Raw genomic sequence first — 72,089 nt, 5'->3', positions numbered from 1 at the left:
CTAAAAATATTTCTGAAATTTTTCGTTCAGCCATTTTTAGTAAAATCTCTTGAATCTCTAGAGATACGCCAGCATAAATTAGAAAATACGAAAGCCACTGGATATTTAATAACGTTTTAAAATTCATTTTAAAACCATTGTGTTCTTTCATTTCAGAATTTTCTTGCATTATTTTCATTCAATACACATTGACCTAAATATTAATCGGTAATGCCTCAGTGAGCAAATGATTTTTTAGCCTCAAAAGCACCTTTGAACAAAATGCAAATATTTAATATTGTGGTGAACAAATTTTTGAATTATTCGTTTCCCTCAAGGTTTAATTTGGTAGAAATTCCAGTTTTGAAAATAAATACTCAGTTACAGCAGAAATTGAGTCAAAAATGCCAAATGCATACCGGGAACTCATTCATGCGTCTTCCGAGACCATAGCGATACATATCCGAGAGACAGCATCCGTGCGGCTTTCCCAACAGGGTAGAGGGTCCGAGTCGAAAATCCGAATCGTTCGGATTCCTTGATTGACCCCCAACACCCCCTTTCAGTTGCCGAGCTACGATCACCCTCCGTACATCCGTCTCTCTCTCTCTCTCTCTCTCTCTCTCTCTCTCTCTCTCTCTCGGCGACCGAAGGGGTGCGAAATGGAGGGAGAGAGGGAGCTGTTTTAAGAGAGGAAGTCCTGTAACCCGAGGACGAGAACGGAGAGGGATGAAGGAAAGGCGGAGAAGAGGGCGTTCCTAAGGCGACGACGAAGTGCGGGCGTAATTAACGAAGGGGATCCCTTCTCGAAAGGAGGAATGAGAATGTGTGGGAAGCAGAGAATGGGAGAAAATTTGGGGTGCTTGAGGGTGGCGCGGTTAATAGGGAGCGGAGTGAGGGTTGGTGAAAGGGACCGAGTGGGAGGAGAGGTAGAAAGGAGAGGCCGAAGATGCAGCGGGGGAGGGGTCCCGGTGAAAGGATTTGAAGGATCCTCGATCAGTGAAAGGGTCTGCGAGGCAGGGCGGGAGTGGTCCGTGTGAGAGGCGGAGAGCTGGCAATGACGACGGTGACGATGATGATGGAGAGAGGGAAACGTGGGCTGTGGGAGGGGCAAGAAGAGGCGGGAGGGAAGAGGGCAATGGTGCGGGTATGTGTAACGTCGAGAACGTGAGCATGTCTGGAGTGGAAGATTAAAGTGATGGGGTCACTAGATGATAGAGAGACGAAGGGTGTGTGATTCATCCCGTTGGAATCATCACTCTACTGAGCCGTTCCTTTTCAAGTGTGATTCACCGATTGGCCATATCAGAAAAACCTACAAGAAAACGAAAGAAATGTTGGCAAATTTAAGACTCATTAAGTCCCATCCTCGTGGGAATAACGAATGATGGTTTGAATTTTGCATCTTGAGGAGGGTTATGGGTGACTTTTTATGGCATTCTGAGGGACCTCAAATTACATTAATCACATTTATTTGGATGAAATTGATGTAGAATGAAAATTGTTTTCTCTGATTTTTGACCAACCGGCAAATGAACGTTGGATCGCTTTTAGAAGGAACTGTGATGTTTTTTGGCTTCCCAATTAGCAGTTTGTGTAATAATCTGTAAAGGTTACAGTTCCGGTTCAAGTGATAATCAAGTTAAATAGTGATAAAATTTGCATGAATAAAGTAGAAAATGAAAATAGAAGTCCAAGAAGGAAATGAAATACCTAAGAATATGCTGTCATTTATTTTTAATAATATTCCGCTTTTCAAAGATGGGGATATGAGAAGAAAATTGAAACAGGTGGTAAAATAAATACACCTTGAACTGACAGCGAAAAACAATTCAGGACTTATGTGAGAAAATATTTGGTTAAATATTTCTACTACGAATAGATAGCATTCTAGTGGAATGGAATTGTTAAGCTCTAGAAATAATAAAACTAAAGGAAGACCCAGGACGATTCATTTAGTTTAGCTGAGTCTATACTCACAGGAAACTACACTGTCCACGAAGGAGAAACGGGATCTAGCATGTCCGGTAGAATCGATTCTCGTCTTAGGTGGGACCTTTTGAAGAAAAACGGTGTGCATAGCGGCGAAAAAGTATATGGAACGTATTGATGGTTCCATTGAATCATATGTCGCATGACTAATATAATAATATATAAATATTAACTTATAAATAAGTATCTTAAATTGGTTTAAATTAAAAGCCTCACACATAACTCAATTATGTAATATTCCGAAATACTAGGAGAGGCTTAAATAGAGTTCATTATTTGTTTTTTTAGTTTATTTATATTTGATTGGAAACTGTCTTTGATATTTGGATGCAACAGATGGCACTTGATGGATTTGATGATTTCTGCGTATTTCTACGTTACCCGTGATACACTCCCTTCGTATGGTATCACAGCAACAACTTTTGCGTTGGATCAATGCATACTTCGAAATATGGCAATTTCTACAAACGGAAATACACATCTGAGCACCCACTACTTTTGAACCAGAATTTTGCAAAGAAATATTTATAATTCATCCATATATATTTTACTGGTCAATGATTTTTTCAGTCTTTTAGTGATAAGAAAGTCTAGAAAAGATAGCACTCTTAAGTACTCATGACTGGGACGGCTTTTGAAGATCTTGTTTCTTGGATAAAGGAATCCCGTTCATACGCCAAGCGCTTCTTTCAAGAAAAACCGGTTTCTGCCCCTCCTGAATGGTACATGCTAACCCTTGCGTATTTTTTAAATCTAAATCCACTTTTCTTAAACAATTTAGACATGTGTTGCCATCTAGTGATTCTATCACGAAGGGGTGTTAAAGTGGAAGAAAAACTCATGCACATCGTAAAAGGCTAGCCGGAAGACGCCAAGGCGGAAGGATGGAGGACATGATTCGTAGGAAGCACTTTTCTGTCGAAGAAAAAGTATGAGAGGAGGAACATCACGAGAATCGGGAAGGCGAAAAGTTAGAGGTTGTAAGTAAAGCGTGAGTGGCAAGGGCATGAGAAACCTATTGTAACTGGCGTAAAAATGGAATTCCAAGGGACGAGAATTTGTATTCTTGGTCCGACTATGTGAAATCTTACGAGGAAAGGGTCTTTCCTTCCGCTCTCATTTACGGCAAGGCAGTCTTAAGAGAGTTTTCGGGAAAGAGTAATGAGTCCGTGATGTCCACAACTTCTTTCCGTTCCATGAACTACTCGTTCAAACGCATTTTAGTTTCAAACGACGTTAAATGTTTATGCTATCATATTTTCTGCCCATTGTCGGGTAACATTCATTTCATTTTGAGTCGAACTCTCTCTGCCCCTTTCTGTACTCTGAAATTCTCGAAATTTGAACACAATGCATTGCATTTACTTTTAAAAGTTTTTTCCTCCATCGGCTAAAATCGACTAAAAATACATAAACGAAATGGCATGCAATGTGATATTTTATGGAGTTCATTTATTTTGAATATTGTTTGATTTATTTCGTAAAATTCATCGGGAAAAAATAGGTGCATAAAGAGTAGACATTTGCCTTATGGATAATACGTTATCTAAGGTGAAAACCAGTGTTATTTCCTTTTAGGTGGACATATAGTCTGTTGTAAGGGTATTTTATTAACTAGGTAATTTCCCCATAGGCGCAGCATTTCCTCGAAATTCCCTTATTACGTGTTATAAGGACACCATGTCAACTACTGCACTGTCATTGAATCCTGAATGGTTGTTCTTTTGTAATCCCATTGCATATTAACCTCTAACTAACTTAACAGTTCCCTCCGATTGAAGAGCAGTGTCGACTCTGGTACCAGTGCTGCTATTAGTGCGTGAAATGGTTATCTCCCCACGTTGTTATACGATCTCACGAGCATTGAATCCATTTGTGATTAACCATGGACCTATCAGTTATTAGGCATGGAAAGCTTATTTTAGATACCTATGGCAAAATACTTACTACGGATGAAAATACGTCTATTGCAACCCAATAGGTAATTTATTCGTCACATAGAGTACTTCATATTTTATACATTTTTCCAATTTGCGGGCGAATTTTATTAAAATTTTCTTTTAGTTCGAATAATCAGTGTTCTAAATTCATTTACATATTGTGGTATAATGGTAAATAAGGAGGATACTCGGTGATAATATTCCAAATTTTTGCTATTACTTGTTGCATATTTATAAGTTAAAAATATACTTACTAAAAGTTTAAATTTTAGTCAACAATTTACTAACATTTTTTTCCATACTTACTGGTTCGATACACTGTCATTTGGTGTATCATTCGTTTCCATTTCCATCTTGGAGATAAAAATAAGAATGAATTGTTAACATGAACCTTTTTTCACCAAGAAGTATAAAACATTTTTATTTTCAATTTCAGTCATCTATTTTTACCATAACTATAGTTGCTTCTTCACGTCAGAGTTAAGTTATTGTATTCACCATAGGATCGCCTTGTAACTCAACATGAAATGTTATCGTATAAAACACCAAAATTTTACTTTAATTGAGAGAATGTTTTCACCAACCAATGCATAATTATGTAATTTAAAAATAGGACACATCTTCTAAGGGATTATAAAATGGAAAGGATTAATACGAGTGGCTTTTTATAATGCGATTCTGATTCTACTACCTTTCATATTCTACTGCTACAAATTACACTCTGAAAACAATAACGTGTGAGTTGGCATTTCTCATTCATAAAGCCTGTGGTTTTCCAATTTAGTAGAGATAATTTAAAGGCTAAATTTTGAACAAAAAGAACCAAACGTCCACTGTGTAATGAAAATGCATAGTATTATTTTATGGAACATAGTGTATGGAATATAGAATATGATTCCAATAATTTCAAGAAAAAGTATCACCAATTTCACACTGTCTCTAAAGTAACACGCCATATTAGGACTGTTCGATAAAAGTCATTCCATGCACAATGGTAGCCTACTGAGGATGAAATTAAAACCTAGGTCCAGGTCCCGAGATAAATTATGCAGCTCGTCCTGGGTGATGAGATCTTCTGGGGAAAAAATTGGTCTCTTTCAATGTTTCAGCGCATCACTCATTAATGCACTACCCTTCAATTTCCATTAATAAGCCTGCTATCTACCTCGAGACAACCAATCACGTAGTAGCAAACCCTGGAATAATCATCTCTCCATTCCTTGTTTCCGTGTTCCTATCCGAGGAGTGGAGCACGGGTATCTTTCCAAGTCGCCTCGCTCCTTTCCCTCTGTGTTCTTCCACTTGACCCCGAATAACTTTACGCCCTTTGCGAGTCAAATTCCCTTTGCATTTACGTTATCCATGCTGTCCAAAGTCATTGGACCTCACTCCCTTTATATTTTACGATCTCCGAGACTTCGTGCGCTCCACACCGATTCTTAAATTTTCCTCCCTCTTCCCCCTCAACCCTCTCCGCTCAACCCTTATCGCCAATAGTGCGCCACCCTCTCACACGAGCTTTCGCCAGGGACCGTTCCAAATATGCCATCTAAAGAATCTTATTAACTTTTTAAGGAAAAGCTTTGAACGTATATCCTAGGATACGGTTTGTTTTTAAGTTAATAAGGGTCTTAAGTGACATTTCGGAATAGGCCTTCAATTTCTAGAATTCTCTTCATTTATTTCCGGTTCTTTGGCATTTATGCAGACCAAGCCTGCCTTTGGTAAAACCGAGAAGTTGGCAGTGACATTTGCATTCGCCTGCGTATTTTCAGCACTCACGTGGTCCCCCAAAGGTTATCGAGTGAATTTGTTTGAAGGAAACTGAGATCCTCTATTCATGTGGCCGACTTCGCCTGTGTGTTACACTAAATTTCCCGTTTCTGAAAAACGACCCGAAAAAAGAACCTGAATACTACAAGCAGCCAACTGTATTTGATTTTTTTCACCGTAACAGGAAATATGGTGAGAATATCAAAGGAAGACCGATTTTGAAAATTTTATATTATTGAATTCCTCGTGTAAATCAGATTTTGGCGTAACCAACCTCTCCCCTTTTTTATGTTCAAATATTTGTAGGGAATATATATATTGTTAGAGAAGGTCCCGAAATAAATGAGTGGAAAGTAATTCATTAAAACCGAATCGTATTTCCATGAAAACCTACAGTTTATAAAAATAAAGTAGCTAAGGTAAATAAAATGTTTTTATGGAGTAATATACATTTCAATTCCGATAATTGAAATTTTGACGTATCTTCGTTAAGACTTTGCCTTGATGAATTTAACTGTACCTTCTTTATATTCAGGTATAAAAGGATCTTCCTGTAAATTATGCATTAATCATTCCTCATTTTGAAATAAAAGTCAAATTTAACTTTTTACATAAATTATGATTGTTAGGCCCTTATGATTGATTTAAAACGTCTCTACCTCATATTTTACCCTTTTACATCGTGCTTTGTTTCATGAAGCTCAAGAGAAGTCTCCTAATGTATTATTCTGTTTAGTTTCCCTTCCAAACTTCTTCCGGCCATGGTGAATAGATTGAGTGTATTATTAAAATGGAGAAGTATTATTGTACAGGAGAAGAATAAAAGAGAGATGACCATTTTGTAATACTGTTGGAATTGCTTTCACTGACATCACTGATATACTATTGCTGTCCAAAACTCAAAATATGGTAACTGCAGAGAAATTATTTATCAATCCAATGTTTAGTCAAAGGACAAAATATTTCAATTAGATTCATGAAATTAACAAACTTTTTAGTTGGCACAATTTGTTCGGGGATTTAGTTCATTTGAAAATGAAAAGCTGCTTTGTACTAGACACAGTGAAACTTAAGTGATGGACTATAGGAAAAAGGAAGAATTCATTTGGTTACAGTATTTGCCCTACTTTATTTTCCTAACTTATTCAACTAATTTTCCGTTTTTCTCACTCCTTTAATAGCCAAGAACCTAGAAAGTCGAAATAATATGATTCTACTTTCTTCAGACCTTGATATCAACGAGAATTTCGTATCTTAAAGAATCCTCTATTCCTTACATTCATCCTCTTGAGGAGTTGTATATAGTGGTATCACTTTTGGGAACTCGGAATGCCAAGGAAAGGGTTCCTTTCTAATTTTACGCGGCTTGAATTTTCAAGTGAAAAAAATGCAGATGCTTCCTAAAGTGTATGGCAAAGTCACCGGACGTATTCACCAAGACTGAAGGAAAGACGGAGGAGGTACTCATCGCCTTGGGTGTCAAGTTGCGAAGTATTCCGGATCCGTCCTTAATTCAGTGGTGGCAGGCGTATTTCTCCGGAACGCTCCCTTCACCTCGGGTCTTAATTAATCTATAAATAGTTCCGGGTCCCCTCGAGTAGGTTAAGCTGCACTATGTTAAGGTGGTGGGGGGATGAAGCAATGGAAGGCGACGCCGTGTCGGCTGAGAGAGCCTACTGTCATTCCAACGGATCCCAGGAGCAATGGTGTTCTTTGACTCGAGGAGAGGGACCATGTTACAAACTCTCGTTCTTCAACTGCTAATGGGCTCTTTTAGGGAAGCACTCGTGCTTTCATGCGAATGTTTTGGGTGTAAAAATGCCATTAAAATTACATTACGATGCACATTTAGCGGAATAAAAGGAGTAGACATTCGCAAAAATACTGTCTAATGTCGCAGCAGTCGCAGTTGAACATTTCAGTGTTACACTAGATTTGATCCAATATTCGCTAGCCTCGTGGAATTTTCATGACTCTCAGCCGTTCCCCAAGTACCCATTTCCATGGAATTTAGTGCATGCTGTTTAATTTTGCTAATACTTGTACCAGAGTTGGGGAAGTCATGGGTGAAATTTTCAGTACGTTATTTTATTACTGTAACCCTATCGTCGTTCGCGTAAAACTGTTCTTTGATTGGAGCAAGAATACTTAACTAACACGTAGTCCATAAATCTCCTAATATTTTTCGATTAATTTAAACATGGAATAATCGTTAAAAATGATGGCCGTTACATCTTGCTTTTATATAATACAGTGAAGCCGTTTTCGAGGGGAACGTATGAATTCTTCTGATACGTAATATCTCAAAAGGGGTTGGAGGTATAAATGATTCCTAATTAATTGAAAATTGTTAACAAGTTACTTAAAACAGTGACTCATCTCCATCCGAGCCATGCGTCTATCTTTAATATATTTTCAACATTCTACATACTATATGGAAATTTTACCTAAATCACAAAAGTTTAATTCCATAAATATCCTACTCCTTCTATGGCGTTCATTCGTGTCTACATCCCACCATGTCCACACTTTAAAGCGTGTTTAGGCAGCTTCCACGAAGTGAAGTTTTCGTGGACTTTCCAAAGGGTCAGTATATCAGCTGCTGACATTTCCAAATGTTGGTAAACTCCGCCATCGTCCTCAGGGCGTTGATGGATGACGTGGACGATGTCAGAGTTAGCTATCAAAACGTCGGCAGTTGGAATCCTGAACCGGTGGTAAATCCGTGAAGCCACTAGAGTTCTTAGTTGTGAAAACAGGTAATACTACATTTTTCATTCATTATTCGGCTGTAAGAATATCAGTAGGGTTTACTTTGTGCACTCCTGATACCTTAGAGAGAACAACATCTTTATAGACATTTATTTGTTATAAATATGAAAAACTTTAGATTAGTGCCACTTGGTTCTAACAAATGTATATACGACTAGTCATGGCGTATTATTGACCCAGAATTTTAGCAAAAAAATAAATTTCACTGTGTACGTCTCTGTTTTCTGTGATTATAAATAATCAATACACCAAAATATAATTTCAGTGTTTATTCCCCTATATTGAAAGATCGATTTAATTTGCAAACAGAATTAATGAAAAACCAATTTCTTTTGTTAACGGTGGATTTGCGTTGATCAACTTGTAAATACGAAGGAAGCTATTTAACATATTCCACAATACAATTTCTCGAGATTATTTAAGTCATCGATATCACCAAAATGCTAATCACGAAAATCCTAAATGTGCAATTAAAACCTTTCCGCGGATTATAAAGGGAAGTTATTTCACATTTTTATTTTCATAATAATTTATTGTAAGAGACAAACAATAGCTTCGGGCAGACATTTATTATAAGTTTACAAGACATTTAAATAAGTTTATAAGGAAGGGTTCTTTTGTCTGTTGTATCCCTACTCGTAACCCCAGATTTTAGCTGGAAAAACTATTCCAATAATTGTTTTTTGGTCATCATAATCTACGAGTCGAAATCTATATCCCGAATGTGGTAATTATAAATGATGATTTTGTATCTAATGCGATATAATTTTGTGACCGATTCAGTTTTCAGTCAAGGTGGTACCCTTATTCTTTTTGTATACACTTCCTCATCTTATTTGCTTTTTCATTGAGAATGCGAGAAGATCTTAAATTTTAAAACTTGCGTGAATTTCTCATTGTTTCTCCACTATTTTTGCGGCTTTATTAATGGTATAGATAGCTTTTCCCATATTAAAATTGAAATGTCGGCTCAGCTTTGATTAATTTGGTTAAACTGAGATCTTTAATGAAAAACCAGTGATAAAAGATAAATCATTAATGAAAATGAAGTTCAAGAACTATGCAAATATCCGGGTATAAGAACTTTTCGTAAAACAAAAGTGTTCCCATCGATGACTTTGACAGGTAAAGGATGAAAATCTTTCGCAATGTTGGCGCGAACTAGTTTTATTTATCGCTTTTGTTATTCCCAACTCGTCGCCACTCAATTGTTATTACCCTCACATTTACGAGTACTTTAAACCACCCACCGCATACCTCCGGCACCCCATCCGCGTTTATTACATCTATTCCACGCTGGATCCAAGGTCGGTAAGGCCATCGTCCTTTGAAGATATCCTATTTCAGCTTGGATTTAACGATCGTTTACACTAATCCACACGGCTTCGCAGGCATGTGCACACCGCATTAACAATTACTACGGATCCTCTTTTGTTCTACCGCCAGTTTTATAGATAGTCCAGAATATTCTGATATTGCGTGACCATATGCTAAGGTGGTTTACTATTTTGAACTTACGTTCAGAAATAAAGTTTGAAAAAGTAAGGCGCAATTTAAAATTCTTCAGTAACAATAACTTCATGGCTGATTTATTTTAATTTGACCAGTAAACTATTAAGAGAGTAATTATAATAAGTATCTGAATTGACCCGTGAAAAAAATGCATCTTACCTCTTTTAAAAACCAAGTATTGAATTTTCACCTTGGTATAAATGGAATATGGAATTACTTTTTATGCATCTAACGAGGGATGAAATAAAAAAAATTGCTGTGAGTGAAATGTAATTAACAGCATATGAGAGGGAAAATATTTACTTTCAATAATAATGAAACTTAATATTCTGTTCAATTTTTTAGGTGGACGAGAAAAATCATTTTAATATTATTGCATGATTTATAAAATGAAGTAAGTAACACTCCACAGCAAAAAATGAAACTCTGAAGCCGAAGAATTCCAACTTTGTTTTCAATGGTGTCATAAAATACGGTGATAATATTTGAACAACCCAAATACTCTTCAGACGACCAGAAAGATTCGTCAATGTTAGCATACAAACAAAACTGAGCGGATTCCCGGTCGTTCGTTGTCTGATGGAGAAAACTAGCAAAATAAAAGAGGGAACCCCTTCGTTTTTTGGCGGAGGCTTTCGGTTTATCGTTCAAAGTCTTCAACCCGTCTTACCTCCCCGAAGGAATCCATTCGTCCGCCCATGTTTACTCTGATGCTGATTCTTAACCCAAACAGAGAAATCGGGAAATAGAAAGGGAGGGAGAGATCGTAAGGTGGGTGGTGGAGTTGGAGGGTTTGAGGGACGTGCTCGCTCGCGAGGCGACGGCATGAAGAAACAGACGGCTGGGAAAGGAAAGCGGCGTGCGAGATAGAGAGGGTAAGACGGAGATCGAGAAAAGGATATAAGAGATAGGGATAGGTGAGACGGAGTTGATGGGGGGCGGAGGAGAAGGGGAAGGTTGTGTGACGAAATTCGAACTGTAAATATTTCGAGAAGTCGGTTCAGGGACGTGGGGGAGAGGACTGTTTCCTCCCTCTTCCTTTCCCTAACTCTGTTTCCTTCCAATCACACTCCGTCACACCTCTGTCCTCCCCGCCCACGACAGCCCTTCCACCAATCCATTCTGCTATTCTTCCTTTAAACGCAACGCATCGCCTCCACCCAGAAAGTTATCTCGATCAACACCCTTCTGCTTTTCATCTCTATTTCCCTTCTCGTCCTCGGTACCTTATCATCCCCCCTCTCATATCCATTCTCCTCCCCACGCACTCTTATTTTCCTCTCCGCTACCGACATGCCAGCAGCGAATCGCCAGCCACTCATTAAAAGTCCCCGACAATCGATGGTGTTTTTTCCGTTATCGTAAGGATCTTTTTTTCTATGTTCGACGCGTCGTTAGGAGTATTTATAGCTTGTTAACAAGGCCTCCACTAGCTTTGGAAGTTATGATTGTCGCATGCCAAATTCTGTCATTGAGAAGGGAGATTTATTTTCTTTAGTTCCTTACCTCCTTTACTTTATGTACTGCTTTAGTGGGCGTTTTTACTTTTAGAAAATAGAATACATAAGAAGTACAGAAAGAGTTTCCTCTCTATTCAAACGATACTCAGTATTTTATTCTGGTTCATGCTTGAATGTCTTTAGTATCTCTATCCATAATTTGCCTTTTCTTGTGGGCGTATTTCTCTTTTTTCTTTTTAAAGGGCCTGTTGATATTCTTTTTCTGAACTCATTGTAATTAGTGTTCCAAAATTAAGTTGAAGCCAAAATATGAGGACTTTTAGCATCAGTTCAATAACATTTTCTGGGATCAATAAAATATATAATTTTTTCGTGTGATGTTCAAAATATACTTGAAAAACTTCAACTTAAGAATTAGATAAGGATTTTTATTTTTTATCAGGTAAGCTCATCATCCGACGATGTTATCGTGATCCGACGGCCGGGTCAAATCACCCGGTAATCACATCTTGCACTCGAATTCATAAGATCCATTTCGCGTGAGCGGAATCAGTTTAGTGAGTGGGAACCCATAACCTTCGAAATATCTACCATTTCGCCACTTAACCTATGAAAACGAGTCTTACGGTTGAGTTTACTTTTTTGACTACAAAATAAAACTTATGCTGAATCAATTTATTTTGAATGAACAACTATTTTAAGAATAATAATTTCCATTATTTAGCGAGAATGTGATTTAGAGAGCTCACCCTGGTCTCAAAAGATTATCACTAGTCTGTCAATACAGAAAAATTTGATTTAATATATAATTTAGTTTTCTGTCATATGAGAATGTTTTTCCCAATAGCTGGCTTTCCACCGTTCAGAGCACTCCTCGTTTATTTTCTGTGTACTCTTCCTCAGAGGGTGTCCTTGTAAAGGCCCGCCTATTTCTAACCATTCCGTCTCAATCTTGCCCTCTTTCAACCTTCCCTGCCTTTGTTTTTCTGTGTTGTTTTTGTTCGTCTGACGTTATCCTCCTTTCATTCCACTGCATCCTTTGTAAGCAATCTCTCCGAGTGTCGTCTTCTTTTCTTTTCGAGTTCTGTCATTCTTTCCGCTCCCGCTCTCTTATCATCATCCCCTGCCAATAGCATTCCATGCTCGGCCAATCCCTTCTCCTGTAAGGGTGTGAACATTGTCGCCATTGTCGTATTTAGACGGACTTCTCCATTCCACTTTTGACCTTGATCTGATATGTTTATTCGTTGTCTACAAGAATACGCTCAGAAAACTGTCATGTTATCGAATACTGCATATACAAACACGTACTCACACGTGCGAACGCGCACTTACTTATAAATTCATTTGCATTGATATACTACATTCTTTTTAAATTGACATGCTTAATTCGTGTTAAGGTTTATTGTATTTAATAATATTCCATCAATTTCTTCAACTTGCATCTAAAATCGGGTAATGTTTCCTACATGATCTCCTTCTCTGCTACCAGAACTCCAATTGCAAATGATATCAGGGGTTGTTTGTGAAGCTATATGCCACTCAACAGTTTAGTATCCTGTTTAAACTAAATGTGATCATGGAAAAATTAAAATATCCAAAATATTATGATGCTATCTTTATGAAGAAAGCTTTCCCTTATGAGAAATCTTCCTTCTACGAATCATGATTTTTCAAACTGTTTTAAGTAAAACGTTTTCCAAAACGTTCCAGTAGTTTTTAAATACTTAATACGCTTTAATCATTGTATAACAATTAGTTATTCAAAATTATAAGTTAATATAAAGATTTATACGCTCCAAACCTTTTGTAATATTTATGTCACAGTTTTATCAAATTATATATTCGTGATGAATCATTTATTAAGTCAATTTACAAAACATTTGCTTAATTTCTGAAATTTCGACGCATATTAACATAAAATATTCACTCTGTTTCCATTTATCCCAGATGATATTATTACCATAACCTCTTCTTAATTCTTCAAATTAGCGCATTTATTGTCGCTCTGGGATATTATGAACTGCTCACTTACCATGAAAATCATGAGAACAGTAATTAGCGGCCCTTTGTGGCTCCTTAAATTCCACGGCTGAAATAATGTTTTGAAAAAAGTGTTGGAAAATCTTTTCACGGAGGGAAAATATTTCCGGTAGGGAATGCTCGTATTTCTTGAATTTTTTTCCTCTCTCTACCTCAAATTTGAATATGATATTTAAATTTACTGTTCAAGAAATTAGCCCCAAAATGGGATAATATTTAATATTCAATTTATTTCTCCATGCTCAGCTTTTGTTACAGGGTTTGAAGAATATTTAAATTTTTCAAAAGTCCAATAGCTTTAAAGATGTAGCGTATTTTTCCTCCTTTAGAAATAATTTTACTTTTTACGGTACGAATATCTGCAATTATTACTGTAGCTGTCAAAATGGGCCAGTAAATTTTAATTTACTCAAAAATGAACATCTATTTCATTGACTTTGCTTATCTTGCCAATAATATATTTCCAATTATTTTCAGAAAAAAGCATAAATATTTATATTTTTAATTTTAACATTTCATAACAAACATTATAGATTTACCTTGTATTCATTCATATGCTATATCCAGATTTGACGAAAAGCATTTGATATTAAAATCTTTCATTGCAAATATTACAAATACCATACCAATTAAATTCACATTTTAAATTAGAAGAGTGCAATTTGAAGTAATCAATGGGAATCTGTTGGTCACCTAATCTAATATTTGCCTTACGCAATTTAGGTAACATTTGTACGCCCATTAGGTCAGAATTTATTCACTTTTGATTGTTAATTCAATTTTTTGTTAATGCCAGTTGCTTATATGGTAGGGTTTAACTATATGAAAGTCTAGTATTTCAATCTTCTACTGACTTTCTCTTCCGTTAAATCTGTATGCTTCTTAGGGTAAAATTACTGAATAATAATATCCGACTCAATATTTTATGCCGTTTTTCTACTCATTTTACCCACTTAATCGGATGGAAAGATATTCATCCCCATTCAGGAAATATTCATCCCACTGTACTCCTTTTAATGGCACCTCCCGGAGGACGCGGCGGTAAGCAGGAGGCTCCCTGATCATTCTCTCATCCCTCGGGTGTGGAAAGAAAGTATTGCCCGAGTTTATGTGCACTTATCATCTCAAGAAAGAAATTACGATGAGAAAGATAAAGGTTGAAGTATGAGGGGATATGATAAACATTTATTTATTAATAGAAAATGATCGAGATATAAACTTAATTTTTATTTTTTATTCGTAAGACTTCTCTGCAAGTTACCATCCAGAGTTATAAATTTCTCCCAGCGTTTCCCGTCCATTTTTAAGGCCGCCAGTGTAGAACTCAGCCGATTGCATCATAAACCATTGTTACACACCTTGAATGACCTCATTTTTGTTGCTAAATCTCCGACCCCGGAATGGTTTATTGAGTTCTGGGAATAAGCAAAAGTCGCTTGGGGCGATATCAGGAGAACATGGCGGATGTGGCTAAATATCAAAGTTTGATTGACGGTCGCGCTGTTGTTTCGAATGCAGGTTGCGCCGTGTTTGTTTCTGGAAAAAAGTCAGTTGTCATAAAAAATCCAACGCGCTAACACCTTTGACATGTGCAGTTCTTCCTTAATAATTTTCCACTCACTGCCGTAACAAATATCGTCCGTGAGTGAAGGTATTTCACATCTTGAATCGTCTGTGAGGGACATGTGGCCAGTTTGAAAATTACTTTTCCACCTCAAAAATGTGCCATATGACATGCTATCATTCCCATAAACATTTTTTATTCCATCATGGATTTTTTTGGCTTAGTAACCTTTCAAATGAAGGATTTTAATCACACTGCAAGCATTTATCTTCTCCATATGGCGAGTCAATTCAATCTACGGCTTCCTGAAATAAAACAAATCAGTTTTAATATCTGCACTTTACAACATTATGTACCCGTGAATCAATTAATGAGATGAATGAATGTTATCCAGATATCACGGTTATTTCTTATTAATAATTACTTAAAAAGGATACCCTACGTTAATGACGGGAGGATATTGCAGGATCATATCATTGTGCTTGTGTCGCACGACAACATTTTGAAGGCTGTAAGTCTCTGTTTCTCATTTATTTTTAGAGTTGGGAATATACATAAATGAAGCTCTTCCATTCTCTATAATATACTGTTATAAGGGAGAGAGCCTCATGTCCCCTTCCACCTATTAATCAATACGGTATCATGCCGATGTGTCGAGGGAGGAATTTTAATTGTCGGGAACAACAAACCCCTATGAAATCGTGGTGAGATATTTGCATGCAGCCGGAGAAGTATCTGTCATTAACATAAATTGGCGGTGCAAAAATATATTCGTCTTGAACTACAGATTTGTGAGTTTTTAAGCGCCAGGTGCTTCATCCAGAATATGATGCTTACAATGATAATTTCTCTACGTGGTCCGGATAATCCGTGCGGCGGTGAAGGCACGATCTTGCGGAGAGCGAGAGCCCGACCCAGCACCGCTCAGAGCAGCACAGCCAATGGCATTTCGCCTCTCTATTCTTCCTGACTTCCCACCCACCCTCCCCTAGTCTCACCTCCTCATCGCCGCGACCCGTCGGTGCCTCTCTCCGTACCAACCGGAGCAGCACTCCGGAGAATTTGATGGGACGCCTGTTGCTCGCACTGGAGCACTCGAAAGCGTGTCAATCTCGGCATCGGGAAGTACGATTGTAAGTCTTATACCATGTTCAACCTCTGTTTTCTGTCTCTCTCTCTCTCTCTTGTCAGTCGAGGAGCGGACATCTGAAGGAAGGGTCCAATTAAATTTTGCAGGAAATAACGAATAAAATCGGTATTGTATAAGATAAAGGTTTTCGTTGGTTCCGGGATATTTAAGCATTTGTTTTCGTATTTTACAGAGCTTCCTGCTGAACTAGGCCGGGCTGGTTACGCTCTCTAATATTTTTTCAGTTACGATAAGGTATTGGGTTTTGAAACTTGAGAAATGGACGACTACCAACTAGGTCACCTACTTTATTCCGTCACCCGGTTAGATTCTCAAAGGCAATTTCCCAATAGAGAAGGTCCTATTGAAAGCCAATCTGCATGAGACTAATGCATTCATTAATTGACTCCTGAAATTTTATAGCTATTTTTTGAGATTTTCGTTTTTAAAATAGTCTCGTAAATAGGTTTCTAGTAATTGCGAAATACGCTGGGAGACAGTTCAGAATAACCTCATATTTGTTAATTTTTATATTTAAGTTGAACTTTTTTGCAATCAGGATTCATGTATGGCATTATTTCTTGGCTATGAGCATGCATCACCGAAGTAGTTGTAATTCGAAAATACTTAATTAATTCATTTAAGTAGCTTATTATGATGATCACTTTATTCATAATTTTTCACGCCAAAATGTGTTCATAACCTTGGTTTAATTGATTTTGTTTTTTAATTATATTTATAACTTTAGAATAGAAGGGAAGTTTAGAAAAAAGCAGCTCATTTTAACGCGGAAATTTTTTTACAAAATATTGCCTGAGATGATACATGCATATTTCATTATTCCTCCTCCCTCTTTCTCCCCCTATCCTAGAACTTCTGCTGGCATAATTTCCGTTTCATCTCCCACCTCATGACTTTATAACCCTCAAATATACGTATAATGGAGTTCACAAAGTTCTATGTAGTTTCAGATGTCTCATAAGGTAGAAGGAAGGAAGGAATAAACTCTGGTACCACCATTACATTTAGCGGGCCATAATACATACGACGAGGGAATCGTTATGGCTGTATGGCCGTTTTCAATGAAATGGAATGATGTGTTGCTTTTAGGGATTCATCATCATTGATGGTCGTGCCTAAGGTTAATTTCACGTAGCTCTTTGTTCAGTTCTTCCGTAGTCTGAATATTTTTCTGTTAAAATGGTTGTTTTGTTTGGATGAATACCATCCGATGTCTTCCTTTACTATAATTACCGTTCACAAATCCTCCGACGACTTTAATCAAGCCATTTTGCCCCTAAATGCGAACGATAAGACGATCTTTCTCTTCATATTCTACTGATTTTCGTTAGATGCATATCTTCTTCTACTTATCTTAGAATCTTCTCGTAAGCTATTCGACTTAACAATTTTATCTTCGTCATTCTCCTGTAGTAACTGTTTCCAATTATTCTGCTTTCAAAATCTTCAATTTTTTTAACTTTATACGTAATATGTGTATTCTGAATCGTCGTAATATTTGGGAGAGATAATACTTCTTCAAACGTTTTTAAATCGTTTATCCAAATGCCCCTTATGGTCATAATATGTGGCAAAAAATAATTATAAATTTACATTACAATTTTCATTAGTAGTAATAAATACAAGTGATTCACCCAGCTCATTGGTAGAAATGAAATCTAGGTGCGTTGCTGATATAAAACCGAAAAATAAAAGAGAGAGGAAAAATATTAAGGGATTTTATGCAGGATGGATGATGATGTATTCATTTGTAGGTCCTCATAGCTTGATAATAGATTAATATTTATGACAGCTTAATCCCTACACATGCACTTTCAAGATTTTTCAAATCCATATTTGCCTGTCTTTGGTAATAGCGTACAACTAGTGGTAACTTTCGATCGTCAGATACGGATGAATGTCGTCCCAAATAGCAAGGAACACGCTCAATCTCAATTTACTGCATTGCGATAAAACATGCTACCCGTTAAGGATGCTTAGGATTCCGACTTAATCAAGTAGAATTTGCATGTCATACGCGTCAATGAGTTCCTGGATTACCGAGGTCAGCGGAGAGCAATCCCTTTTAATGGTTCCAAAGCTAAACCAAAAGAGGAGGAGGATCTTAAAACTCATCGGAATACTCGGCACACTTCACTACTCAGTCTCTCATCGCAGAGTATTTTTTGTGCATAATGGACCGATTTCTTGAACTTTTAACGCTTTTAATTGATTAGAATAAACATAAAACATTTTCATTTAATGCAAAATATAAATATAACGTGGTGATTCTGATTTTCTGCAATGCAATTCACGAGGGACGAATACATTTGGAGAAGACTATCTAATATACTTGTACGTAGTTTCTTGTTAACATCTGAGATAACATGCGTATTATATTCCATGTGCTTGTAGCTAATTATAATACGTTTCAGAAATTATCGGAAGTTATGGGAAAATAAGAGCTTTTCATTTCTGTGAAAAATGTAATACTAAATCGCATAAGAAATCCCTCCGTGGAAAATCACTATCGAAGTTAATCACTTTTTATTCGTTAACCACATCATCTCCAAAATGCTGCGTGTCAGAGGTGCCATTTCATATTCACGGAGGTCTTAGTTACAACTGCAGCCGGAGCAGGTTAAGGTTAACCTAAAAGCTGTATTCTCCAGTCTAAGTGTTAATTCAACCCTGAATATAGATCATTCCATGCATTCATTTTCTGCTATGGCTGCTTCAATGTTTTAAAATGAAAGCAAAAGTTGATGCGAGTCGTTCCCCGTGATGAGACTACAGATAATGAATCGTAAAGGAAGCAATCAAAGGGCCTTGTCACTCCAACTTTGGAGAAAGGAGCTACGTTTTATATCTGAAAAAATGTATTTAGTCACAAAAAAATTACTCCTCACCTAAATGATGCTTATATTCAATTATTTGTACCTTAAACTCATCAATACGCCAATAGTTCCTTTCCTGTTCGCATTATGTGGCTATATAAATGTGTCTGAGGATGTAATTAAGAGCAAGGATTGTGTTAGTTTTGTTAAGAACATGCTTTAAATAAAAAATATTGCATGGAAAAAGTTTACGATTGATTACACCGCATTTCTCAGAAATCAATTTTTCTAGTTGAAAAGTAATTATATATTATGAATATTCATCATACATAATTACCATATTCATCTAGCCATATTCGTAGTGTCCTCCATGTAACAATTCGATTCTTAATTTGTTTCTTTGAGTAACACTTGCTTCTTGCAGGCAATTGGGTATTTCCGGTGCGAAGTATTTTTTATAAAATATCATATTAATCGCAATCATCTTAAAATACAAAATTACTTATTTTTTGAAAATTAAAAAAAAATTCTTTGTTCTTACCATATCGGAGAAGAACACAGTATTTGATGCCTCTTTAAATGTGAAATAAAAACGGCAGTTTCTGATAAAAAAAACCTTTCAGAACTTTCAGTTTGATCGTTCTTATATTCTGTCTTCCCCCTACCTCAACTCTCTGTCAATATATTTGACTTTCAATCGTTATAAATACTCGGCCAATGCCGAAATCCTCATGAGCTAAAATAGAAACTGGCAGGATAAAAATCTCATTTTTTGGGAATGAACTATCACATAAAATACCATCATCAAAGTAAGAGTTAAGCATAAAATTTCAAGCTTTTTATTAATGATGCAATTTCAACCTGAAAGGCAGTAGATTGTTTGATTAACTCCCTGCAAAACATTCTCCACACGGTATGGTATATGGGAAAATTTCCATCTCTTGGTGTCAAGATAAATTTCTTAAAAAAGAAAATGACGTCTTGACTTTGAATGATTCAAACCAGAAAAAACATTCACAACTAACCTTCAATTAATAATTCTCATTCAGGTGAAAGCTTTTAGCTAAGATCGACTGCCTGTGAAGGCAGTAGATGAGCTCATTACATACACCACTGCCAATAACTACACGTAGAATGAATCAAATAATTGCAGAGCATAGAAAATTTTTTTTACCCTGAAAAGTTTACGAAGGATTTTCTCACAACACGGAACACCATAATCAATATAAGTGGTGCACTTCTCCTCTAGAAATCAATATGGAGGATCGCTGCATCCGTAATCGCAAGGAGAAAGCAAGGAGAATCGTTTGCTCCTCCTCTCTCCATAATCACCTGGCCATAGCCCACGCACCGTTGCCTTAGTTACCGTTTTTCCCCGGGGGGAGCCCCAGCCAGGCTGCGAGCTAGCAATCTTCCTAGGTGATGCATGATCCGCCTCCCCTTCCCCGTGACCCCATCGCCCCACGCAAACCAGTGCCGTCCCTTGTGCCCGCGCCCCTTCAGACGCTCGAACTGAACGTATGAGGCACGTAGGCGAGCACGTGCTATCTCATATTCTCCCGCCCAAGAAAAAATGAGCTACTCCCCACTCAACTCCATCCTTCTACCCACGCACAAAGCATTGCTTCGTTCGAGGACGCCATTGGATTAGTCCAAAAGTCATCCCCTCACGCCATTGGAGGCTGCTTGCTTACACACAGCCTCCGTCCGCCCGCCCCGACCTCAGCAGCTGCCAGCCAGTCGAATCCTTCTGTCGCACAGTATCACTCCTCGCCTTGCAACGTCGGTCCAAAGGCTTGGATTTCCAATATCCTTCCTCTCCTTCTACCCTTTGCATCCCCCACCCTCCTCCTTCCTCCCAAACCATCCCGTCAGGAGTCGTTTCTCTTTGTCCGTCACGTGATCTCGGCGGCATCGAGTCGGCGCGATTCACTCCCACACACGCACACACACCCTTCCTCGCATCCCACGCCTCACTTTTCGCCTCGATCCCCTCTTGGCTAACTATTTCGTAAACCCAATCCCCTTAACGGTACAGTCCATTCTTCTTGAAGGCCTCGTCTTCGTTGCGAGCAGACAAGGACTAGGAGCAATTCGATTTGGTTCGTCCCTCTCGTACGCTGTGTAATGTCGCTTAGTTCTCCTCGCTTCCTTACATTCCCCTCTTCCCTCTCACCGGATATTTCACACTTGATAGGAATACATCAGGTTTATCCTTCAAGGTTATATTCTATCCACGAGGGTTTAATATTTAAAAATTCACAAGACTTAGGGTTTTGAGCGGACGAGAAACCTTTCGGATGCGCAGGAAGGAAATATCCGTCGGTGTTGAGGTATGGAACGGCTTCTTGCTTCTCCCTTCTCTTCCCCTTTCACCAGCCCAGTTTTTCCACCCGCGTTTCTGCCAATTTTATGCGTATCAGTCTGCTCTTGCCTGCGTGAGAACTCGGGCGATTTGTCACTTATCTCCTTGGCAGACTGCTCCTGGAAACTCGTTAGTCCCTGCAATGAGGGTTTCGTCAAAACCACCGCATTTTCAGCGACTTTGCAGTAATTTAATCATCAGTAATTACAAATGTGGGAATGAAAAGTGTCATTATGAAAGGTTTCCGGTAGAATTTCCATAGTTTGGATTTCAGGATTTACTTTTATTTGTGGTGTTTTCTACAAAACAGTATTCCTATTGTTCACTTATAATAAATATTTGAATTTTCCATCAAATTTTATATCACATTCGTTTATTTGAGAACCCATGGACAAAGTACGGTTCAAATTACCGAGCACTTTGAGAGAAAAAGGCGGAGTCAAGCAGAAACCCTATTCCCATTGGTCATACTCGACCTTGAAGGACACCTAACTGATCAGCTTCGTAGCTAACTCCCCTAAATTTCTCAAACTAAGCGTGCCAAGTGGCAGTTTCCCCGATTCTTTCATCCATTTCATTCGGGATCCTAAGGGTGGATTTTTACCAGTTAACTTTTGAAAAATTCAGTATATTCATAATAATAAAAACTCTTCTTGAATACTTTGATTTTGCTTAAGGGCCAATTAAAAATTTTGGAGATTGTAAAAGAAGGGAGAACTTTGGGTAAGGTGGTCAGTGGACAGGAATGAAAAACACTTTGGAATGGAATAAAAAGAGGTTTAAAGTATGTGGAGTTGAAAAATAATTTATCATAATGTGTGGGTTTAGGGTATTTTGTGTCGTGTTAGCCGGGGTTTCTTGGGAAAGAGTGGCATTTGCTAGTCCCTGGATTCAATTAACACCTATCTTAGCCAGAAGACTGTTGGTAATGATAATAATAAGCAGGAGTATGCCCTGAGACCTTTATCGGCAGGATTGCGTGCCGCCGCGGTGTTTTATCTGTGGTATTGATTTAAAGTGGGAACGATATTTTTATTTGTTCAAATTGTATACGTCGAATATTTATCTGCACTCCAGATCAAGTGAAAAATAATTCTATCGGAAGTTTAAGAAAAGGAAAGAAGTATAACATATTTGTTGTTAAACACGATTTTAATGGTACTCAAGACAATTTATTTATTTTTTGTTGTGCTAGTAGTACTTTAATTTATTTTATTAAGCATTTCGTTCCTGTAAAGTCACACTCCCAAAAAGTTAATGTATTCAAATTTACTGTTGTTTGGGAATTCGACTTATATATAGTGGTTTCAGAAAGACTGATCTTCACCCACGTCCGCGAATTAAAATATCATATCCGAGGAGTTAATGCATCACTCTCAAAACCAATCTATCATTTCCCTCTGTCCTCTCTTCAGTCGTTAGAACGGATGCATGGATATTATTCTTCCTCACTTCCGACCTCTCCTCTTTCCGCGTCGGATGCGTAGCATGATTCATCGCCGATCCTTTGTTTTTCTAAAATAAAAAAAAAGAATGAGCTCGAGGTAAACCTGGGAGGAAAACCAAGGCTGGTAGGCACCAGGATTACGAAAAGAATATTTAATAATGGTCCTCTTGCAAATTCCGGTATTTTGGGAATTTTGTTACAAATAATGTACGTTTACTTTTCCATGAGTTACGAGAGCAGCCATGGGTAGATACTATGAGTTCGAAACACTATGAAAGACTTCAATGACTTAGGAGAAGGGATTATGGACAAGCAACTAAGGATATTAAAGAAAATATTGAATAACAAGAAAAGAAAGAGTCGGGTAAAATGGCATTTGTTTTATAAAATGAAAGAGGAGAAAATATTTTTTTAATTTTTTATTAAAGTATAGGAGTTTATTGCGGCCTTTTAACTTTTGATAGAAGGATATGCGATGAAACAACAAAAAAATAGTTAGCCGTACACCTTGGAACGTTCTCCATCCAGTTCCATGAGTACTGCCAGCATTGAATTGGCAGAAAACAAATTATTCAAATGATTGAGATAGCTCCTGCTTTAAACTTCAATGAAACGTAATCCCCAGGGTCTAAACTGTACAGGGGCATGAAAATGGAGCTTGTAATTTCATCAAAGTTCCGTCCTCTTGTTTACCCCTGCCAATTTGAATATTCATGCCTTTTTTTTTGTTCTCGACTCACTATTATCTCTCGATTTTTCTATTTCCCCAATGCCCTTTTCATCGATTCGTAAGGGGCCAAGGTTTCTCCAAGGGCAGGAAATACAAGCGGCTTAATCTAATTATGACGCCATTTCTCCCTCCCGTCTCGCAAACCTAACAAGCAATCCGCTTCCCATTCCTCTTTCACTCCTTATAACCTGCACGTGTTTTAAAACTTCTCTTTATTGCTATCGGTTCGTCCTTTTATTTTATTTCCCTCCTTCATGCGCTGCATGTCCGATGAATTGCTATATTTGACCGTGCCGTAATTACGTATTTCCGAGCGCACGATGAAGGTTTACAATTGATTTTTTCTCCGTAGGAATCAGGGTAATGCTGTGGCGCAGTTTTAAATATCTGATACTCATACGTGTTGATTTTAGTTTTCATTATTGCCAATTATTTCTTATGTTATGTCAATAATAGACGCAGTAGATATACAGCGTCTCTCTTCTAACGTAACACAGCACCAGTTACCACACATCCAGTCCACACATTAAAATTAATTCATAGTTCAAATCCTATTATTTCTATCTTCCTTCATTTCGTTCAAAATGGCTTTTTTTTTCTTCCCTCTTCATTGCTTACCCATCATTCTCTCTTTTACCGCAGCCTCCAATTCATTTAATTACACTCATGAAGTATACCCAGCATCCACTTTTCTGACCTTGTAATTTCTTCAGAACAGCTTCTCTTCCGCCACCGTATGGACTTAGCATTTATTTCCACCTATTTCGTTTTTCTTGGCATTTATTTCTCAAAGTACTCCACTTTATTTCTCTCCTCTTGCCTTAACGATCATGTTTCGAAACCATCAAATTAAAGCCCAATTTTACTCCGTGGATTAGGTAGTTGAATTGCATTGTTGACGTCTATTGATCCATTGTTCTTAGCAAAACACACAATGACATTAGATTTATGTTTCCTACGGACATATCCAGAATTAGTATTATTGTTCCGTCTCTCAAATTTCAGTCACTCTGCCATTGTCTACCTGATGTAGCTCCTCATTATAATGCACTTGAGTTTCCTCTGTTATCTTTTTAATGAATATTTTATTTATTTTCATTGCTCTAGTCTGATTTATGTTTGCATTTCGTATTCTTAGATGGAGATAAGTTTATAATTTATGAGTGGTTATCCCCCCGTAAGCCTAGTCGTTACAGCCCCAAGAAATTACCGCATCACTAATTTTCGTCCCTGTGACTACTAGGTCAACTCCAAAAAGTAGCTTTGCTTAATTTTTGTTCCTTCATTACGAGACACATTGAGACTTGTATTATTCGCCAATAGAATTAACCTTGGAGAAGGATACCATTTAATGTAAATACTTCAATTCTTTATTTTCAAGAAACCTAATCATGTTTTAAATATTCAATCAAACAAAAATTTGTTTTGTTGGGCAAAGTGTGAGTCCCCACTATTTGGCGTACCATCATTATCAGTAATACACTCCTAAGATTGGTTTACTGCAACCCTCCATCCTTTTCCATCCAATTTAAATTTCCTCGCCACACTTAAATAGCTTTTGTTTTACGCCCATCTTATTTTGTCGTATGCACTTCCCACATGGCCTTCCTCGTGGGATCTTCTATTTCATTTTCCCTTTAAATGTTTCTAATTAATCCATTGTGCCTCGATGTGTGTGTGTCCAATCTACCCAGTTCTTCTTAACCGTAAAGTTCTCCACATGGTCTCTTCCTCTTATATACATGTATACTTCTAGGATCCTCACTTAGTCAGCACATGTAATTTTCACCATTCTCCTTCAGCACTCTGATTCTTTGCTGCCCCACTTTTTCTGTTCCATATCTGTTCTCTGTAGAATGCCATGCTCCAATATGAATGTTTTGAAAAACTGATTTATTGTTTGAAACACTAGGTTCTTCAAACATAGTGGTTGTCCCTTCTTCTAGAATGCTAACTTAGCTCGTGCTATTCTTCAGTTTATGTCGGTCGAGCCCCTTACATCTCAAGTTATTCTACTGCCCAGGTGGAAGAAGCTCTTGCTATAGTTTCACTCCTCAACTTTAATATGTTCCTTCGGCTTCTCTATTCTGCATAAAATGATTTTAGTTTCATTTTAGTATTATGTTTACGAAGTACTTTTTCCATAGAATTCAAAGTTTCTTGCAGGTCCATTCGCGTCTCTACAGTTACTGCGACATTATCTTTGAATCGGAGTATGTTAATTTTGTCGCCTCCTTGGATGCTCAATTTTTGTGCCAATAGACGTATGGCATCCATTAATTCTTGAACGCTTAATTTTCAAATGCCTCCTGCGGTTTCTAATTAAATGCATCGTCTAAAGATTTGCACAACTTTCTTATTAGGTGGGGCTACCAATAAGAATCTCCCGCATTTCAATCCGGCTCTCGAAAGGCTCCTGAATGGCTAAAACATGATTTATTGCATAAATTGAATAATAAATTGAGAGTTATATTGCCACCATCTCTTCATACTCTTCAGCAATCTTTTCATTATGCCTTTATTATCTCATGCCTACCCTGAAAAAATTTTCACTCCATACAGTTTGGTGGAAGTTAATCATTTTCGCAACATCCCATGACAATTTGTTTTCTTTAGATTAGATTCAATTTGATTTCTCGTTAACTTTGCTGCTTTCTCTTTCACATACGAAGAGTTAAGATATATCTATGGGACAAAGAAAGTGCCATACCTGTGTGATAAGCTTCATGATAAATTGGTAGCAGTTATTATTGAGCCATCAATACGTTTTTCTCATTTTTCATGCATAGCTGGGTCTGCAGCTTGCCAGGTATTTTTTACATTCAAGGTACATTTGATTGGATTAATAATATTATCAGCTGTAAATGAACATTTGTTTATTTAAGCATGGTATTAAATACGTAAGGGTTGAGGGTGGCTGTCGCTAAAACCGAGCCACTAATTCAGTTCATTCTCCAAGCCACTAGTTCAGAATGTTCTAAAGCTAGATTATACTATATATTGTTATCATACGATGACCGTGAATTGCACATATACGATTATACTGTTCTTCACAATCCCGTTTTCTTCCATATCCCTCACTGTTTAATCACGGTTCATTTACTTTCCGTCACCCTTGAATCTATCACGCTCATTTCTCCGCACTCCGGACACGTGGCGTAACAGCCTCTCTTGTATGCCTCCGGCCGTGTGCGGCTCACAAACCTGCAAACTGCCCGGCAAATTCGGGTAATGGAGCGGAAAAGGCACCTCACACCGAAGGAGCGTCACGTTATGTCACTCACAGGTGTACCAAATGCGCGAATAATGTCGCGAGATTAGGGGTGGACTTGTTTTGTTCGAGAGCATTGCGAATGGATGGAGGCTCGTCAACTTCCGCTTGTCTCACGCAGATGATATTTATCTGCTCTTCTCCTTTCTCCTTAATTTTTCGATTGCCAAAGGTTCATCCATCAGTATTAAGTTTTGTTAATAGTTTATTATCTACAGTCTGCTTGAGGAAGAATTTGCAAATTGGACTGAACAACATTTTTTTGCCCCTAGAATTAAACAATGCTTGCTTTGACTTGAGTAGTACAATTAATAATTACTTCATATGTGTTTCAATGTGCTTCGTATGATAAAATATTTTATTTGAGCGCGCTGTGAATCGCTAGGAAGTATTTTATTATTTTTAACCATTATTTTTTTTAGGTTACATATAAGTAGGGGATATATATTCCTACTTTTAATATGATATTTAATGACTATTATTTTAATACATTTATGTTCAAAAAGGTTTTTCTTGTAGAAATCAGAGGCGTAAGAGATACATTCCATCAAAGTGATAATAGGAGAAATGGAAGTTTTAGATTTCTCGCAATTACTAAAATTTGAGTTTTTCATCAGTGAACCTAAGGAGTTGCTTAAAGACATTCTAGTATCTGTTCCATTAACCATGTCTTATCCACTTAGCTTACGTTTTATTTTCTGCGAATTCACTCGACTCTAAAGAGTAGTTCTTTCTCCTTACCTGGAATGCAATCCCATCACGTCAAACTTTTATTCATACTTCACGGCACTGTTGTAACCAAAATCGAGGGTTCCTTTCTCATCTCCCCATCACTCGGTTAATGTAAAGTCTAAACCAATCATATCTTGGCGGAGGGAGTATTCGTCAGACTCACTCCGTAAGCTAGAGTGAATTGGTGCTGGATTAGTCCCATTTTTTCACTGACGCATAATAGCTTCGGGAATGTGTGAGTACTCTCATCCTCTCGCTATCGCATGTTCGAAAATCTCTATTAATATGCCCCTTCGAGCAGAAGCGACCAGTGTACGAGAGACCTCAATGTACGACTTTACCCAGAGACGGTTGTAAGCCAAAGTCAGCGGTAGCGGATAAATACTACTAAACCCCTCAAAGTTCTTCGTGAAATTTAGCATTAAATTTAACAGAGCAAAACTCCGGATTGGGCGAATTAGTCCGTTGCTAAGTTTGCTAAGGCTTTCGAACATCAAGATATAACCGTATTTTGTTTGCCACACACTGAATGTATTTTTCAATTTTGAATGTTGATGGAAACAGTGTTATAATAATCAATTATAAATTAGTTTATATTAGAGATAAAATAATTATTATTTCATGGAATTACTACAAAAGATTTCCGACGATTTATATATAGTGTATCGTCACTTTTTGCTAATATTTATATGTCGTCGTAGCTTATGACTGCAGGTCATAGCATAGAATAAACAGCATGAATAGCTGACTACCTGTATTTTTATGCTGTGCATGATTTGAGATCATTTCTCTTCTTCCTATTACTCATTATTTTCAATTTTTGGCAACAAATCAGCCAATTGACAAAAAAAGAATTTCAAAATATTACTTAAATAACTTTATAGAATCAGCTTTATAGTATTTCTTTATTTAGTACTAATCGAAAAACCGTACTTTCTGTCCTTTTCAGCGGACTTTTAGCAATGATATAATATTAAAGACAGTTACAAACACCCAAGTCCAAGGTGGGAGGAGCACCGAGGGAATCTAACCCACCACCTTTTGTTTTGGTGGGCAAGGACTTCGCTCTACCGCCACCGGGGCCGGAAAAATATGTTTAGCTCCCAGTTTTTTTCTGACTAGGATAAGATACTTTCTTTCTGATAATGAGTTTACCAAGTGTATTATTTTGTATTCGTAAGAGCACCGTAAAGACGCGTAAACACAGCTATGAATGGGAATGATTCGAATGCATAAATATAACTAAGCCAAGAAGGACTTTACCTACTACACTCCCAAGACAATGTTCCGACTTAAATTAATTTTAATTCGAGTTTTCATTTTTATGAAATGTTGACTCTCCCAGCTTAATTGGGGGGAATATTTAACCACAAGTACTCTGATACAGCCAACCATTAAAACGCCCCGCTTTTTCTCATACTTAGCTTAGCTTCCTCCACCCTCACCTCAAAATATAGATTACTCTCTTCTTAAGCCATCGTCATTATCTTTATCCCTTTCAGCGTTCCTTTCCCACTCTCCACGCGTCGTTCTTCCCCGCACAGGATCCTTAACAGAAGTCTTCTCCTCTTCGCGTGCGCCGTGTTTCCTTTCTAGAAGAAAAAGAAGAGCCTCTTCCCGTTCCGTCTTGGGCTCTCGTTTGCTCCTCCGGCTTTAATTATTCATTTCATGGGAACATAAAGGGAAGATGCATAAAAAATGGCGCCCAACTGCTTCATGGGACCGATGTGTCATTCATTTCCTCCTCCGGCCCTTGCTTCTTCGCCGGAGTACCCCAAATACTTCCCATCTCTCTCTCTCTCTCTCTCTCTCTCTCTCTCTCCCCCCCCCTTTCCCTCTCTCGCTCATTCCGTCGCTCATCCTGGCACCCACCCGGAGTCTCCGCACTCTTCTTCCGACACCCACGTCCACTTCCATCTTTTGTTCACTCCCTGAACAGAGCGGTCCTGTAGAGCGAGAGGAGATCATCTGCCGAATGAAAAGACAAAGAGATTTTTTTATGCAATAACCTCCTCACTCACAGTTTTTCCTTGAGCCGACCCTTTCCAGGCCCCCTCCTTCCACTCAACTAGGATGTTCTTGCACATAAAGCAATTGCCAGCACCTTTGATTGGCTACGGCTGAAATGTGGTGATCCACGTAACGTTATCTAACGTCTCCGTAAGATTTCGGGATTTATATGCATTCAAAATTCAAGGTAAAAAAACTTTGGGAGCGTAAAAGTTGGGCTTTCAATTTTTTAGTACAAAATGTTCCTATGCAAGGTTTCGTAAGCTGTGTTGTCTAGGATCTGCATGGGGCCAGAGAACATTTTTAGTATAGAATTGGGGTACTAATCGGAGGGCACCAAATTGTGACTAAAATGCCAAAAATGCCACAACCATATCTCAAAATTAGGTATTTTGGTGTAAGTAATTTGTACGCATTGAGAGGCGTTGGTGAGCTATTTAAGGATTTTGTTGTCAGCGTTATGAATGTTCCAAATGTATAACTTCTTCGTCTCGACCTGGGTTTGTTAATAGAGGAGGTTGGATTGTAGTATAAAGTGGATTTTTAGAGTGAAGATTTAGATGCCTCTCTCCATTTTTACTGTTTCTTTCCATTTTCCTAATGGAATAAGGAAAACTCCGCTTTACCATCGCAAATTCAACCTCTTCATGCGTGCGTGAGGCTATAGTTTCTTTCTTCTTTGAGGTTGTTTTCCTTCTTTTTGACTTTGAAATAGGAAAAGGTTCAAGATGACGAACTTCGTGAAGGTTTCCATTAGAGGCTGTCATGGACGTGGAAGGATGGCCATTGTGTTATCGAGGTAACTTATTTTTCCAAATTGACGGGAGGAGGTACTCGTTCGTGATCTTGCAAATGGCTTTTCGTGGGATCAGGAAGTCACATCCTCTAACATTTGGGGGAGTGGTAAGAGGTAATAATATACCTTTTCAAATTCTCAGTGTGACGTGATGCTTTCTGGTTAGGTTTTTATTTCACATTCGCTCGACATCTCCAGGATATCCAACTCGGACATATCGAGCTTGCTATCAGAAAATGCTGCTGTGTCAAGTGATTATTACCTATCAGGCGCTTCCTGTGTCAGATAATTTGAAACGCATCCATTTCGATTTTATGGTGGGAATAGACGTAAGGTGCAGATAAATGTGGTAACATTGTAACAACTACTTTGGCGAACTAGAAGTTTTTAGAATTGGGATAATTGGTTGCATAAAACCCCGCAGATTTCAGTGGAAAATTCGTTTCCTGGATAGCTCAAGAGCATCGACCCGGAAAGTCGAAAGATCCTGAGTTCCAAGTTCCGGTCACGGAAATATTTTTACTTTTGTGATCTGCTCGATTCCGCCTTCCCCACCTCTCCTGTGTTCGTCTTATATATGTGTTCCTGACCCTTTATGTATTCACCCAATACTAAGTTCAACGATGCGGCGTGTGAAATTCACGCGTAAGGGTTAAGGGAAGTTCCTTCCTTCTCTTCCTATATAAAGCTGGCTTATACCACCGAAAATTCGAAAACGAGAGAGTTTCTTTTCTTTTGTGTGTTTCTGTGTTTTTGTCTTTGTTCGCTAGAGCTAACACAATATACATTATCATTCACATCTTTGAGACTCTCACATAAGTGTTCTATATGCATATATACATACAAATATTTATATAGTTTTTGCTCACGGTTACGGTGATAATCGCGATTATCTATCACGGTGAATATTCCTAAATGAATGCGATTCTATCTCTGAATAGCTATCAAGTTTCCATATTATTCGTCTACACAGTGCTTAAGCAATCGTGCTGCATGAAAATTACCCTGTTGATGGTGTGCCAATTGTGTTCGCCGCTTCTGGCTATGATGATTAGGATTCAAAACGGGGCACTTTTACTACTTAAAATCCATTTCCTCTGTACATCATTAAATACAGGTGCTTTATTATCACCGAGAACTATATTTGAGCGGCATTATTATGAGATGAACGTAACTTAAACGGAGGATGCCTTAAGTCATAACATTAGGCCTATGTTAACGCAACTTCGCAATGATGTCAATTAGCTGGAGTAGAGGGATATCATGCAGAAAATCTATCAACCACTTCCGTCATAATTATTCAATACGGATTATTTTTATTTTTCATTCAAATTTCCAAATTCTCGAAACACGTCCCGTTTCACCTATTTTTATAGGTGTCCACATGCATGATGGAAGTTTTTCTTTAATGTTGTGTCGTTTTGACGCAACTAGCCAGCCAAACCATGCTCTTCACCTGATTTGCCCAAAACTGAGTTCCGGTGAAATATTTTTTCTCTTCTTCCGAGAAATTCAATTTCAACTCGATCAAAATTTTGAGCCATATCATTTTGTATGTTATCTTATTTGTAAAATATTCCATTATTTCACCATGTAAATTTTTAAAAATCCGTTCTGAGTCATTTTGATAGGTATTTTAATCTCATTAACCACATAGAAATAACTCACATAAATTTATGTTGATGTTTTATTTTTCACTATTTATTATCATAAGATAAAGATAAAATACGAGCGAACGAAACGCAAGCGCTTATCGTAAATATTACTCATTCTAGTTCAAACTTTTATGATAACCTAAGATAACCTCAATATTCAGGTCAAGGAAGCGTTTTATGAAAATATACCAGCGTTACCTCAGGTCTTGAACAAATGAATGTTGATACCACGCTTATTTTCTGTATTTTCAAAGAAACATGCCTAACTAGCACTGGAGCGCTCGAGTAGAGGAGAGTTTCCTAATAAGATTATGCATTCTTGGGCGGGGCCACATGAGAAAGCTTTTTCAAGTGTTCTATTCTGGACCTCTTTCCCGTCTTTCCTACCCGCAGAGAAGAACAAAGGAAGAAAATAAAAACAGAAACTACACTTGGAGCTCTCAGGACAACTCAAACATATCCGCCCTCTAAACTTCCACGTCAGAAATTCGCAGTGTGTCCTCCGGCATTTCCACTTTTAACCCGGCGGTACAAGCATCCCTAGGACCACTCATTACCCTCGGTTAGCGTGTGGGGGCATGAAAGTCTCACACCGTGGGCTTCCCTCGCTTACAACTGCCCGCGCGTGCTAGGGGGTGATGCATTCCTTGTGTGAAATGGGTAGAGGATGTGAGAGAATCGAAGGAGGTTGGGAGGAAGAAAAATCAAACAACGCAGAAAGTGGGCTTAAGAGAGTGAGGTGCTCTCTTTGTGAAAGGCGATTGTTAATGTTTCAGAGCCTCCAGAGTGCGCAAACAGCAGTTCAGAGCCCGCGAGTGTATGGATGTTACCATGCTTAACATTAGCCTCAGGTATTGCGTCGAATTTACGACCAAATGGAATTTTAACGAACTAACTAACCAAAAAGTGGCGCGAAAATTTTTAACTTTGTTTCATAGGAAGAAAGGATGAATATTTAGAAAGAGTCATGGTTCTAGAGAGATGCCACATGGGAGGAAAACGATGAATATTGCGCTTATCGCTACCCTCTCAACCTTTTCCACCGTTGGTTGTTTATTCTGCTTGATGATTAAAACGCTGTAATAAATTTTCATTACAAAATGCCCTTCTCCAGCCAAATTTATTTCGCTTCAAGCATATTGGTCCTACGATCCGCCCAGGTATTACAAAACCTGGGCCAATTTTTTAATAGCCCAAAAAATTAGAGCTTATACCGACTTTGTCCGTCTTTTATTAGGGAAGATCAAAGCGGGAGGATTTTTTTCCGGTGTATTATCCTCTTGCATTATCCAGAGCATTTCCATCTTCTTCTCTCCAGTCTTTTAATACTCATTTTTTAGGCTTCGTTATTTCTGGAGTTGGCTACGCTTCATCCTTTGCCGTAGAGCACGCCTGAAAGGGATGAGGGTTCGGTGACGATGGAGAAAATGGGAGGATTAGGGGAGCAAAGAACTGTATAAAAGATATAAAGAGTGGAAAGGAAAGCATACAGGATTAATATAAGGTAAAGAAAGAAAAAAAAGAGAGAGTAAAAAGTTCAGTGATGTGTCCCGAAAGGAACCTTTGGTGACCGTTCCGTACGTAAATTCTAAAATGAATATGTCAGTTTTATTTCATTTTGTAGAGAGTCCAAATAAGGAAGAGAAGGAAAATTTCAGAGAAAGGAGTTCTCTCAACAACGCAAATATGGTAATAACTAGATGCTCATTGAGAAAATGGCAAAGATAAAATATATTTAGCTTTAAGTTTTTGTAAATTTAACTATTTGTTTGCAGACACTTAAATAATAGGCTGGATCACAAGTTGAAAGGCATGGAAACATATTTCGTAATCAAGTGATTGTGCCGTATAAAATTTTCATAAAAATATATGACATTTAGCCGACTGTTTTGATGGGAGTATAGTTAGAGTACGTTAAGGTACATAAACTATGCGGAGTGAATCAATTAATCCAAAATGATAAAGCAACTTATTTTAAATGAATTAACACACACATCTCCAAGGTAACACCAATGCATACTTTCTTCACTGTATTCCTCCTGTTGCTCCGTCTAATCAACCTTTTCTAGCAGTTTTCATGACTAGCTGCTAAAATAATTTTGGAAGGAATAACTTTAATCATTGAATATGATGCTTCGGAGTAATAAATTAAGAGATTTTTTAAAAACCAACGCTGAGATGAAGGTAAGGATAAGAGAGAAGTAATGTTTTTATGGGGATACTAATCTTTATTCCAGAATTCCTAAATATTTCCGTGGATAATAAAATTCTGATTCCGTAAAAAATGGAATGGTTTAACTTCGATCAAAAGTTACCATACTGTGATTAAGCCGTCAGTATGCCTTTATTTTTAAGTGTACATTTGTGATCCCATGTCGAGTTTAAGTATTTTTATGATAAAATGGTAAGATGGTGACCGGTGTGACTGTGAGCATCGAGATTCCCCAGTGTATATTTTTTACATATCATATTTCCTCCAAATATCAATAGCTACCTATTTATATTCTCTCCCTTTTCTTTCTAGGTAAGTTGCTGTCTCCTTCCTTACATCAACAGCCTATTTCGAAGTAAATCAGGAGGAACGAGCAGCAATGAAGAACTAAAAAGGCTACTTAATATCAAGTCAGTTGTAGCAGAGTCAGCGAAACGGCCATGGAACGGTGGTCACACTGACTGCCAAGGCATTATATTCATTCGACTTCCATCGGAATGCATTTTATTTTTATGTACATACCACTTATAAACCTGATTCTTTGAACGTGCTAAACATTGCGGAGCATCTAGATCAGTAAGTAGAACGCAAAATACTGCATTAGCATCTTGCCTTTAAGCTATTCGTTATATTCCGGATACACATTTCCTATTGGATTGGTCGGTTTGTTGGCCATCACGTCATTTTCGAATGAACCTTATTTACGAATCGAGTGCACGCCATTTGGATGCGCGTAGCGATGCTCGAGTGCCTGCGCCGAGCTTTGTTTTGATTTGGATTCGCTTTGAAGCACATTTTGGATCTATGAAGCTTTTAAGGAGTAGTTATGTAAACACCTGTTTTTAATAAAATCCTTGCCTTTCAAGATTTTGGAGTCCATTCACCTACAATCCATTATTCACGGCACGCTTCGGTTATCGTGATGCGCATAAACCAGGTAGAGTGGTCCTAAAATGCGTTGGAAACTAATAGATAGCAGAAACAGCTACTCTTGCATGAAAGGCATACATCTACTTACCTATTTGCGTATGACCTATTTCAAATTTTTGGCGGAAACAAATTTACATCCTAGTACTTGTCAAGAGTACCCAAGTTAACCATTTACTATACTTCGTGCCCTTCCTCGGTCCATTTAGATGTCTCTCTTTGTGATCTTAGTAAGACGTTCTACGGAAATTTTTAGATTCCTAAATTCCAAATGATGGGCGGCGTAAATTCGTTCTTTTGTTTGCTTTCTTCTTGAGAAGAAATAAAAGAGTGATGTTACGTATGCAGTTCAGCAGAGGGTTACCCCCAATGCCGAAAGGAGGAACCGCAGGTTGGAAAATCATCGTGATTGCACCTGTGAGTGAGCTAAAAATGCATCGATTTGAATGTTTTGGAAGTTTTTGATGACTCACAATAATGCCACCCGCTATGCATCCTCGGCGATTGGCTCAGCAAACTGGTGGCCTGTGGCCTTCGCCAGGGTAGCGCGAGGTCAGAGGAATAAGGCGACGATCCTTAAATTCAGTCGCCTGTCGGCAAATTTGGCTCGAGTCAAAGGATGCGAAGGCGCATCGAACCATGATGATGCGTCTTGGTCATCGTGAATTGCCTATTAACAGAACTTGGGCTCCTCGATTTTCCTAAGTGCTTTATTGCAAAGGAAAAAAAATGTGATTTAATAGGAACCTAGTTTTACATTAAAATATCTGCTCTTGAAATAACTCAATGACGTTAGAGCATTTGCCTTATTCATTATATGGTTGTTAATTTCAGATGCCCCAAAATCACAGATGAAAATTCGTGTAACGTCAAAATATTTTTATTATTCGTCTGTTGAAATATTAGTAGAGACATCAAAAAAAAACTTCACTGATGTATTAGTAAATCGTCATTTATTTAATTGTGTGTAGTTTAGGAGGCCGAAATGAGGAATCATTTTGTCTGCAGATCCTTGGGTGACATTCAGGTTACATTACCATTTTGTCATTTTCGGACATTAAAAAGGTACGCTGCTTTAATTAGCGTCATTTTTTCAACATTACTTTGAGTTAAAAATGAACAGTATTAATAAAAATTGGAAATCCACATACTTTTCTTGGCAAATAATTGCGTTTGACTTATTTGGTTAAGGTTATTTCAAAATAAAAGACTATGAACGTGCTTATATTATTAGCTGAAAAAGCGCTTTTCATTATGCTATTGCTGTATGGTGGAGTTCATACTATCCGTTCATAGTTGTTCCTAGTATTGATAACAGAATTTTGATTGACATCTGAGTTGCGGCAATTCCTCCGTTAATGTGTCTGCTAATGGAAAACTTGTTCGATATCTACATGACTCATTAGAGTCAATTTTTTGAGATGTTCTACTATTTGAGATGTTCTACTATACACATGGAATTATTCCATACCCAATCATTCATCAAACATGATCACTGTTATCTTTCCGAGTATTGGCATTTTGCAGCTTCACAGACTATTCTGTTTCCTGCCAATCGCTGCGTTCCCTCATAGCTCCTTTCCCCGGCATTTTCCATTATTTGATTCCCGTAGATCATCCTGAGGCTTCCTCTGTAATTATACCCCTCCCATGTCTTCGTCCATTATGTAAGTTACTCTACCTCAGGATATATCCAATTAATTTCTCTCCTCTTATTGTAAGGGTTCTCCATCAGCTTCACTCTCTAGCCACCTTTCGAAATAGTTCTTCATTTCCTACTCTGTTCATCCATTGTATTTCCAGAATTCTTATGTTGCGTCATACTTCCATCGCAGCCAGTTTTATCATCTAGGTCTTACATCCGTATAAAATTAGATATCATACATAACTCTGAACAAATCGCTTCCTTTGAAGTAGCCTTGTACTTGTTATTAGTTGATTAGCAGTTACTCATTCCGTTAGAAAGCCTTTTGTCACCATTCCTATTGTATTGTTCAATATTCAACGCCTCATTTACCAATCTCACTTTTACCACTCGTCCTAAACGAATGCTTTGATAACGATCTTTCTTTCTCGGAACTGAGCATCAAATATCAATTGTTTCAGGAGTGCAAGTTGTTACCATCATGAAAAGACAGAAACTCAGCCCATTCGCTCCAATACGCAAAGCGTTTTCTCTCCTTCCGACTCCAACTTGGTCTATCTGTTTGGATGAAACAGGGCCATTTTGGGTGCGAACATTTTAGGGTTGAGAAGGGAGGAGAGGCGTGATAACGGATGTTTGGCCCTTAATGCCGTTGTATTTTGGGAGATAACTTTCATCCCCGTGGCGCAGTGCTGCTGCTGCTATTGGGGTGAACGCCCTTGTGGGAAGAATTGCCTTTCCTCTGGGTCGTCTCTCCCCTCCGCTATCCATCTCACAATTCCTCCCATCATTCCACACATCCTATACTGTAATATGACAGTCCCCTCTTGTCATCGCACGAGTCCTATATCATGTCGCTTCCAATATAACTCCAATTTCGTCACAGCAGTTCCTCCATTTAAGGATAAAATGAGAGGCCGTGGGTAGTACCTCATCCGTAGGAAAGACGCTTCAATATGACTAATCCCCAAGCACTATTAAGAACGAACGACATTTTTCATCGAAAAATCTTTAAAGATGAAAAGGTTAAGCAGCAGCAAAAATTAATTCTTCGAACTGGTAGAAATTTCTTTCAAAAACTGTTGCCGAAAATACTGTAGAAGTTTTGCATAAGTAACTTAATAAAAACAGTTTATCATTACAACGGATATTTTGTCTTCTTCATAAGGTCAAGGCATTTTCTCTTGCAGTTTTTACATCCTAATCAATAAATGTATAACATACTTTAAATTCAGCACGGCGTCAATTAGTATGTACGGTTTCAAAAATAATTTGGCATTTCACTGCGTCAATAGGTCAAAGTAAATTGCAAATATAATTGTAAAATTAGTTGATACGTAAATTTCATTACTTACTAGATAGAAACTTTTAAATAATGCGCAGGTAAAGTCATTGTTATTTCGTTTCTGGCGTGTGGTGATAGACCCATGTCTCAGTCATGGTCACAAATAACCACAAAATCAGTCGCTTCCCTCTTGAATCGGTACAAACTTTGCTACGAAAATCGTTTGCGCATTTACTTTTGATCGGCATTCAGCAAATGCGGCACCATCATTGCGCAGAGATTTTGCATCCCTAATTTTGTGTGCAATATGTTTTATACACTTTCTTCTGATATCCCCACGGCCTTAGCTATCTAACTCACCTTCACTCGCCTATCGTCCAACATCTTACCTTGCACCTCTTCGATGGTTTCCGGTGTGGTTGTGGGTTTTGGCCATCCTTCACCTAAATTTAAGGCTTTTTTGTAACCTACCGTTTATGATGGACGCAGACTCTTTACCCCTATTCATAGCATAGTCTACAAAGGCAAAATACACACTACACAAAAATGTTCCTCAATTCCGCATATATTCTGCCTCTCTTATTCCGTCCGACAAGTAAAACCTTCTCCTCACCCTATCACAGTATACATAATTCCTCTGAATCCACATTTTCTGCCTCCTTTGGATTTTTCCTCCTTCAATTTAAACCTTTATTGTAGCTCTCTTCCTCCTCCAAAACCTCATAGCCTTTGTTTTGATTGCATTTATTCTTATCCCATAGCTATTAAAATGTTTTTAATGCTTTCATGAATATCTGTAACCCCTTGGCTGACTGGCTAATTAAAGACTGATCTTCCGCAAATTCAACTTATTTTATGAATAGGACTTCTACTTTTACACCTGACATCATTTCGTCCAATGCTTCTCTTTATACTCCCTCTGCATGTATATTGAAAAGAGATGTACGGTGAATCGGAGATCGGCGCGACAAAGGAAAGTGATTGTTGGAGAAAACACCCATGAGGCAGGTACAGCGAATGGTGAGATTATTGAGGGCAGTGGAGGGTAAATTACCTAAATAGGTAAATTCGAAGAACTGCAGTAGATTTCGAGACAGTAATAATAACAGAGTCATCCACTAGTGTTCATTAAAATGAATGATTTAAATATAAAAATCATTGGCTGATGATTACACTTTGAAATCGTTGCATTTTGCTGAGATAGATGTTAAAACTCGAAAAGTTACGACATATAAAGGAATTGGATGAGGGATACAAATTATGAAAAACTGAAAAAATGATAATTTCCATGCAAACGTATGTAAGACGTTGAGTAAAATTACTAAGTTTCTTGGAAGGTCAACGCATAATGAATAATTTTTGCGATTCTCTTAAAAAACCTACCAAAGACTAGTTGAAATTACCTTTCAATGAATAAAATATTTCATGATTATGGAAAATAATCTATAATAAAACAACCACCATTCTCTTTTTTGCGTTGAAACTGATTTTTTTATAATACCAGTTCATAATCCCTGGTTGATTCTTTTGATAGATGCTCACGATTCAATACACGCACTGGCCTATTCCCTGTTGTGATATTTGTTTATCACAAATACTTTTTATCAAAAACACGCTGTCTATGGTTATACTAATATCTAAAGAGGCTCTGTAAGTTGGCAGGAAAACCCCATTTTTACTTGTTCCAAGACCATATATCTAATTTAAACACGTTGAAAAAAACAATACAAGCCGTATTGAAGACAAAACGTTTATTTATCCCAACGAACCCTGATTGCCACTAAATAAAATCCCTGCATCAACAGAATTTCTCCGTTTACGTAAAACCATCATAAAAAGGCCATTAACACAGTAATAAACCCGAAGGTGAGTTTGGTAGGTGGTGGTAGATTGTGCCCATTACGAAGCCTGACAGCGTGTGAAATTCACACATAAGGGTAGTGGGGGCATTTCCTTTCCCTGTGCCGGTTATGATTTCCCAGGAAGATTTATTTCCCTGTATTTGACACACCTTGGTTTGAGCTAAGGGTGCCTAGAGAGGCATGCCCGGGAACAATCGTTATTTAAAAAATAACAGTTAAGCTATTATATGTATCCAAGATATATTTTAAAGGTGATCCTTTTTTTTTAAACCCTTCCTATACTTAAGCATTTATAAATAAAATGTTTGAACTTAGGTAATTACAAAAAATAAGTTTAGCTTTACATTTCGAAAATACTTGGAAAATTCGAGTTTAATTTGAGACACGCACAGGAACTTAATCACGTGGTTTTGGTGATTTCAATATTATAGTAGAAAAATAATTCAGAGCTCAAGAGTAGTAGACAGGGTGGATTCCATCTCATTTGCTCGAGTGAGAGAGAGACAGAAAAAAAATAACGTCATCTGCTTTCCTGAACGAGGTTGAACTTAAAGGCGTCTATTCTGCCATTTTCTCACGAGTCATAGAGGTTATGTAGAAGTTCATATGGTTCACATAGAGAGTTAAAAAATTGTGGAGGGGAAAGCGGAACCACCAGGAGAATCAATTACTTTCGTGATGAGCTCAGAGGTCGGGAGCCCGTTAAACCTTGGAGACGGGTAGACCACACACATATTTGAGTACCATCCCCGCACCTCGTAGAAAGGTGAATTCGGAGAGAGGTAGAGTCCAATATGCTCCCCGCACACTCTCTCCATATTCATCTCCATTCCTCATCCTCCTTCATCCTTAGGCTTCCCGGCACAGAGTTCGTCTAAGCTGTCGTTCACCGCCACTAACCGTGGATTCCCCTTTAGTTTCCTGTCATATTGTCCTCCATATATCCTTGCCCAGGAGATTTTTTTTATTCCATCTTTCATTCATCAAATATTTTCCTCTAGTTAGACGACTCAATTTTAACTTCATTCACTATTCTTATATTTCCTTGAATGACGCTTCCGTATTCATTTATTAAAAATAATTTTTTTAAATATTTTTACATTGACGTTGGGCTTTACATTTACATTGAGCTTCGACGATGAGTTGCACTTTAACTTTGCCCTGCTTCTATTGATTAGGGCTGGTGCCTTCATTTCTTTTTAATGCGCAGCTCAAGCGATGAAATGTTAAACATCAATTTAAAGCTTCCCTCTTGTCATGAGCCAATATATCCCTCCGCGTCCTTTTAGTTTCCAGGTTACTATTGCTGGAAGTACGAGAGGTTTCTAGAATAACTTCTCAGTTTTCTCCTAATCAATACGTTTTCAAGAGAAACTTTTTAAAAGTCATTAAAATTAACATAAATAATTTCCAGTTGTGTTCAAATATTGTTCCATATGGAAAAACATAAGAACATAGTTTTCGATTGTTTGGATGTAAATTATGAGCATAAGTGGATATATTCCAGGAAGGTATTTTCCGTTTATTGAAAGAACTGATAGAAGAGCGAAGTGGAATACCGAAGGAATAGATTAATGGCGGGATTGAAGCGAATACCTCGTCAGAATTTAAGGAAATTTCATGAGAACGTGCACTAATTAAAAATACTTTTGATTAAGTTTGCGGATATCGTTTCTTAGAGACAATTTTGCGTATGTCAAAGCCTTTTGGAATTCTTGCTTTCGAGAGTCATGCAATCATAAAAGAAGCTACGACATTGTCATTAATCATGGACATATTGTTTAATGGTGGTACTCATTTTTGATGAGGAAAGTTGTTTTTCAATCTTAATTTGATTTATTTAAGTAGTTGTCATCACAAGATGTTTAACATCTGTAAGAAATGTTTAGGTTTTGAAAGACTAAATAATATTTGAAAGAAAAAATAAATACTACTGATGATAACTGATTCTCAGGAGACTAACTTACAGTAAACTTACAAAAAGGTGAAATTAAAAAATGATATCTCCGATAATATAAAAATAGGTACTCAATTAAAAACATAAACTAAAATATTTCATATTTTTGTTGCCTTTTTCGTTCGCCTATTAGGGTGTTGAGGTTTCTAATAAACAGACTGACTTTTGTTTCGAATACAAGGCTCTCAATTATTATTCCGGGATATAACATATATCTGTGCTAATTGTGTTTCTTGTCGCAATTTAGTACGTTTTTTTAACTGGTGTAAGTAACCCCATCTGTGTAACAGATTCATATAATAAGCTGTTAAAGTTTATTGCTTATTGTTGAACTGCTTCGCAGCTCTTAAAATACCTATGCTGAATCTCATTTAAGTCTTGATTCAAGATTGACCAAGGATGAGTGGCGATATCGTGGCGGAAAGGGCACTATCCATCGTCTTCTATTCTGAAGCGTACAGGAACCGTTCACATAATGTGTATCCAAAACATACTCGTACCACAACCAAGCCTACTATTAACAAAAATGTGTGCTCCCTTTTCATTTCACGAGTTCCTAGCTTTCCGCTATTTCAAAGCCTGATTTTCTACCTATCCCGAACTCATTTAATCTATTACCTTCCCGTTTAATTTTCGTCTCTTTAACTCCAAAAATTCTTTCATTATGGTCATTTCTTTTTTTTAATCTCTCTTTCCTGTCGATACAATTTCTCAATATCTTCCGTACTAACGATGTCGTGCAGGTCAGGGTTTCTGGTTTCCAAGAGAATGGATCCGAACAAAATTCCTTGGTATGAGGGAAAAGACACCTGTCTTCCCAATCTATTGATTTTATTTTCTCCTAGGAGATCGATACGGATTTCTCTGCCCTGCTATTCCACGGCGCCGTGAGGTCATCCAAGAGATCTCGCCCGAATGTCTGTCGGTGCGAATCAACATCAGCGCATAGGTACCCTACTCCCCTGCTCTCTCTCTATGCATAGAAATATATATATATATATATATTCTCCCTGCCACTCATCTCGTCCCCTTCAATGGGATGGACAGCGTGGATCAAATCAGAAGATTCCTCAGAGTACACAAGAAAAATAATTTGTTGACGGAATTCTGCGTTCCCGATATGGGGAAATATATTAAGCCCTACTTTTTCTCGCGGAGGTTGTCGTGAATGCAATGTACGCAAGCAACGAATTGCACTATCATTGATTTCTCGTTAGCACATTCTGAATCAAGAATACATGTTTTCGAAGGAAGTACTATCGTGAATTTTTTTTAGATTTTCTGAACATTTTTTACTGTTTCATATCATTTAATTTCCATTCCCTTCCCTAGATAATGATTTAACTATCTGTTGTTTGACCACCTTCCTTGTTCCCTTGGTGCAACCTTTATAGATTACCCACCGCGGAAGCCTCAATCATAGTTCCATTCCTCTGGTTTTATTATTACTTTAACTTAAAATTTTAAGTGCTATTAAAACACTTTGTCCATTATGTTGAGGTTTGCCTTTGAATTCATAATTCTTCCCCTTAATAAAATGTTTTTAAGATTTTTTCACGTGGTTACTAAATATTAAAAGTTCTGGATCGGTCATGGGAGGTGGAAATGCGCTAGCAGAATGTCTCCATGAAGGAAGTTCCTATCACAACAATCAACGCTGGCCTGCTCTCCTTACCGCAGGAGCATCGCAATCAGGGCAAATTCCACTGACGTAGGTTCGCATGCGTGTGTTAGGTTCACATTTTCTCGCTTCATAAGCCTCCTTCTCCCCAACCCGTTTTCCTCTACCTCCTCAAATCCCCTAGTGCTAAGCCCCCCTTCAACTCTCCCGAACGTTCGAAAGCGGCTTTTTTTCCGCCTCCACGTGACTCCTTTATCACTACCACTCAATCGCCTCGCCGCACCCGAATCCGGCCTCTCAAATTTCATCTCGAAACGTTTACCGCCCCCTCCGCCTTGAACTCATCTCTCTCTCTCTCTCAAACTCCAAGCCCAACTCATGCCGCTTCACAGGCCATATAAGCTAGGTCGCCCCCTTAGTCGAAACCCGTGGTTCCATTTCTCTGTCTCTCTCTCTCCTCTGTCCGTATCTCCACCCTAAAACACTCCAATAAAAAAGCAGGCTCTCTCTCACTCTCTCGTGAAGGAATCGCATTCCCTCCCAAACTATCCAAAAAATCTTTCCATCCCCTTCCTTCTCCGTATCCCCACGCTCTTTTCGTCCCCGCATCACATATTGGATGTCCTCCGCCACCACTTCCAATCGAGTCCCCTTTATTCATCGTCTCTGCTTCGTCCGCTATTACCTTATTTCATTTGCCCCACTATCCTACACCCTTACCATGTTATCATGCAGTCACCACGGCAACAGAGCACTCGATCCAGCTGGATCCCTCTTGTCTTTCCATCCGCTTTCACTTCACGCCTACCCTCAGATTCATCCTTCTTCCGTTCCCTCCTCCACAGCATTCTTCTTTCTTAACGTTTCCCACCCATCAAAATCCTCACATTTCAGTTCTCCCGCCTATCCGTTTCCATATTGCTCTCTTCCTTTCCTGGCCGTTGTCATTCGGAACGTTGAGTAACGCTATTATCGAGACCAAGGATGTGAGGAATCCCAAAAATCGATAAGTGATCCGAGGAAGTTTCCAGGGGTTTCCAAATGCATGGCGATTCAGCTTAGAAAAGTAGGTTATATTGATAAGTGAAAACTTATATCACAAAGTCAAAAAAGCATCGAGGAGACCAATTTTATGATATGCCATCAAATTTCCAATAAATGTGTTTTTAAAATTTTGAGGTCACCTATGGTGCTGGCGGAATGACACCCGGGGACTGCTCTAATTGAAAAGCGCAAGGTTTAAGGAAGTTAGTACTCGGAGTCTGCTTAGGAAAATAATTTCGTTGCTCAAGATTTGTCATTGATATTTTTTGGTTGCCCCAATCTCTAAATTCCTCATGTCTATTCTCATAGATGTGGGTAAGTTCATGACTTTAGCAGGTATTTTTCTCCCCATTGATCCTCATTAGTAGGTTTCAGATCTTTTAGAAATGTTTTGACCAGTGTAAGCAATTACTTATGCTTTTCAAAAGAATTTTTCATGCAGATAATTTTTATGGCACCCTTCACTCTACCATATACTTATTCTTGGGGAATTTTGATTACTTTCTATTGACTCAGTAGTGGAAACGTCAATGCCCTCTGATTAGAGCACCATGGACTTTTTAAAACAATCGGTTTTAATGTTTTAGGCGATAATTGAGCAGTAATTTATTCGTATTTACTTTTTCCTAATTGAAATTATGTTTCAAATCTGAATATTTTAAATTCAAAATTACCTGAACTCTTAAAATTTTAGATTCAAAATTAAAGTTAGGAAATTTCTTTCCGCTATCATAATATTATCGTTATTCTATTCTCAGAGTTACATTGTAAAAGATGTGGAAAAATACCTTTCTCACAGTCACTACATTATTTAGCCCTTTATACTTACTGTGGTATCCACCCTATAAGAATTACACTCTTGTGAAAAATCGATACTATCACCATTTTATTTTCAAATGAGGCCAATTTTCCAGGAAAAAAGCTCTTACTGAGAATGTTTCTGGCGGCTCCGTGACATATGAAATTGAATTAAGTGCTGTGGAAAACGAGGTTCGTCTTTTGATATGCCCACTAAATAGCTTACTTAGATATTGGCTACGAGGCACTCTGTTCATTGAGATTTGCATTCACAAGCCATCAAAATTTTATATTATACTTTTCCCTATGAAAAGCGTGTACACGGTAACATTATTATGTGATAGGGAATTCCTGTGGATTTCCTTGGGTATAAAAATAATATTTCGACACATAGGCTTACTTTAAACCTTCTTCATTGATGTTTAGAAGTATTTGAACCATGATATATCAACAAAATCATCCGAGTGTACTCGATGACTGCCAAAAATAAAATATGTTAAATCTCTTTTGGAAATGGCATTATCCAAGGAAAGTTATTTTTAAATAAAGAGGAAAAATGTGGAGGATTTTTAATATTTTTATCGCTATTTCTCGCTGAAGGTCCTGGGAAAATATCTGGTCATAACAAAATATGCTCGAGCGCTTTCTCAAATCTCGCTTGTTATCGTTCAGATTCGGGCGTCAGTGCGCTTTGAATCTATCGCAACGTGACCGAGAAGGAAGCGTGTATTCCCGCAACAGTCGCATTAAGTGCATCGACGCAGAGGCGTTAACGGTTTGCATGCGCATCCAGCGCTATGCGAGTATGCAAAGAGGAATGACGACAATCTAATTCGTTGACTCTTCAAAGCACCTTGAGCGAGAAGACGCGGGCGAGTGCACACTAGCTCAAGTTACTGTGAGCATTGAAGAATGTTGAATTCTTCAATTTGAAATATTTAAAATCATTTATAAAAACATATTCCATTAGAGCAACAGATTTTAGGAACGTTTGGAATATTGTGGAAACACCTGCCCATTCAATATATATTTTTTTTCCTTTCACGTTCTCTTTTGGTATATGCGCTCCGTATAATTGGTTAGTGGTTTTTCTGTGGTTCTTCCTACATGAAGTTTTGGTAGTATATCGTAGCAGTTTATTACTGTAATAATAATAATGATACTTCTTTAAGTCACATCAATGAACTAGGTATATTATATATTATAGGTTTTTTAAAATTAAAATATAAGGCTTTTATAATAACTTTTTTAAATGAATTATAAAATATTATATATTTTATTCTCAGGATTGAAAGCATGATTTATGTTCTCATTTTCATGAGTGTTGTCATTCCTAAGATTAATTACACGAATCTTATTGTGCCATCGTTTGAAAAACTATTTTTTCTCTCTTTTAGGAATATCTTGTTTCTTGTTGTCTCTGACCTCGTAAATAATAGCAACTCTACGGTAGTAATCAAATATGTAAGCATCACTACAATTATAATTATTCTGCTTTCAATTACATTATTTATTTCCGATACGCATGCTTTTTTTTAATTTATTTTAATTAATGCGATCATCACACGTACAGAACATTAAAACAATATTATTCAACTTGTGTTTTCGATGTTGCATACCGTGCGATGGTTTTCACATTCTACTATTCCCTTCCTTCTTTTGCCAATTTAATTATCGCATGCGAATTATTGCTTACATATTTATAAGTATAGTTTGATATTTGAGAATTATTTCACCAAATATTAAATACTACTCTCCTAAACAAAGTTTAATATTTTATAAAGTACTTTCATTGTGAAGTTTAAATAATTATGTTAAAATATTCTTCTCTCTGGTAAAGCTAAGTGTGTCTGAAAATGGTCTTGCTTCTTAAGTAAATGATGATGTTTTATTCATTCCTATTTTTTTTCATAATAACCACCGTGTTAATTTTTTTTACCCAAAACCGGGAACCTTTTCATATTGTCGACCACCGAGGTTTACATGCCATTAATTAATCCTAAGTCTTTATACCTATCAGGCGTCACAAATAATTTTACATATTAGGCTGGACAGGAAAAACTTGACGCACAAATTCACTGATAAAATGTCATTAGATATAAACTGACTCTTTGAGTGATGAAGTACGCAAAAAGCTATGCAACATTAACAAACTGACAGGCGAACAATAGAGTTGCGTCGTTCACACTCGAGTGATTGACGGTCTATATCTCTACAGATAAGAGTCTCATTCTGTGGACCAATTAAAATTGTGAAGATAATTTTATTGCATTTTTTTATTTCGACATCTATGCCTCAGGGAAGCCAATGATTCATCTCTTTCCAGATACGCCTACCACATGATATGCTACGATAACGTTTGAAATTTCCAATTTTTCCTAATTCATTTTGTAATTTTGAAATAAGGAGTGGATTTTCGCGGAGAGGGGTTCATTTTTCTTTGGTCTATCGGTACATGATAATAACGCCTACGACTCGGACTTGTATAAAAAATCTAGGAGTCGTGAGGTCACAAAACGCTAAGTCCTTAAGAGAGCGGATGCATGGATTAAGGGGAGAGAAAAAGGAAGAAAATAGTTGAGCTTAGAGATGGATAGGAGGGGAGGGAAGTGGAAGGTCAGCGATTCCGGGTCGTCTGGTGTGGTGGGTGCAAAGACTGGTGGCTTATGTTTCAACCTCTAACATTTCCTTTGTTATTGGTCCTTAAATCTTCCGATGTCACTCTCCATTTCTCGTCGGCGAGGTCTACGATTATAAGGGGTGGATGCCCAAGGCGATTTCCTATCATTCCCACCAAGAAAATAGGAGCCCTTGAATGAATGTTGCTTCCTTTAATTTTTCCGATAGTTAAAAAATAAAATGAACGCCTTTCCTGATATGAAATTGTTTTCTCGTTATTTATGGAATTGTATGGAAACTTCATCGCATAATTACTGATTTAATCATTGAACATTGATGAATAATAGTTATTTTATGACTTGATGGGGATACCTCGGTAGCTATTATACTGGCTCCAATCCAGGGGCTTCGGGTTTGCATTCCGGAGGTGACGGATGTTTTCAGGGGTAACCCGATTCCTACCAAGGGTACTCTGTGGAGAGTACTTCAACTGGACGTTGGTCGGACGGTACGTTTAACTATGGATCAATCGGGGCCTTTCATTAGGAGTAAAGCCTAATGCTGACGCTGGGTGTCGTCCACCCTTCCTCGAAACTCTGAATCTGATCCCTGTCAAATTACTCAGCTATCCCTAATGGTGCATATGACCGCAGCTGCTGATCGTAACCCGTAATAACTAAAACTTCCGCTACCGACTAAAAATAGGTTTGAATCAAAAGGAATTGAAAATAAATTTATCAAATGCAACATTTATCCGTGAAAATTTCAAAGTTAAGGCTAAAATTATCTGTTTAGACAATATTCCGTTTCATGAGTTCTATTAACTATGCATAATTTTCAAGTATTATATTGAGCCAAAAATTGAACATGATCAAATTTCTTGTAGTATATTTATCCCGCTAAAAATGCGCGAAATCCCTAAGGGTTTTTTCCTAATACTTATATCACGCCATTAGTATAAAAATCAGTCACTATTTCAATAATATTATCTCTTTCGGCCATAGTTGTATTTCCCCTCATTTTGTTCATGACACATGTTGGCATTGAAAATAAATCGTTTTTAGTAATACGGGTCATAATTTCATTTCAAAATATTTCCCCGTTTACTTGTGATATTTCAAGATATATTCCCAATTGATAAATGTTGTTACCATCCTTGTATTCTAATAAAAATTTAGATTATCATTAAACAGTGAATGAAAAATATTTCTATTCTATCAAAAAATTCCATTTACGAGTAATGTGTTCGTAGAATTGAGTCATAAAATTGCTATCATTTTTGCCTTTGTTGTCAAAATAATTTGTTTTGGGTAATTTTATTTTTATTTTATTATTTAGATTAAAAAAACTACCGTATTTAGCTTTAATTAGCCTGCCTATTTTCATATTTTTTTATCTGAGAGTTGAATTACATTATGTCCCGCACTCTTATTCAAAATATTTTTTTTTCTTGCAAAATATTTGTAAATTTTGTAAACAATTGTAATATTTACTTTCAAGAATTACAATAATTACCAAATGCTAATTGTGAAAACTAGTCATAGGGCTGAAACTTTCATTTCTTTTAAAGTTACATGACTGTTGTTTTACTAATAAAATATCAACCCTATAATGTACATTGAGTTCAAAATATTATTACTGAGGATTCTCAGGTAACGTACGAAGAATACTGTTCTATAAAAATGCGATTGAGATGCTTACTGAGTTTGTTTATTTTTCAATTGGAAACTGGGTCTATATTTTCAAGTTTATTGATGTGCAGCAGTTGGCAGGCAGTGCAGCAGCAGTCAAGTTAGATATGTAATAGTTATATGAAAGGGCTCGAGCTGACTAGGATGTACATATCTACATCATTGTGATGCCATCGTTTTTGTGTTTCCATCAGGCAATGTTTTTATTTCCCCTAAAGTAAAAGTTTATTTTTCATTTTTTCTCTAACCTTTAAAGTTTAATAGAATGGTTTGAGGTGTCACACATTGTGAAAACTATTCATATCGGAAAAGAAAATCCTTCGTTCTTCCACACATTTTATTATGCACGGCCTAGGTTTCGACTGACAAAGCCATTATCAGATCTCATCATCATCACCTCTTGAAAGTTATACAAACGTTTAAACATTTGTTCCAGCATTAGATTGCTGAGAAAAAATAAAACTATGTAATTTGTTTCCTCTGTAATATGTAATCATTTATCGTTTTTCCTAGTAAGAAAAATCTTTTATACTATTCATTTTCAGAAAATTCTTGGATTTTTTAAACATTTCATCTGATTATATTGAATTTGAATAACTGAAATTATTTTCCCCTAAAATCAACCCGGATAAATAAGGAACAGATGCGTTAAAGCGAAATTTGTTGAAAATTTAAGATTTATAGATTGAAAATACGTTAAGTGATTATTCATGGTAACAGAAAACGCTTTCCTTAATAAAGAAGAACTTGAGATTCTCCATAAATTTATGGAAAGCCACCAAGATCATTCTCAGTGTGGATCATCAGAAACTTCCATGAAGTCATGCCTAACTGGTTAATTTTAAGAAATTTCTGTCTAAAAAACTCAGTAAGAGAAATATTTCTCCGTATGTACTTTCACTTTTCCCAAATTTTCTGAAATATTGCGAAATGTATTCACTAACCAGCCGGCTTTCCTCAGAAAAAACCAAATCGCGATGTGGAGAAAGTAGTGAAGGAGACATTTGCTGCCCAAAATGATAGATTTGTGCGTGCTTTGAGAATGGATGACACGAGATTCGGCTTGGTTCCTAATCTGCATTCTCTTTTCAAGCCCTGCTTCCACCTCCGTTTCTATCCCTTCCTTAATTCCTAAGTTGATACGTCACTCTTTCCTGAATGTCTCAATTACATTTCGTTGCTAAAACATCGATTATATTTTTGAAATTGGAGGATTCCACTATTCTTGTTTTTTAGACGTTTAATATCTTAATATTCATATGATCGTTATCTCATTCGATTTGCCACAGGCGAAGCCGAACCGGAAGAAATTTGTCTGATGTGTTAAATGTCTTCCGACTACTTAACCTCATTTTTCCATTCTGCCTGCTATTTCATCCACACATGTGAGTTTGAGTTCTTAAATGACGTTGTACGCAAAAATGCGTTAATTTTGTGGGATTTCTGAACTTTTTCGTAAATTTTAGCTCAATAATGTTTTCGTAGGTATGTTTCCTAAATTGAATATATGCCAGATGCAGTTCAGTAAATGGGAAATTCCATATGTTTAATAATTAATATTTATTTGTGTAACCTTTTCTAAAGTGGTGAAAATATAATATTATAATTATTCTTAATGGGAAATAACGCAATAAGAAAGTACTGTATGTACCAACACATGAACCCATGTCGCTGATAATCTAGGGGCCTAAATCGCATCTTAACATTTCAGCATCTGCCGAATTTACTGATAATCGCTGAAGCTTATTTCATTCGTAGTCCAATTAATTTGTATTTTGAAGAAATTTTCATGCGTCAACTATTTTCATCTTGGCATTTGTATAATGTTTAATGATTTCAGTATAGTTATTAATATGAAATTTTTAGTATTCCAGGTAATATTACCGAACAATTGCTCTTATATTTTTGTAATGGGCCAATTTTTTGATCACATTTTTTTTCTGTCTTACATTTCTACCTGATTTCAATCTTTACCTGCTCTGAAATCAGTCTATAGCAACAAATAAAGATATACTCACAAATAAAAAATCATTTACGATTTTTAAGACGGATGTTTATTGTCGTTTACCAATTAATCCGTGTTCTTACTTAGCTGCCATCGAAAGTCTGTTATCTCCTTCTTATCCCCATTTGCATCAATAATTTCTCCCGCCATCTACCTCGCTTTATTTCTTCTACCGTACCCTCCTTCTCCCACGCAATGACCGCACACCTTTATCTTTCCACCTTCGGTGACGCGGTGATGGACATTGCCGCATTCCTTGAATATTTGACGAGGCCAGCAGTTGGGGTGTGAGATAACGGCAATGTGCTCATCCGGGCCAAATGCTCACATCGTCCGTCACCTCCGGAATTTACCACAACCATCAACCTCACCCTTTCTCATCTTCCCTTGGTCGGCCGGACACAATCCCCATCTCCACTCCAGCCACCGTGCTGATACGCCGCGGCTTCTTTCCTCGCCTATCCCTCTCGTCATAGACCTGCCCCATTTTTACCCAACTGCCCCCGTGGGCATTGGACCCTCGGCGTCGATGGAAGCGCTTAGCATCATCGAGATAGAAAAATTGTGCGTCTAAAAACATGAGGGCGTGGGCCGCTTCGGTGGTTATAAATTCATCTTGAAGTAAAAGAGGAGAATAATGGCTATCTACTTTCCTCTCATGAAAATGAAATGGAATGCATTCCCGTCTTTTAAATGCCCTCTCTGCCTAAGTTATTTCGGGTTGCCCATCTACGGATTAGGACGGGTTCAATTCACCGAATGAAAGCGAGACAAATTATCTTTCTTTTTTAATTTCATCCTTCATATTTTCAAATTACATCTCTTATGCAGGAAAAATGGGTTATGGGTGTGATTTAATGGATTATGTTCCCTCATTTTGAAATATTGAACTTTTAAAAAGAAAGACTACGCGCAACGTCTGACCCACTTTTTTCTTCCAAGTAGGTCGTCATTTTTTCGATCACTTAGGAATTATTTAAAACGGATCATATAAGAATAAAAAAGATAACATTTTAAATGTTTTCCAATATAAAGAGCCAGGGCAAATTGTACAACCTAAAATAGTATGTGACTTCTAGTCTATGAAGTTAAACTCGCCCATTAAGCCATTGCTGATTATATCTTAAAAATCCTGTGTTAATTAACAGCCATGTTTTACTAAGCATGATATTTTTATCTTCAATCATCATTATCTTATTTATCTGAATTACGCCCTCTGAATTGAGAACTCCTAGGACTTTAATTTCTTTCACTGAAGACTAATTTCCATCTATTAAAGTTTATTTCTCTGTGCCCTGATAATGATAAGCTCTTTTCAAGAACCGATATTCTTTCAGTTAACTATGAGATCTCAAAATATTATTTTGATTTTAGAGTCTTCATTTATGATCACATTGAGTTAATTCGGGCCTTAAAATACATTGTTTTAAGCAATTGATTAACGGAAGGAAACGAACTCCGAACATAGCCGGAATTACCGAGAGTTAATCGTTTACTCCTAAAAATGTTTGAGAGCTTGAGTAGATTTTGCGCAAAGCAAACTGTAAGTACAATGATTGTTACTTGTTATTTTCTTGATAATAGGTAAATATGGCGTACTATACTGGAATCATAATTGTCTTAGAATTCGCCTTAAAAATCACGTATCAGGTGCACTAGAAAGGTGTTATCCCAAACTCATGACTCCCACTTGGTTCCTGTTTCTTAAAGTGAGAGCGCATTGCAACAGCCAAGGTTATCCAAAAATCTCTACCTTTAAGCATTCCATCTTACTTCCAGTCCCAAATGTTCTTAGAAAATATTACCCTTCTCCACTCTCCCAGCTTTATATTTCGCCTCCAGCTTGGCCCACATCTGAGTTTTCCAGTCGACCTCTTTTTTATTCTGTTTTTCCAAACCTTCTGACACCCAGCCCTTCTGGCCCTCCTTCCCGTCTCCCCCGGCAACCAGCCGCGTGCGCACTTTTATGATCACGGTCAAATGGCCGCTGAATAATTCAGCACATGAGGCCGTAAATTAGCCTACAGCAATTCTATCCACGTTCAAACTCGTCTCCTTTTCCATGTCAAGAAATTGACATTTTTCCCCTCCTAATAAATGGCGTTCAAATGTCCTTAAGCCATAAAATTCCCTTAAATTTCGCGCGATATTTTCTTATGTATCTTCACGTTCACAACTTAAAAATTAGACTATTCACTCATTGTTACTCGTTATGTTGATTCCCTGGCCTTCAAGTTGAACGCCCAAAATTATCACTAGCTAAATAGATTTACGCATCGATTTATGTGTCTTATGCCTTTTGCAATGGTCGTATCGTGTAAGGCAAATCTGTTACTCTTGTAAGACGCTGGCAATAACTTGGATAGATCATTAAAGGAGAGAAACATTCGCATTTTAGTTATTACGCTGGTAAAGAGATTCGCTGTTCTAGATAGCATTTCCGAAAATTTGTATTAAAATATAGTAATTCCTCAATTTTTTGAAAGTGTTTTTTGCGTCGTTTTTCCTCCTACCGTATCTTTTGAGGTTTCCTTTGCCATTTTTCGAAATAGTCTGCTTTTATAACATTAATATTTTTAAGTCATCGACCCCACTGAACAAGGTTGATTAGGCGTAGAACTTTATATATTTATGGGGGATATTTGTAGAAAACGAAGTCAGTATTGATTCTAATGTTAGGGAGTGTGGTACATTGACTAATGTATAAGGCAGGGTGCAGCTAAGACTTCAGGAGATGGCCTATATCATAGGAGGAGTAGGGAATGGGTGAGAGAGAATTAAAAAACGGGAGGGAGAAGGATAGGATTTGAATATTTTATAGCACACGTTTTACATCTTGGCTTATTACAGTGCATGGGAATGTGTTTGGGATGATAAATTCCGCACTTCTGTACATATAAAGCCCACCAATAAACAGCAGTACCTTCATTATTGCCACCCCTATCACACCAAATTCCCATCCCTTCCTCCCTTTCCATATGCGGGCACATAATCTGCTCTCATGCCGATCCCTTGTTGAATTCCTTTCAAACCTACACCATATCCTCCTGCAACGATAATATCCCGAATCCCACCCGGACAAAAGAATCCAAAAACATGGATACACTACCAAATCTTCCTCTGCCACAAGTACCCTCCGAATGTCAATTTGTACCACCCCCGGTAAAGAGTCTTTAAGACCAATTCTTAAAAATCTCGACCCCGTATAAAAAAACAGAATTCCATGGCCAACCTTTTCCTTAAATGCCCCTCCCGTACAATCAGGCCTCCTCAATTCAGTCAATCCACTTATAAAATCTCTGCCCCGTCGGATTGTGTTGGGGTATTTTTTCCCGACAGCATACAGAACTATGCAAAGAGCGTGCTTAAAACTCAAATCAAGTTCAATGTTATCAACCAGCATCATTGATGACGGTGAAGAGTTGAATCATGAGTTTCCGATACGTTAGCAATGGGGAAACAATTTTGGAACCTTGATCGTGGAAGCAGACATTTTCGCGCTCTCTCAATTTCGAAATATATTTATTGCTGGTACAGGTATTTTAACGATGTTTTTGCAGTGTGGACTGGTAACGGAAGACAGCTGGACATTTTTGACCACTTAAAAAAAATCCAGAGTACACAGAGTAAATTTCACTTATTAGAAAAAAAATCAAAGGAAAGCTCAATATCCTTGATATCACAGACTCAAAAACCAGCTAAGACGATGAGTTTTCAATTTATCGGAAAACCTCTATACACCATGTAGTTCCCTTTAACTTCCACCACCATTTTTCCCAAAAACTGTCCAGATTTCATTTTTTGTTAAATAGATTGCAAAATACTTTACATTCTAAATGTAATGTTTTCCAGAGCTCTTAATATAATTAAAATGATTGAAGTGAAAAACGGATACAGTCAGACCTTAATTGTAAGAATACTTAATAAGAAACGCCCCATCAGAGCAAAGAATCTAATATATTCATCCTGAGGTAGGAAGGAAGAAACATTTTGCTGGTGTAAACGTCCATATTACGGACACATCTCTGAAAATATAGTAAATATATTCCCGGAAGACAAATTTAAGATTGTTTAAAGCAACAGAAGTAACCTGCAAATTTTTTTAATTGGACAAAGTGGAAAATTTGGAAAAAAAATTACATTTATAATCTTAAATGTAAATATTTCATCGCAGTCTATATAGGGCAAACGGGGAGGTCTTTCAAGCTACACACCGAGAAACACAAGCGGAATCTCCGGACAAAGAATGTCACTCAATCCTATTTGGCCAATTATCTATGGTTAGTGGACCATAGTGTGATTTTGTTCCGCAGAGGCCTAACCAAAAGGAAAAGGGACAAAAAATGGACATGGATCTCATGTGGCATTAGTTATTCTAATTTGGAAAATTTGACAACATTATTAAATTAATTCCGGAATGCTATTAATATTGGTGGAAACGCGTAAATTATGAAATAACCTCATTTAAGCAACCTTTATTCTTACAGCGGCTGGCGTAAAACAACTTCAACTGTAAAATAAATCTGAGGAAGTGTTGAACATAACAGTTTCAGGTTTAACTTTGTGTAATTCCTTCATGATGAGGGAAAAAAAGAAACTTTAACCTTCCACGATAAAGCTTTATTGTGACCGTGTAAAGTTTCTTTTTTGCCCTCATCATGAGAAAGTGTTGTTAAAATAATTGAATATTTACTAATTAAAGAGTTGAAAATAAAAATTGAAGTTTTATTTTTTAGTAGTGTGACTACCTCAGAATGCATTTTGTGGATGACGAAGAAGGAACTTATGTGTAAAAATGATGAAATCGCCATTCGTTGGTTTTAACTAGTCAGGCAGAAGCAATGTTTTTCAGCTGCTAGTTTACTGAACTCTCACTACGTTTTAGGGCCGCGGTTTCCAGGCCCGGAATCCACATATCTTTATGAGGCACTTATTGTGTACATGAGCAAAAAGTATTCTTTCAATTAAATAGCTTGAAAAAGCAACAAACTTCACTTTCCATTCTATTGCCATTAAGGTTCAACTTACTGTTCTATACATTCTTCCATCCTCTCATTCCGGCCTTCTCTAATTCCGAACTCACCAATTTAATGTGACACGCATGACCTCAGCGTGACTTTAACTTTAGTTGGTCAAAGTATTTAGAATTTACCCTCAGATATAAGAGGATAAAATCATAAACGTCTTCATTTCGTGATAAGGTGAAATCTTTTGACAATGAGAGAAGAAAAATATATCCTATATTTAATCGTAGGTTTTTAATAGCTCATCTCCAAACATTTCCCGAATATCAAAACAGTCATAGCGATCATCACATTATCGACTTATGAATAACGGGGTAACAACTGTATTCTTATTCATAACTTAGTTGAAACGGGAGTTAAAAGTTTTTAATTAGCGAGACGCCACTTCACGGATCAATGCCTTGACTCGGCAGTAATTGTCAGGAGTCGCGGAATCATTTTCCAATTCCATCTGCCATAGAGATAGTGGAATTGGAGTCCGTGGTGCGGAAATTGCGAAGGAGAGAAAGAGAGAGAGAAAGAGAAAGGAAGGGAAATGGTAAAGCTAATAAAAGAGATTAGTGGACGGAGCTGCCCCGAAGGACGGGAGATAATGGAAGAGAAGGTGAAAACCATTCTAAAGGTTTGGGAACGCTTGACCACAAAAAAGAGCAAAGTTGAGAAGCACGGGAGGAAACCACAGGGAGCCGCGGAAGAATTGCAGAAAAGAGTCCGGAAAAAAGGTGTGCGAGACCAACGGAGAGTAGGTATTAGGAAAATAACTCTGGATACAATGAGGGAAAGAGAAAAAAATAGAGAGGAAGCTCATGTATCGCAGATACGGGTGTTAAATGTGAGAGGGAGGAAACAATCGCTGGTTATCCCTCCCTCCCTCTCCTCCATGGTCTCTCCCACTAGCGTCCGAACACCTCCCTCGTCTCCCATTCAAAAAAGGGAACCCCCCCACGCGCTCATTCCGGGATCCCGGGCCGAACCAATCGCTCCTGGGCAGTGGTGGGGATGTTGCCAAGACGACAGCCACGTTTCCAGGAAAGCAGGTAGAGCGGGAGGAGTATGGAGTCAAGAGGAGAAGGGTGGGGTTTTATGTGGGCGGAAATGGGGTGGGAGGAGCCGAGATGAGAACTGCGGGTTGGGGGGAAGGGAGGAATGAGAGGGGAAATGGGTGTGCGGCGGGAGGGGCGATTTCGAGGAAGAGGGAGGAGTTTCCCCATAGATGGATGACGATGGGCGGGGAAATAGAGAGAAAACTGAACTAGTCCATTCTATGCCGTCATGTAGGGGAATTGTTGAAGAGAACAACCGAGGGAAAAGAGAGATTTTGGGTAAATGTTTATGGATTTGCCACACAAAATAGCCCCGGATGGCAGGGAAGAGATTTTTCGTGGGATGAGGCCTGGGGTGGAAACGTTTGCCCTGCTCAGCTCGTCCAGCAGCGCGTACGGTGACTCGGCGGATGTGGACGAATCGGAGGGAGGGGAAGAGAGAGAGATAGCGAGTTTGCACCATCGCATACGCGGCCACGGGAGAGGGGAAGGAAGTGGGAGTTTAGAGGGAAGTGAACTGAAAATGGAGTGGGACGAGCCGTGGTGGGGTGGGAGGAACCGATGTTGAGGAGCAGCAACGGTAAGGTGGGGATGGAGAGGGAAGGGGAGAGAAGGCGCGAGGGTGAGTTAACCCAGGGCTTGGGACGCGGAAGGTTTTTCGATGGAATACAGAGAGAGGTGGATTTATTCGTTAGACGAGGGTGGATGGGTAGAGACGTGCTCTAGATTATTACGCAACTCCACCGTGCACAAGGCGACCAAGGGGGTTTGTTTTGAGAGATATCTTTCGTAAGCTGAACATTGCATTTGCCTGTTGAACCCCCGTAAAGTCATGGAATTCTGTGAAAAATCGACTGTACATTGAAGAAAGGACTATCGGAAATTATCAGATTTAGCTGGCCACGGTTGGACATTTTTGCTGAACATTGGCTGTGGCGTCCGCATTTTGTTGTGCAGAAGAAATTATCTCAGTGGAAGAAGGGCCATAAGAAAGAAGTAGAGACCAGTAACAATTTTTTTACGAGGAAGCGGAAATTACGAGGATTCCATCATCGTGGATATCAAATTAATTAAGGTATTGCCGTTATTCATTTCCTAACCATCCTCGCCAAATATTTAGCTCCTCCTCAGTAGATGGTTTCCACCACCGTCACCGTATACTTTTAATAAATGAACTTTCTCACTTATTTTCAAATTGATTCCTCGATTTCACCGATTGGTTCTCTCCAATTTCTTTCTCTCTCTCTCTCTTTCTCTCTCTCATCCTGCCTAACTGCCCTACCCGACGAAATTTGGTATTTCCCTACGATGCAGCTTCTCTTACGCTTTGCGCTTCACATTTGTCCACGTGTATTTGGGATAATTCTTTCTTTTAACATTTAAACCAATGCTTTGCTTGGTGTTAACTGCGCACTGCCTTTCTGTTTAACCTTCGATAGGGAAATGCTTCTTTTAAGGAATTTTCTGATCATGCCTCAGCGTTGCATATTACGCGGACTAAATATATGGAGTCAAACCCTAATTTAAAAGGTAGAGCTAGACTCAATCCAAATGGTGAGAACCCAGATCAATTTCTTATAGAGAAAGGCTTTTTTCAGAGCCCTCTATCATTGTCAACAATTATCCTAACTATTTGTCGGCATATTGTGGTTGCTATTTATAGATATCCTCCCAGTACCTCTTAACTCTAAGGAATCATCAGCCGGTAGCTATACTGGATCAACCTTTGCTTAGTTGTACACAGTTTATGAATAAAAGTCTAGTTGAAAATCGACAATTTCATTTTAACAGACTGACTAATCGAACATCCTGTTTCACCCAAAATTTTTATATTCAGGAGGTGATGGATGCCCCGGTATGTCCACAAACAATCTTAATTTCGCCAAATCCAAATGTTTCTTCAAATCATCTTTACGGACCAAATGTATTTGAATTGAAATATTCTTCCTCTCATCCATATATCGTTTGTGAGGTAGCCAACGTACCTTCACGCATTCATCCACTCACCATTGATACCGTACGAGGAGATATGCTTTTCACCACTTATTTGCCAATAGCACAAAGGGACCCAGGTCAAATTTACTCTGGCATACCATCTTCTATGGCTGCTATACCTATTTCAACTCTTCCAAACCAAATTCATTCCAGTTCATCTCAGTATTTAAGAAGTGGCAGTTATTCGTTAACACCTAATACTGTATTTGTTACACATCCTAATGAGGTTCATTTCAACGTTTGGCAAGCTACATCATTTATTGGAAGTCAAGCAGATTACTTACCATGTGTCAGTATCTCATGCACCCAAGCCACACAAACATCAGCTGCCAGCAATCAGCCTCCCTTAGTTAATGGAGATCGTAATTATGGAACGGAGCAATGCATATTACCTTTAAATGCATTTGAGGCTAGTTCTTCACTTATACCCACCCATTCTTATGACGGTGATTCCTCTCATATCAGCACGACGGGTAACGCACCGGAAATTAGGTTGAACCGAAGTGAGCAACCTTCGAATTTTGGATCTTATTATGCACCATGTTCCCCAGGTCCTCATTATCCGTTCACAACATCTCCCTGCACGACCAGTGTAACACGAACTGGTGCTAATCTGCTAACTTCGAACCATTACGATACCAACTCTCCCTTAGCCACAGCTGTACTGCAAACCTCTGGGAACCAAAATATCACTTGGCGTAGACAAACACGGATCGGAAGACTTAAGAGACGGCGCAAAACGGTGTCTTTTCAAACACAGGCTCCCCAACCATCCCATGAATGTAATCAAGGCCAAAAGTGCCCGCTTTCTTCGGAAAACATCGAGTCTCCTAGTCCTGACTTAAAATGCATTACCCATTTAAACTCAAGCCAAGGTGGCGGTGGGCCTTTGGACTTACGAAACTTGCCAATTCAAAATGATTACCGCAAATCAAACTGTACACAGGCCAATAATTCCCCTTCATCTGGACATTTATCCGAGATCCATTCATCTACCGTGCCTACCAATAAAGTTGGTATTTCTAATTCCAGCCAATCAACTATGTCGCCGTTAAGGGGTATTCATTTCCCTCCAAACGTCGCATCCGTCATGTCATCTCAGATAACTCCCCCAAATCCCTTCAACTATGAATGCAAAGATTATAGAAACAACGCCTCATCCCTGTATCATAGAAGGAAGTACAAATCTTACCAGCCAGCTTGTACTGTTACCCAATACCTTGGAATTACAGACGTCGACAAACAATCAGTGACGGTCACCAGCAGTGGAAGACATTTATTCAACGAAATAGTGAGCAGCGTTTATGATTTCAACATCACCTCACTGGCGACTGTTAGCTACAGCTCAAATAATCACCCAGTCACACCTGAAAGCACTGTTAAAACAGATCAGAAATTTCGACCTCCGCCTTTCTCTTCATGTCCAAATACATCTTCTTGCCATGCAAATTCTTACACCAGACAATACCAAGATTCTTCAAGATCTTCTGTCACGACCACATCTACTTCTTCGATTGTAAGGCCAGCGAGATTTCAACAAGCTCCATCCAAAATATCTACCGTTGACACTCAGTCTAGTGAAGAATATTTCACCTCAGAATCAAGGCCACCACTGTGCACAGTGACATTGCCTGAGGTTACAGCGCGATACAAAACTCCTCGTACTCGACAAGAAGTCAACACAAATAATTCTAACCTGACTTCCCCTTTGCCATCAACACCTGAGCCATCCAGAAGTATTATTACCTTGCCACCTCAGCCAGGTGGCCAAAGCGTGCCATTTATGTCCACGTCTATTCCATCTGTCTCCTATGAGAATACATGTCAGGCAAATCAGAACTATAAGGAAGTCACACCGGAAGTATTATCAGTCCATCAATGGAAGGCTTCCGAAGGACAATTATGCATGCCTTCCACGCCCTCTATGCTGCAGGTTTTACCATTGAACAAATCACTTCTGGTCCCTAATGCTTCTGCAGTTGCATGCCCTCGTCCCAAATCACTTAATTCATCCAAATGTTCTCTGTTTTTTCCCACATCTTTTGCCAACTCTGCATATTCAGATCAACACACAGCAAACACTACTGCAGAAATTCTTCATAACGTTATTCCAACAACGAGTGTTAATAAACGTTATCTTCAATCTAAAGCACCTAAAATACCGACTTCCTTATCAAAATCTGAATTTCTTAAATCAAGTCGAAACGTGTTACAAAGTGAAAGGATTGGTAAATTTTCATCGAAGACCATTTTAAAAGTTCCATCATCATCTCTTCGTCCTGGCAATGATTCTCCTTACAAATTGGCCAAAAACGTTTACGACACTGAGGTTATTTACTGGTCGCCCATTCCCATTAGTTACCATGTTTATTCAGAACCTACTTCATCCATTATCTACACCAAGCCTTTAATTTTGAGTGAATTAAAATTGTACCAATGCCATTATTACTTACTTTGCGCGGATGGGTATTTTCTGCCAGGTGTCGGTATGAATCGAGCGTCATCTAATGACCAGCAGTCAGCTATATCCACTTCCTCAAGGTCAGGTGAAATAAATCGGCCGAAACGTTGCTCAAGCTGCCCGTCTTTTGTCACCCCTTCGTGCTCCTCTGCAGATCCAGTAAGATCATTGCCAGAAAAAACTTTCACCAATTCAAAGGCACATTATTATACTAAAGAAAAATCAGGATTATTGCCAAATCAAAAAAATTTGAAAAATGCTAACAAAATATCCTCGCTCGGAAATGTTACTGTCCGCGTTGCTTTTGACGATGAGACTTCTGTTGACTTGGGGTCATCCCAGTCAAAAGCGGAAAGTGTTTTGTTGAATGATTTTCTTTCAAAGTCATCATCAGTTCAGTCAACAGAAGAAGCTAATCAAATGCAAACTAGCTCTCATAAAATCTTCCCGCATCCTGATGACTTTTGTGGGAATCCAGGCTTAAGTTCCTCGGAAGTCAATTCTTTCCCAAATTTCGAGAAAAAGGAAGGAAGTATATCTACCGATCACCTGGAAGTGGTAACTAAAACTTCAACATTACATCTGACCGCACCTCGGGGTTGTTTATCTCCTCATAATAATCCCAGTGTGTATGAAAGAGAAGAAAGTTTACACTCTTTGATGGACGAAAAAAATCGACTTAAATCGATTAATTCTCAAATATCAAAGGCAGAATGTTCAGATTCGATGGAAGTTTCAAAAACTGTCTCAGAAAAGAGTACATACTTATTTGACCAGAGATTTTCAATAGATGATGAAGTAAATGTCACAGAAAACATTAACATCATACCCGTTGAAAATCATTTTCCTTTCACCTGCGCTGCCACTCTTTCAGGTACTACAGCAACATGTATTTCCTCAAAACTGGATGTTCTACATGATCCAGAACGTGACTTCAGCATTCCATTATATATTGCAGCACCCTACAGTCCAGCATTTTCTATTCCATTTGTCAGTCCTGTCTCTCCACCTTACCCGCCATATATCCCTCCTACAACCGAGTTTTTTTCGGTGTGTATCCTTAATTTGGACCCCTTATATTCAAAAGTACGCTGCTTTTCGCAATCCCCATTATCTACGTTCACCAACCATCCATTAGAAAGACCATGTTCAGACTTAGGGCCGGGAAATACGACTGAAGAACGAGAGGGTCCAAGGCTGAATCCTTCTCTCTCAGTAAATTTCCAAACCACCGAAATTTCTCCCAGCAGAAAACCGTCTGGTATTTCAGATCATGTTGCAACTTCTGAAGTTCGTCTTACAAACTTGGGAATTTTAGACCGCATCAATGGGAAAACCCCACTTTCTTCAGCTTCAATTGCAATATGTTCTGGTGGCAAAAATTTCTTAGGAGAAACTGCTATGCCACAACCCTCTAATGATGCATCTTTCATTGAAGACCTTTCCCCAGGTGAGAAATTTTCACAAAACGAGGCCTCATCTTTCCCCAAAAAAATGTCCCCATTAGAGGAGCCAGGAAATACTACCTTCAATTTTCCTTGCCACAATCTTAATTCAAATGACATAAAAGATAGTGAAGCCGTTGTTTTACCGTCAGACATTATAAGCCCACATGAAAATCAGTATCCATCTTCTAGTTTACCATGCTATACCAAGAATTCCAAACCATTGGCATCTATTAAAAGGACAGAGAACACTGACCTTAGTTGCTATCCCAAGGTTATTACTAGCCGTGAACAAAATGAACCCAGTTGCTTTAATTCTTCTAAAATTCCTAAATACAGAGATTATTTTGCTAAAAAATGTGCAACCTATTTCAATTCCTCCGATTTTGTTGATGATAACGTCACATTCAATAAATACCCTTTGATCAGAATGAAAAGGTCAATATCTGCCCCTGAACTTATAAATCCGGCAGCATCTGAAACTACAACTTCACAGGAGTTATATATGTCCAGTACCAATTATTTTAAGCACATCCGCCCAGGTAAATGTGATAAATTGAGAATATGTGAGCAGAAGAATATTCCTCAGAAATACAGCCACTTTGCAAACATTGGTTTATCCGAGTGTTTGATTGACTCAACTCTTTGCGCATCTGATCATTTATCTCGGAAGCTGAATGAGTCCAATATTGTTCCGAATGACCAAAAATCGGCATTAATGCATCCGGTGTCAAATGATTTAAGTGATACAATTCCAGCTTCATGCCGAACAAATCCTTTTCCCTCATTCGTAGCCACGCTACCGACGCATAATAATGCGCAACGTTTGAGAGAAAATGTCATCCAATCTCTCATGGCCTACAGTGCTCATTTTTCTAAAAGTGAAACTCAGTTAAAAACTGCTCGCCAAAAAGCAAGTGTTCCAGCGTCATTGCATCAAATCCACACTATAGGATTTTCTGGGACTACAGCCACTTCTGAAACAACTACCCATTCATTAGAAGCCAATCAATCCTCAACGCACTCATACTTACCTAAAATTAAGTTTAAAATCTCGAGGGAGAATTCTTTTTTCCATAATTTGGGAGATCATTGCTGTAACTTTTGCAAAAATTCCTCGAAGAAGCCCTGCTCTATTTCTGCACTCAATTTTGCAGGAATGGGTCAGCCAATAACACAAACTCATCATTATTTCAAAAGCTGTGGTAGTGATACCTATTCAGTGACAATTAATGAAGGACCCATGGTTGTGAATTCGCATTCTTCTCTTTTATACCCTACCTTTCACTTGAGTAGTTCTCAGAGCCATGAGCAGGGATGTACCCTCCGTTCCTCTGTTCCTTTTGCTAGAGCAGGCAGTGCTTTCTTTCACAATCCTTTTCGGCCCTATCATTCGTGTTTAATGTATCCCTTCACGCCGTACTCCAAAAATTCGACTGATTCATCTGCAGCAAATGTACTTTGTACTCTTACCCAAAGAGTTTCCACCCAATCTTGTAACCTATCTTCATTTCAAGGTACACATAGGTCATACACATCCGCGGGTTCTAGTGTCCCAAAAAAGGAATTAACTGCTGACAGTGCTCATAAATTTATTTCATGCCATAATTCTTCTGGTCTTGCCTCATCAGAAAACAATAATAAAGGACGTCTAAGTGTGTTTATAGCAGACGAAAAATCATCGCAAAACTCAGGTTTTCAATTATCTTCTGGAGAAATTTCAACTAATAAGTTGGGCCAAGAGAGTGGTAAAAATGGCTTTACTCCATCCGAAAACGTGATGCATGCCGACACCCTACCCTATTTTCACTCAAATAATATTCTCAATTCTGACTCAGAAACAAATACAGTTAGCACCAATCTCTTCACCCCTAAAACCCCTGATTCTGACTTAACACGTACGGACCCCTTGAGTACCTCTGAAAAATATAATGTCATATTTGAAAACATAACGCCAGTAGCATCTCCTACAGCAGATTGTTGTACATCATATTCATCCGGTGTTATCGTAGACCTAGTTTCTAGCCCTTCCTCCTCACAAAGAACCAAACATTTCTCAGGAAAAAGGAAATCAAAACGTTCAACTATGTGCAATCGAAAAACTATTACCGCATCTCCCTCTGGAGAAAATTCTCTTCCAACAAAGCAAGATATGAAGCATTTTGGGTTTAAAAACCATCACCAGTTTGAAGCTCAGCATATTCAATCAGGAATTGTATCTGAATCGCGAAAAACAAAAACCGTAGCTTCTCATTCAAGACCTAAAAATCGTAGAGCCAAGGCTAGAAAAAAATCGAATGCCGCTTTTTCCGGCAGCTCAAAGCCTTCCAATGAGACTTATAATGTCACGGAGCAGCTATCCCTACTCAACAGCAATTCTTGCGCGATTTCACCGTCAACTACCGATTTAGATGGTCCTATCCTTCACAGTTCCAAAGCTAAAGTTCCATCTAGTGAAAATATTTCAGCTGAGAACACGTTGCAGTTTTCCGACTCATTCATTTTTATGGAGTCTTCATTTCCCAACAGTCCCCAGTTACTCTGCGTTGATCCTAAATCCCATAACCCTACAAAACAACCTGAGGAACTCTATCATTCTAATTCTGCATCAGTATCTCTTGCCAAATCTCTTGATGGCAAACTTTCATCTTCCACCCAGCATCAAACAGTTGAGGTGCCCACAGAGGCTTCCTATCCACAAGGAAGATATTCCTCAAATGCTTCTCTCTACCCTCCTTTTCTTTCTCCCCAGTCGACTTCCCCACAGTCAACTTCTCCCATCCTCCATACCCCTGAGCAAGATTCTCCTCCCGTTACAGTATCTGAGTCGGCGGCTCTCTCTTCAGTATCACCTCATCCTCAAGCATTGCAATACTTTGGTCCCCCCTGTTTGCCATTTTTGTCTCCAATACACTCTCCAGAGAAATGGTGGAATACTGACAACGACAGTTGGCTAACGGCAGCAAACCTTTCACCATTAGACTGTGTCTCAAATGAAACTACTCTTCACAGTGAAGCTGCCATTCAAACACCAAGTATCTCACCCGACTTGTCCACTCCACATCCAAACAATTCATCAGTACCACAATATAGCGCTTCAGAATCCTCGCCACCACCTTTAAATTCTTCATCCAGTGCCAATATCTGCTCTTCACCCTTCCTTCGTCATGCTCAGGCTTGTCAGGATCGGTCATTTTATTCCCCACGAAAATCAGCTCCGCTTATTTCTCCTTACCCCGCCAAGAGACGGAAACTTGCAGTGTTTCCTAACGGCTCTCTGCGCTCAGCCTCCATACCCAATGATGTACCTGTAAGATATCACATCGAGGTCTCTAGTGGCGATTCCCTTAACAGCTCGCCTTGCCCTACAAATTTTGCTTTCAATGAGAATCAGTTGGAGTTTTTCTCCTCGATTCAAATTGATTCTTGTGCAGAATATTCCGGAAGCAATCCAAATTAAGCCATTCCTTTTTGAGTCATTTCCGTCAGATGCTTAACCTTAATACTAAATCGAAGAGAGCAACCAGGATCTAGAGTATCTTGATCCCCAATATCTCTCCCATTGATTGAATATTTATCCGTTTCATCATATTTTATTTAGAAAATCGTTAAATTTCTAGAGCGTTCCTCAATCTTATGTTTTGCACACTTCCAAATCCTGCTTCAGTCACTGTAGTGTTCTGTAAACTTTAATAAGATCCCTTCGTGAAAACTTGAATACCATCCTAAAAATTTCAGAAATTAAATGCATGGTCATATATCCTCATGCATATTTTATTATTTTCATCTTAGTTAAACTGGTGAACGTGTTACCACTTTAAAATACAGGTATATACGATATGAAATATTTTCGTTTTAAATGTTTATGTGTGCATATATATACATATATATATATATATATATATATATATATATATATATATATATATATACATATATATATGCATGTGTATATATATATACATATATATATATATATATATATATATATATATATATATATATATATATATACATACATATATATATGCATGTGTATATATATATACATATATATATATATATATATATATATATATATATATATATATATATATATATATATATATATATATGTGTGTGTGTGTGTGTGTGTGTGTGTGTGTGCGTGTGTGTGTGTATACATATATATGTTGATTATACGGAACCACTCACACGAGCAGTATGATATTTGGATGGCACAATAGAAAACAAATAAATTAGTAATACATAAAAGGACACTCACATTGTAAATGGTTTAAGCTTTTGGCCTTCTCCGAGGCCTTCGTAAAGTAAGACTGAAAATTTGCTGGAGAGCGGTTAGGGGTTTGGGGGGGAGGTGTAGGGAATGCTGGGAGGGAAATTAAAGATGGCAGTTAAGGGTGGGAAGTTTGAAAGATCGGAATGCTAATATATACGCGGATTCCCGAGTTCTCACCTCTATATTGGTGGCTGAATCGGGTAGGGATTCTAGGATGCCAAGAGCAAAACACTGGTCGAATGAAAGGTTGTGGGAATTGCGTGTGAAGGGATAGCAAGAGAAGGGAGCGAGGCAGAATTGCAGGAGTACCGGTGATGGATCATTAGAATGGATAAGGAGGTAATGCATTCGCCTATATAAAATGAAGTGCATTGTTTGCATGACAAAAGATAAATAATGTTCTTTGAGAAGCAATTAGCGTTGGAACGAGGTGAGGGGGCAATGAGGGGATGTGGGAAGAGGGGAGTAGATCAAATAGGCAGAAAAATTTTAAATCGGGGGCGATTGCAAGTAGGGGAAATATAAGGAAATTTATCGCGGGGGGGCGCCGAAGGGTTGGTGGATCTCAGAAGGTTTTTGAGATTGGCGGGTCGTCTGTATGCGAAAGATGGGCATTGGGGTAGTAAGGATGAAGTCGCGTCATTGTCATGTAAAATAGGAAACAGTTTCTTAAGGAAAGTTTTCAGTCTGTGTGATCCGGGGAAATAGGTGGTGCAAAGGTTGAGTCTTGCGTCAGATGTGGGCTTGTTTTATGTAGTGTGTGTGGTCGGGTGGAGCGGTGGATTTTATCTAGTAGGACCATTTCTGGGTAACCGCGTTTGAGGAGTGCAAGATGTAGATTGTCAAGGTATTTGTTGAGAGTGGCTGTGGTGTTGCGAATTCAGTGTCCGCGGATGGAGAGAGGGTTGTGAATCGAGCGTTTGGTGTGTTGAGTATGACAGCTTGTGTGGTGTAGGTATTGATAACGGTTAGTGGCTTTGATGTGTACTGAAGTGGTGAATTTGTTGTTTTGAAGTAAGATGTCTGTGTCAAGAAAGGTAATGGTGGAGTCTGAAATGGAAGAGGTGAATTTAACAGTGAAAGATGAATTTCATATACATCTACATGAATACCCTGCTAGCCACCGAAAAGGTGTGTGACAGGGGGCGGATAAGAAATTATTGAGAGACTTAGAGCCACGTGTCCAGAGAATAAAAATGTCATCTATGTAGCGGACCCCGAAAAGAGGTTGGAGCGATTGGAAACTTTTTAACTTTTATTTTATAAAGCATTGATTGGAAGCTTAAACAGTTTGAAATGTAAGTGTCCTTTTAAGTGTTACTATTTTATTTGTGTTCTATTATGTGGATTCCGCCTTCCCCACCTTTCCTGTGTTCGTCCTTTGTGTGTGTTCCTTTCTCTTTTCCTTATATCTGTTTCTATATAAATGAGTACATAAATGAGTTCGCCGTTTGGCGGGATTTCGTGTTTGAATGTGTGTGTGTGTATATATATATATATATATATATATATATGCGGTCTAGGAAATATTTTTGCATTTGTGATCTGCTGGATTCCGCCTTCCCCACCTCTCCTGTGTTCGTCCTTTGTGTGTGTTCCTTTCTTTTTTCCTTATATCTGTTTCTATATAAATGAGTATTTGTTCGCCGTTTGGCGGGATTTCGTGTTTGAATGTGTATGTATATATATATATATATATATATATATATATATATATATATATATATATATATATATATATATATATATATAGGATAGGCGTAGACTGGAGGCTTTTGAAATGTGGGTGTGGAGAAGAATGGAGTAGGTGAAATGGACAGAGAAGAAAACAAACGAGGAAGTACTTGGTATGGTGGGCGAAGAGAGGCGTTTGTTGGGAGAAATCCTATGGAGGCAGCAAAAGAGGATGAGGGGGGTATTGACCGGCAGCGGGATGTTGAAGACTGTAATTGAGGGAAGAATGTTAGGCAAACGAGGAAAGGGAAGGAACAGGATAGGGATGTTGGACGGGATGAAGGGAGGAAGAAAGTACTCAGAGCTGAAGAGGGACCCAATGTAAAGTAGGATGTTGTGTTTTGCTAGGGGTCACAAATTATTTAATTGGTAATTGTGTCCATCCAAAAGCCTACCTTAACCGGTAGATTACCTAATAATAATAATTATATATATATATATATATATGTTTGTACGCATGTACGTCTGTATATATACACACACACATTCACACACAAAAAAACTCACCAATTGGCGAACACATGTACATTCCCTTGGATGGATGAATATAAGGGAAAGAGAAAGAATCACATATGAAAGACGGACATAAGGATTGTGGGAAAGGTGGAACCGAGAAATCAGAAGCGCAAATTGTTTTCTTAAGTGGCACTTTAACCACGGACCTTCGATTTGCTGGTTGAGAAAACTATCACTTGAGCACTTAAGCTATCGAGGAAATTTATGTTTTTTTCGGTAGCGTAAGTGAGCATGAGCACATTCGAGCACGGCCAGTCGAAGATCAGTGGTTCAAGTCCCGGTTAAGGGATATTTTATGCGCTTGTGACCTTCTCCATTCCACCTTCCCCGCCATTCTTGTGTTCGTCTTTTATATGTGTTCCCACCCGTTTCCCTTATATCCATATCCATATGAATGAAAATATTTGTGCGTGTGTGTGTTTGTATGACCCGTCATTGTGCTTGATAAATTGGTCCTTTTATCCTAGGTGAAATTCAAAATAAAACTCAAATACCTAATTCCATCTCATAATTCTTATTATTTTCCACCAATAACTTATGCATTTTCAGAATTAATTATTGATTTCACGATATAATTTTATTTTGATCTTAATTATTATCACTCTCTCTAATTGGTAATTTGTTGGAACTATGATTTCTAATATGAAGTTAACGTGGACTTGAGACATATTTCATATTATCTTTTTCTAGAAAACAGTCTTATTCCACTTTGAAAGTGTCATCTTAGTAAACGTTCGTAGATCTATTGTGTAAAAGACGCGAGATGAATAAAAAAGTCTAAGGTCGTCCAGTGAGTGTATAACACTCATTTTTCACCTCCTTACCCCTTTTTTCAAGAATAGTGATGCCTCACTCTTAACCCTCCATTCATAAAACACATTCACCTATATTTTTCAGTATATGATTCCAATGACTTTCTGACCATCATTGTGGTCAAATATGAATGTTTTCTTCACGATAGAAGCATTATTGGGCAATTGGTAAGTTTGCAGACTTCCTTTTTTCCTTCAAAATTTTATTTAACTGACCGGATTTTTTGCATCCAGATCAGAATGACTTGAGTGAACGCCTCGTCATTTCGAGCTACTTATACTATTCATCTCGTTATCAAAACAAATAACCCCAATTTTAAGCCTTCAGGAGTGTTGTACAATTAAAGAATGACCTTCATATGCGCGTTAAATCCTTTACCTGTGTGATATTACCATTTTAAAAAAGGTTATTGTGATAGATACTAGCTCAATTTATTTTTCAATTTTACACAAATTGTAGTCCTTGTAATCTTTTCTCTACGTTCTTTCCTTGACAATGTCAACCCTAGTTCGGGATACATGTTGAGTGATCTTTGCTTTAGATCTTTCCAAGCGTATTCTCAGTTGAGCGTAAATTTTTTCGATTATCTTTGCATAATGATTGGCTGCTTCAATTTGATGGTAATAATAGTATAAAGGAATATATATATATATTAGAAATCCGATAAAAAATTATGCAAAATCTCTAATTATTCTGGATATATATTGTCTTACATCAAGTCATTATTGTCAAAAATATCCGTGCGTTGGATGTTGTGTTGTATGTGCTCACAATAAACATGGTTGTCGCATTTTCCCGTATCCCCCTTTTCCTTCAAAGTGTTGATTCTCATCGGTGCAACCGGAGGGTTTTTCGCATTGTTTTCGATGTGGAATATCATTGCGGCATTCATAAAATAACCTTATTACCAGGAATACACAATATTTTCCATTTGTATTCCAAAATTTAAAAGTGAAAGAATTAAAAGTTGAGAATGTCATTTGGCTCGATTTCCTGTTTATAATTGGCATCTTCTAGCCAGGCAAACCGGAAGGATTTATTCTTCTCTCAAAATTTCATGCAAACACTCGATCCTCCACCTGTGAAGAGTCGCTCACAATCCCCTA

At 38.0% G+C, this 72,089-nt stretch overlaps 1 protein-coding gene across 1 annotated transcript; it reads left to right on the top strand.

Annotated features, from left to right (window-relative positions):
• The first annotated feature begins 60,825 nt into the window (after positions 1–60,825).
• LOC139690417 (uncharacterized) lies at positions 60,826–67,101 on the top strand. Its single transcript, XM_071587867.1, has 3 exons — positions 60,826–61,558; positions 63,467–63,646; positions 65,480–67,101. Exons 1-3 carry the CDS (start codon positions 60,826–60,828, stop codon positions 67,099–67,101), a joined length of 2,535 nt encoding a protein of 844 aa, XP_071443968.1.
• The last annotated feature ends 4,988 nt before the right edge of the window (positions 67,102–72,089 follow it).

The sequence above is a fragment of the Hetaerina americana genome, unplaced genomic scaffold (assembly GCF_022747635.1).
Source record: "Hetaerina americana unplaced genomic scaffold, ioHetAmer1.1.p SCAF_3, whole genome shotgun sequence".
Taxonomy (NCBI): Eukaryota; Metazoa; Arthropoda; class Insecta; order Odonata; family Calopterygidae; genus Hetaerina; species Hetaerina americana.
The sequence above is the reverse complement of the archived record's forward strand: the minus strand, read 5'-3'. Positions and strand labels throughout refer to the sequence as shown.

Bases quoted from the DNA above. Each gene is read 5' to 3' on its own strand.
- LOC139690417 (XM_071587867.1), top strand. From the start codon at position 60,826: ATGTCATCTCAGATAACTCCCCCAAATCCCTTCAACTATGAATGCAAA. The intron at 61,559-63,466 runs GTCAGGCAAATC...CTGGTATTTCAG, and splicing joins TGTCTCCTATGAGAATACAT to ATCATGTTGCAACTTCTGAA. The intron at 63,647-65,479 runs GTGAGAAATTTT...ATTCTGACTCAG, and splicing joins CATTGAAGACCTTTCCCCAG to AAACAAATACAGTTAGCACC.